The sequence below is a fragment of the Bidens hawaiensis genome, unplaced genomic scaffold (assembly GCF_021521415.1).
Source record: "Bidens hawaiensis isolate Kalapana, Puna unplaced genomic scaffold, B.hawaiensis_p1.1 tig00012385_1, whole genome shotgun sequence".
NCBI lineage: Eukaryota > Viridiplantae > Streptophyta > Magnoliopsida > Asterales > Asteraceae > Bidens > Bidens hawaiensis.
In genome coordinates this window covers 540,709-612,797 of record NW_027492011.1, presented here as the reverse complement: position 1 = coordinate 612,797, position 72,089 = coordinate 540,709, and the positions used below count along the sequence as shown (strand labels likewise).

The window sequence follows — 72,089 nt, the reverse complement described above, 5'->3', positions numbered from 1 at the left end:
TTATACATATACGAAAGAATCGGATCAATAATTATGCCCTGATGCAACCCCTCGGCCCATTCAAAATTTTTCCAGTATTAACAAAGGGGTATGTTCACCGAGCGGGAGAAAAAACTGAGTGTGTGCCGAAGCACAGAATCGGATCATAAATTCGGTCTTGGATACTTCCAAACAATATTTTATACACATACGAAAGAATCGGATCAATAATTATGCCCTGACCCCACCCGCGGCCCGTTCGTAATTTTGACAGTATTGCCAAAGGGGTATGTTCACCGAGCCGGAGAAAAAACTGAGTATGCGTCGAACCACTGAATCGGATCAGAAATTCGGTCTTGAAGACATCCAAACAATATTTTATACACATACGAAAGAATCGGATCAATAATTATGCCCTGACGTCACCCCGGGGCCGATCGAAATTTTGCCAGTATTGCCAAAGGGTTATGTTCACCGAGCCAGAGAAAAAACTGAGCGTGGGTCGAACCACTGAATCGGATCAGAAATTCGGTTTTGGGGACTTCCAAACAATATTTTATACACATGCGAAATAATCGGATCAATAATTATGCCCTGATGCCACCCCTCAGCCCTAACATAATTTTGCTAGTATTACCAAAGGGGTATTGTCACCGAGCCGGAGAAAAAAACTGAGTATGCGCAGAACCACAGAATCGGATCAGAAATTCGGTCTTGGAGACTTCCAAACAATATTTTATACATGTACGAAAGAATCGGATCACTAATTATGCCCTGACGCCACCTCAGGGCCCGTTCAAAATTTTGCCAGTATTGCCAAAGGGGTATGTTCACCGAGCCGGTGAAAAAACAGAGCGTGGGTCGAACCACTGAATCGGATCTGAAATTTGGTCTTGGAGACTTACAAACAATATTTTATACTCTTACGTTAGAATCGGATCAATAATTATGCCCTGACGCCACCCCGGGGCCCGTTCTAAGTTTTGCCAGTATTGCCAAAGGGGTATGTTCACCGAGCCGGAGAAAAAACTTAGCGTGGGTCGAACCACTGAATCAGATTAGAAATTCGGTCTTTGAGAATTGTAAACAATATTTTATACACATACGAAAGAATCGGATTAATAATTATGCCCTGACGCCACCCAAGGGCCCGTTCGAACTTTTGCAAGTATTGCCAAAAAGGTATGTTCATAGAGCCGAAGTAAAAACAGAGTGTGGGTCGAACCACTTAATCGGATTAGAAATTCAGTCTTGGAGACTTCGATACAATATTTTATACACATAAGAAAGAATCGGATCAATAGTTATGCCTTGACTCCACCCCGGGGCCCGTTCGAAAGTTTGCCAGTATTGCCAATGGGGTAGTTCACCGAGCCGAAAAAAAATTAGCGTGGGTCGAACCACTGAATCGGATCAGATATTCGGTCTTGGAGATTTCCAAACAATATTTTATACACATACGAAAGAATCGGATCAATAATTATGCCCTGACGCCACCCCGTAGCCCGTCCGAAATTTTTCCAGTATTGCCAATAGTGTATGTTCACCGAGCCGAAGAAAAAACTTAGTGTGGGTCGAACCACTAAATCGGATAAGATATTCGGTCTTGGAGATTTCCAAACAATATTTTATACACATACGAAATAATCGGATCAATAATTATGCCCTGACGCCACCCCGGGGCCCGTTCGAAATTTTGCCAGTATTGCCAAAGGGGTATGTTCATCGAGCCGGAGAAAAAACTGATCGTGGGTCGAACCACTGAATCGGATCAGAAATTCGGTCTTGGAGACTTCCATACAATATTTTAAGAATCAGAGCAATAATTATGCCCTGATGCCACCCCTCGGCCCTTTCGAAAGTTTTCCAGTATTAATAAAGGGGTATGTTCACAGAGCCGGAGAAAAAACTGAGCGTGAGTAGAACCACTGAATTGAATCACAAATTCGGTATTTGAGACCTCCATACTATATTTTATACACATACAAAAGAATCGGATCAAAAATTAAGACTTGACGCCACCCGGGGCCCATTCGAGATTATGCATGTATTGCCAAAGGGGTATGTTCATCGAGACTGAGAAAAAACTGATCGTCGGTAGAACAACAACATTTTATACACATACAAAAGAACCGGATCAATAAATATGTCCTGACGCCATCCCGGGGCCCGTTCAAAATTTTGCCGGTGTTGCCAAAAGGGTATGTTCACCGAGCCGGAGAAAAAACTGAGCGTGGGTCGAACCACTGTACCGGATCAGAAATACGGTATTTGAGACTTCCATACAATATTTTATACACATACGAAAGTATCAGATCAATAATTATGCCCTGACGACACCCCGCGACCCGTTCGAAATTTTGCAAGTATTGCCACAGGGGTATGTTCACCGAGTCGGAGAAAAAACTAAGTATGGGTCGAACCACTGAATCGGATCAGAAATTCGGTCTTGAAGACTTCCATATAATATTTTCTACACATACGGAAGAATCGGATCAATAATTATGCCATGACTCCACCCCGGGGCCGTTTGAAATTTTGCCAGTATATCCAAAGGGGTATGTTCACCGAGCCGGAGAAAAAACTGAGTAATGGTCAAACCACTGAATCGGAACTGAAATTCGGTCTTGGAGACTTACAAACAATATTTTATACACATACAAAAGAATCGGATTAATAATTATCCCCTGACGCCACCCCGGGCCCCGTTCGAAATTTTGCCAGTATTGTTAAAGAGGTATGTTCACCGAGCTGGAGAAAAAACTTAGCGTGGGTCGAACTGTTGGTGCATGTTTATAACAGATGATCTTTTGTGTTTGTTAGAATTGAGAGCAACGGTCAAAGGGGAGTCTGTTGGTGCATTTTGTGACCGTCGCTACGCAATTCTGATCAGCGGAAACGAAGTACGAAGTTGTTACAACTTCGCCGTCTGTTGGTGCATTTTGTGACTGTCGCTATGCAATTCTGATCAGCGGAAACGAAGTACGAAGTTATAACATCTTCGCCTTAGGCGAAGTTGTAACAACTTCTTCCATAGGCGAAGTTAGTACAACTTCGCCATAGGCGAAGTTATAACAACTTCGCCTACTGGCCCAAGCACAAGCCCGCGAAGTTGTTTCGATATATATATATGTGTCTTGTTTAGGTTTGAGTATCCAGAAAATTAGAGTATTGTGTGTCCAGTTCAAGTAGCTAGAGAGAAACCGAGAGGGAGAGTCGTGTGGGACGGCCCGAGGTAGAGCTCACCTCGGGTCGGCCGTCATTTGTTTTCGTGTTTGGTATGTAATGTGTTTCGGTTATTATATAAAAGATCTGCAGAAGTGTTTATCCCATTCGTGTGTTTGTTCGTGTGTTTGTATGTGTGTAATCGTGTTCTTCGTCTTCTACACCATTAAACGAGTCTAGGAGGATTCCGCACTCCTAGACCTCGTGCGGATCTCGTATCGATCGGCAACGCCCCGCGGGAACCTACAAGTGGTATTAGAGCCTTAGGCTCTTATGCTATGGTTCGAGATCTGCGTTTTGGTGTTTCTGGCACGTTTCTGATGCGTTTTTGGCCGAACAGCCGCTGCAGGCGAAGTTATGGGGTTCGGGCGAAGTTGTCGCTTAAATTTTAGGGTTTAGGCGAAGATATAAGGTTAATCGAAGTTATGTACAAGCGAAGTTATGGACAGGCGAAGTTAAGGAGGGGCGAAGTTGACTTTAAGCGAAGTTAAAAAAAAAAAAGAGTTTTCGTCTGTATGGCCAGGTGTACGCGATTATTGTGAGACCGAAGACGTTGTTCCAACAACGAGTGAAACTTGTTATCTCTTGGTCTTACGTGTGAACAAATACGTGTCAACTCTGGATATGGAGTTGAGGTTGTGAATGGGATATTGATTGAAACTGGATATTGACACATATTTGGGTGTTTGTGGGTAACGAAATAGTTGTTGTTCGAGGTTGACCAACTGAAGAAAGTCAAATTGAACTGAAGGTTTTCGTCATTACTGGATTGCGGTCAGAGCATATTATTTATGTTATTTTCAAGGCGTTCGAGAATTGAATCCTGAAACGTGATGCTTATTTATTAAAGTGAAAATTCTGGAACAAGTTGGATTTAATCGGGAATTAAAGTGTTATATGTTCTTGATCGTTATCCCTGGTGATTGAAGATGCTTCGGATTAATTAATGGTCATGTGTGTTAGATTCTGTCAAGGTGGTTTTGTGATGAAATTGATCACTTGATGTTGAGTAGTTGAAGATTAAACCTTATCGTATGCCGACGTGTTGGTGAAGTTGTGGAGGGAGCCCAACTTCACGTGTTGGTGAAGTTAGAAGAACTTCACGTGTTGGTGAAGTCAGAAGGACTCAAGTGATTGGTTGAGATGATCAATTAGGCACGGGGATGCATGCATTTCAAAGACCTCAATCTATATAGTCGGAGAAGCTTACACTGAAGGGGAGATCTGATATGGAAGACGCTGGGTGATTGGTAGATTTGTGAAGCTACAAGATAGTTTCAGACACGGCTGGTTGAAGAGCAAACAGAAGATCATCAGTTAAGAGGGAGTCTGTTGGTGCATGTTTTTTAACAGATGATCTTTTGTGTTTGTTAGAATTGAGAGCAACGGTCAAAGGGGAGTCTGTTGGTGCATTTTGTGACTGTCGCTATGCAATTCTGATCAGCGGAAACGAAGTACGAAGTTATAACAACTTCGCCATAGGCGAAGTTGTAACAACTTCTGCCATAGGCGAAGTTAGTACAATTTCGCCATAGGCGAAGTTATAACAACTTCGCCTACTGGCCCAAGCCCAAGCCCGCGAAGTTGTTTCGATATATATATATGTGTCTTGTTTAGGTTTGAGTATCCAGAAAATTAGAGTATTGTGTGTCCAGTTCAAGTAGCTAGAGAGAAACCGAGAGTGAGAGTCGTGTGGGACGGCCCGAGGTAGAGCTCACCTCGGATCGGCCGTCATTTGTTTTCGTGTTTGGTATGTAATGTGTTTCGGTTATTATATAAAAGATCTGCAGATGTGTTTATCCCATTCGTGTGTTTGTTCGTGTGTTTGTATGTGTGTAATCGTGTTATTCGTCTTCTACACCATTAAACGAGTCTAGGAGGATTCCGCACTCCTAGACCTCGTGCGGATCTCGTATCGATCGGCGACGCCTCGCGGGAACCTACACGAACCACTGAATCGGATCAGAAATTTGCTCTTGGAGACTTACAAACAATATTTTATACACATACGAAAGAATCGGATCAATAATTATGCCCTAACGCTACCCCGGAGCGCGTTCAAAATTTTGCCTGTATTGCCAAAGGGGTATGTTCATCGAGCCGGAGAAAAAACTGATCGTGGGTCGAACCACTAAATCGGAACAGAAATTCGGTCTTGGAGACTTCCAAACAATATTTTATACACATACGAAAGAATCGGATCAATAATTATGCCCTGACGCCATCCCGGGGCCCGTTCAAAATTTTGCCGGTATTGCCAAAGGGGTATGTTCACTGAGCCGGAGAAAAAACTGAGTATGGGTCAAACCACTGTACCGGATCAGAAATTCGGTAATTGAGACTTCCATACAGTATTTTATACACATACGAAAGAATCAGATCAATAATTATACCCTGACGCCACCCCGGGGCCCGTTCAAAATTTTGCCAATATTGCCAAAGGGATATGTTCACCGAGCCGGAGAAAAAACTGAGCGTGGGTCGAACCACTGAAACGGATCAGAAATTCGGTCTTGGGGACTTCCAAACAATATTTTATACACATGCGAAAGAATCGGATCAATAATTATGCCCTGATCCCACCCCTCGGCCCATTCAAAATTTTTCCAGTATTACCAAAGGGGTATGTTCACGAGCCGGAGAAAAAACTGAGTATGCGCCGAACCACAGAATCGGATCATAAATTCGGTCATGGAGACTTCCAAACAATATTTTATACACATACGAAAGAATCGTATCAATAATTATGCCCTGACGCCACCCCGCGACTCGTTCGAAATTTTGCCAGTATTGCCAAAGGGGTATGTTCACCGAGCCGGAGAAAAACTGAGTATGGGTTGAACCACTGAATCGGATCAGAAATTCGGTCTTGGAAACTTTCATACAGTATTTTATATACATACGAAAGAATCGGATCAATAATTATGCCCTGACGCCACCTCACGGCTCGTTCGAAATTTTGCCAGTATTGCCAAAGGGGTATGTTCACCGAGCCGGAGAAAAAACTAAGTATTGGTCGAACAACTGAATCGGATCAGAAATTCTGTCTTGGAGACTTCATTATAATATTTTATACACATACGAAAGAATCAGATCAATAATTATGCCCTCACGCCACCCTAGGGCCTGTTCGAAATTTTGCCACTATTGCCAAAGGGGTATGTTCACCGAGCCGTAGAAAAAACTGAGTGTGAGTCGAACCACTGAATCGGATCAGAAATTCGGTCTTAAAGACTTCGATACTATATTTTATACACATACTAAAGAATCGGATCAATAATTATGCCCTGACACCACCCGGGGCCCGTTTGAAATTTTGCTAGTATTGCCAAAGGGGTATGTTCACCGAGCCGGAAAAAAAACTGAGTATGTGTCGAACCACTGAATCGGATCAGAAATTCGGTCATGGATACTTTTACACAATATTTTATACACATACGAAAGAATCAGATCAATAAATATGCCCTAACGCCACCCCGGGGCCCGTTCGAAAGTTTGTTGTATTGCCAAAGGGGTATGTTCACCGAGTCGGAGAAAAAACTTAGTATGGGTCGAACCACTGAATCGGATCAGAAATTCGGTCTTGGAGAATTCTATACAATATTTTATAAACATACGAAAAAATCAAATCAATAATTATGCTCTGACGCCACCCTGGGGCCTGTTCAAAATTTTGCCATTATTGCCAAAGGGGTATGTTCACCGAGCCGAAGAAAAAACTGAGGATGGGTCGAACCACTGATCGGATCAGAAATTCGGACTTGGAGACTTCCATACAATATTTTATAAACATACGAAAGAATCGGATCAATAATTATGCCCTGACCTCACCCCGGGGCCAGTTCGAAATTTTGCCAGTATTACTAAAAGGGTATGTTCACCGAGCCGGAGAAAAAACTGAGCGTGGGTCGAACCACTGAATCGGATCAGAAATTAGGTATTTAAGACTTCCAAACAGTATTTAATACACAAACGAAAGAATCGGATCAATAACTATGCCCTGACACCACCTCGCGGCCCGTTCGAAATTTTGCCAGTATTTCCAAAGGGGTATGTTCACCGAGCCGGAGAAAAAACTGAGCGTGGGTCGAACCACTTAATCGGATCAGAAATTCGGTCTTGGAGACTTCCAAACAATATTTTATACACATACGAAAGAATCGGATCAATAATTATGCCCTGACGCCACCCAGGGCCCGTTCGAAATTTTGCCCGTATTGCCAAAGGGGTATGTTCACCGAGCCGAAGAAAAAACTTAGTGTGGGTCGAACCACTGAATCGGATCAGAAATTCGGTCTTGGAGACTTCCAAACAATATTTTATACACATACGAAAGAATCGGATCAATAATTTTGCCCTGACGCCACCCCGGGGCCCGTTCGAAATTTTGCCAGTATTGCCAAAGGGGTATGTTCATCGAGCCGGAGAAAAACTGATCGTGGGTCAAACCACTGAATTGGATCAGAAATTCGGTTTTGAAGACTTCCATACAATATTTTATACACATACGGAAGAATCGGATCAATAATTATGCCCTGATGCCACCCCTCGGCTCGTTTGAAAGCTTGCCAGTATTACCAAAGGGGTATGTTCACCGAGCCGGAGAAAAAACTGAGTATGGGTCGAACCACTGAATCGGATCATAAATTCGGTCTTGGAGACTTCCATACAACATTTTATACACATACGAAAGAATCGGATCAATAATTATGCCTTGACGCCAACCCGGGGCCCGTTCGAAATTTTGCCCGTATTGCCAAAGTGGTATGTTCACCGAGCCGGAGAAAAAACTGAGCGTGGGTCGAACCACCGAATCGGATCAGAAATTCAGTATTTACGACTTCCAAACAATATTTTATACACAAACGAAATAATCGGATCAGTAGTTATGCCCTGACGCCACCTCGCGCTCATTCGAAATTTTGCCAGTATTTCCAAAGGGGTATGTTCACCGAGCTGGAGAAAAGAGTGTAGGTCGAACCACTGAATCGGATCAGAAATTCGGTCTTGGAGACTTCCATACAATATTTTATACACATACGAAATAATCGGATCAATAATTATGCCCTGACGCCACCCGGGGCCTGTTCGAAATTTTGCTAGTATTGCCAAATGGGTATGTTCACCAAGCCGGAGAATAAACTGCGTATGGGTCGAACCACTGAATCAGATCAGAAATTTGATTTTGGAGACGTCCATATAGTATTTTATACACATACGAAAGAATCGAATCAATAATTATACCCTGACGCCAGCTCAGTGCCCGTTCGAAATTTTGACAGTATTGCCAAAGGGTATGTTTACCGAGCCGGAGAAAAAACTAAGTATGGGTCGAACCACTGAATCGGATCAGAAATTCGGTTTTGGAGACTACATATGATATTTTAAAAATATACGAAAGTATAGAATCAATAATTATCGCCACCCTAGGGCCTGTTCGACATTTTGCCATTATTGCCAAAGGGGTATGTTCACCGAGCCGGAGAAAAAATTTAGTGTGGGTCGAACCACTGAATCGGATCAGAAATTCGGTCTTGGTGACTTCCATACAATATTCTATGACCCTAAGAAAGAGTCGGATCAATAATTATGCCGTGACGCCACCACGCGGCCCGGTCGAAATTTTGCCAGTATTGCCAAAGGGGTTTGTGCATGAGCCTGAGAGAAAACTGAGTATGGGTCGAACCATTGAATCGGATCAGAAATTCGGTCTTGGGTACTTCCATACAATATTTTATGACCCTGTGAAAGAATTGGATCAATATTTATGCACTTACGCCACCCCGCGGCCCGTTTGAAATTTTACCATTATTGCCGAAGGAGTGTGTTCACGAGCCGAGAAAAAAACTGAGTATGGGTCGAACCACTCAATCGGATCAGAAATTCAGTCTTGGAGACTTCCATACAATATTTATGACCCTACAAAAGAAGCGGATCAATAATTATGCCCTGACGCTATCTCGCGGCCCGTTCGAAATTTTGGCAGTATTTCTAAAGGGGTATGTTCACAAGCCAGAGAAAAAACTGAGTATGGGTCGAACCACTCAATCGGATCAGAAATTCTGTCTTGGAGACTTCCATACAATATTTTATAACCCTACGAAAGAACCGGATCAATAATTATGCCCTGACACTATCCCGCGGCCCGTTCGTAATTTTGGCAGTATTGCCAAAGGGGTATGTTCACGAGCCGGAGAAAAAAACTGAGTATGGGTCGAACCACTGAATCGGATTAGAAATTCGGTCTTGGAGACTTCCATACCATATTTTATGACCCTGCGAAAGAATCGGATCAGTATTTATGCACTGACGCCACCCCGGGTCCCTTCCAAATTTTGCCAGTATTGCCAAAGGGGTGTGTTCACGAGCCGGTGAGAAAACTGAGTATGGGTCGAACCACTGAATCGGATCAGTAATTCGATCTTGGTGACTTTCATACAATATTTTATGACCCTACGAAAGAATCGGGTCAATGATTATGCCCTGAAGCTACCCCGCTGTCCGTTCGAAATTTACCAGTATTGCCAAAGGAGTATGTTCACGAGCCGGAGAGAAAACAGGGTTTGGGTCGAACCAGTTAATCGGATCAGAAATTCGGTCTTGGAGACTTCTATACAATATTTATAACCATACGAAAGAATCTGATCACTAATTATGCCCTTACTCCACCCTGCTGCCCGTTCGAAATGATGTCAGTATTGCCAAAGGGGTATGTTCACGAGCCGATGAAAAAACTGAGTATGGGTCGACCCACTAAATCAGATCAGAAATTCGGTCTTGAAGACTTGCATACAATATTTTATGACCCTATGAAATAATCGGATCAATAATTAAGCCCTGACGCCACCCCGCGGCCTGTTTGAAATTTTGCCAGTATTTCCAAAGGTGTATGTTCACGAGCCGGAGACAAAACATAGTATGGTTCGAACCACTGAATCGGATCAGTATTTCGGTCTTGGAGACTTCCATACAATATTTTATGACCCTACGAAAGAATCGGATCAATAATTATGCCGTGACGCCACCCCGTGGCCCGTTCGAAATTCTTTCAGTATTGCCAAATGGGTATGTTCACGAGCTGGAGAAAAAACTGAGTATGGGTTGAGCCACTGAATCGAATCAGAAATTTGGTTTTGGTGACTTACGTACAATATTTTATGACCCTACGAAAGAATCAGATCAATAATTATGCCCTGGCGCCACCCAGTGGCCTGTTCGAAATTTTGCCAGTATTGACAAAGGGGTATGTTCTCGAGCCGAAGATAAAACTGAGTATGGGGCGAGTCACTAAATCGGATTAGAAATTCGTTCTTGGAGACTTTCATACAATATTTTATGACTCTACGAAAGAACTGGATCAATAATTATGTCTTGACGCCATACCGCGGCCCGTTCGAAATTTTGGCAGTATTGCCAAAGGGGTATGTTCACGAGCCAGAGATAAATTTAAGTATGGGTTGAACCACTGAATCGGATCAGAAATTCGGTCTTGGAGACTTCAAAACACTATTTTATGACCCTACGAAAGAATCGGATCAATAATTTTGCCCTGGCGCCACCTCATGGCCCGTTCGAAATTTTGCCAGTATTTTCAAAGGGGTATGTTCACGAGTCAGAGAAAAAACTAAGTATGGGTCGAGCCATTGAATCGAATCAGAAATTCGGTCTTGGTGCCTTTCATACAATATTTTATGACACTACGAAAAAATCGGATCAATAATTATGCCCTGACGCCAACTCGGGGCCCATTCGAAATTTTTCCAGTATTGCCAAAGAGGTATGTACACGAACCGGAGAAAAAACTAAGTATGGGTCGAACCACTACTCAGTTTTAGATTGACTTAGACGTAAGCTTTTGGCTTCAAGGCTGCTCCCCACCCCTCTAGCCTCCCATACAGATCTTGCTTGCTTGCTATTCGCCATTAACACAATATCATCTGCCAATAGTATGCTCCACGGGATGACCTCCTGAATCAACTTTGGCAACTCATCCAAAACCACTGCAAAAGAAACAGACTCAACGTTGACCAATGATGAAGGGCCAACTCCAGATGAAGGGCCAACTGGTTCCCAAATGCTTATATTAGCAATATCATACATATCCCTAAATCCCTAATCATCTTGATATTTCTTTGAGAAATCCATCTTCCCTCAAGACTATTAATTTAAAGTCAATTGATAATTCAGATATTCTTTTCAAGATAAATGAACACCATATAAAAGTTGAGATCCCTGACATCCGGGAAGATTGCATATGCTCTCATTGTAAATAGTAACATGTAGTTCAGAACTGAATTCATAAACTTTGAATACAATAAATTAAAATCAGGTTTTGTAAATATTAAGCAGAAAACTCCCATATAACACATGCATACTCAAAGCATGCATGCGTTGCAAACCCTAACTTCACAAATCACACACACACACATATATATATATATATATATATAGCTGGCCGGCCATTATATTCATGTTCATATTCATATTCATAGACTTAACTAATACCAAACACGCATCCATAGTTTCAAACTATATTACATGCATGATCCATGCTTACTGGGCAGCATAAACCCTAGCTACAAAACATAGTCACATATACATTATATCAAAAACTTATAGGGTCACACATGTGCAATACTAGTACTCCCGGGAGATCGATATATGTCCCGTTTTCTTTTTGCTAATTTCATCGCTAATTAGAACACGAAGCGAAACGCTAAGATACATAGATGCTAGTTTGGTATGAGTTTAAACGGGGGCTTGTGGAACGTCGGTGCAGGATCTGATCGTCCATAATCTTTTGTATTAGCCCTTAGCAGCCTCTCATGAATGATATCTTCCCTTTCTAAACTTTGGTCATCTTCTGAATATAAAGATTCCTGAATATATATATTCATAGTTTCATACATACAAATATTTATATATAATTAAAAACACAAGTACAATTTATGTTTAATACATGAGGGACTTAACTAACCTGATCTTGATCATTGGCATCATAATTCATGACGGGAGTGGAGGATTCACAACCTGCTGTTATAAATCACATGAGTTTTCTGATAACGGGTTCTCATGATTAAAAAAAACATGATCAAGAATGATTCATCGAAAACTAGGGTTTTTATATTTGTGCCTGTTATAAATCACATGAGTTTTCTGATAACGGGTTCTCATGATTGAAAAAAACATGATAAAAAATGATTCATCGAAAACTAGGGTTTTTATATTTGTGCATAAAGATTACTTTTAAGGAAAAAAAGTTAAGTATTTGATGAATTATCAACCTGCAAATGATGATGATACAAGTAATGCTACAATGATACAACTTAGGAGACAAGTCTTCAAAACCATCATTAGCTTGCTTGCTACTCTTTCTTGAGAACTTCTTTTTGGATTAAAGGAATCAAGAAACAATGCAAGGTTTGTTTATGTTTGTATACATGGGGTGACAAGTTATGAAGTTAATTAAATAATTAATATTTAATAGTAACATTAGTGGTGTTGCCTTGTTGGAGATAAGACCTAATTAAGAAATGATAAATAATTAATATTTTAATGTAAAGAATTCTGTCATGATGAAATGTTATTTTCTATGCTTAACTTTTGGATTAAAAATATAACCTAAAAGGTGAGAGGAAACCACTTTGCTGTTGTTGGGGCACTATAAGTCTATATTGTTACTTTGTTAGTGGAAATTTGAATATTATAATTGATTAATATAATGTGTTAATGGTTAATGGGACCCTAAGTCAAAAATTAAACCAATAATCTTTTTAATTTTATCGGTTGAAGAAGTGAGACTTGGAACCTAAAAAGGTGTGGACTTGAAGGCCAAAGTATATTGATAGATTGATCTCACTACATTGGATCTCTAAATATAGGTAAGTAGTCCGTAAGTTCATATACAGTGTCTATTGATGGATGTTTTTGTGTAATTAGTTTGTTTTCTCGACCGATATAAATCAATATATATATTAAATAAGTCAGGAGATGCGGGGTACGCGTTTGTTTAAGTTTATTACAATGTTAGGGGCCTCCCTAACCGATAGGGGTTCCAAGGGCAACACCCCCAGTAATAGAGTCCAAGTGACACAGTCCGTAGCTGTGGTCAAGCTAGCTAACAATTTTCAAATGGAGCTCAATTAAGTAACTTTCAAAATGGAGTTTCCAACGCTAACATGCAAAAAGGTTTCCCCGGTCATTTAGTCGCTTTCCCCTGATTCTCGAATTCTCACATTGAGTTATATACAATTGAATTTTCTGGTGAACCATCAAAATAATTCGATCTGAAAGTGTATTGCACGTCTCTTAGATTTTCCAAGGTTATTATCAATAATTCCCCAACATTCGTTATATGATACAAAAGAGTCACTACTTCACGCATGCTAATATAATCTAATTAAATTACTTAATGCAAACATGAAATTCTTCAAAGCTATATTCCAAAACGTCATTTAGACGCTAATGTCCAGATGACAACCAAACGTTTTTAAGTTTCGCATAAGCCGATTCCTTGCTACAAACCCAATGTTATCACTTATCTACGCAAATGTTATATAACCCACCTTTTTAGAAATGAGATTTTTTCGGATTAGCGTTTGATTGTTTTCTTTGTGTTTTTGTAGGAGTAAGTAGAGTATAATTGTAATTCTTTTCTAAATCTATGAGATGAAATGTGATATTTGGGATTGACGTACTAAACAGACTATGAAATGCATGTTTTTGGTAGTGAATAGGATTTATAGGCCACATGAATGATGGGACATTCAGAACAGGTAGAGGCGGTGAACATCCATTAATCCCAAGGGATGCTATAGGTTCCCTTAAAACTTTTTAAGTCAAAACAATAACACTCACTTAATATCAACTATATGTTCTACTTTGATTGAGTTCTTGCAGCAAGGTTTAAATGAAGGTTTTCTAGTGGATTTGATTGAATTCTAGTGCAATATTTCTGACTGAAAATAAAAAAAAGGCAACTAGAAGCCACTACAAACCATTAGGGTTTTTGTTTTGTGTATTAGCAAGGGTTCCAAAAAGATTAAAAATGATTTTTGGGGTTTTAAAAGAGTTTTATTTTATATAGTTATATGGTTAATTAGTGCTTTCATATCAATCATACATATGGACAAAGACTTGGTACCAAATACCATTGAAAGGATAGTGATAGACAATAAAGCACCACTCACTTCATTCTTTTTTCATCTTTTCTTTTTTATATTGAACAGTCTATTTATTTATATTTATTTTTATTGATGATTTTATGATATTTTAAGTTTCATTATTAGATAGTAATTCCCAATACAATGAGTTGAAAAATATGGTGTTTATGTTGTTTTACTTAATTATAGTAGTTAAGCTGTTTTAAGCTATATAGTTATTTTGTAATTAAGTTGTTTAAGAGTTTAACGACATTTGATTATATGAAATTATGAAGAACTAGTATAGGTCGCTACCATCGTGGACAATGTTGCAAAAATCCCGACTAGTCCCTGATTAATCCCCTATTAATCGCTAGTCCCAACTTCACTGATTAATTTTGGGCTAGTCGGCCAATTAATCGGACAATTGTCAAATCCGGCCAAAATCGACGGTTTCCGGTCAAATCAGGCCAAAATCGGTGGTTTCCGACAAGATTCCGACTAAAAACAACGTTTTCCGGCGAAATTCCGACCAAAATTAGCGGTTCCGCGTGAGATTCTAGCAAAAACCAAAGGTTTCAAGCGAGATTCCAACCAAAATATGTTTGTGTATGTATAAAACTGAAAAATACATATAAAAATGTGTGTGCGTATATATAAAACTGAATATTATACCATTAAAGTCCAATCCGATTAATCCCGATTAATGGCTAGTCCCTAACCCATCGCCCGACTAGCGACTAGCGATTTTTACAACACTGATCGTGGATGATAGTAACCCTGTAAACCCTAACAAGTGACACAAAACTCGGGTTTAAACGCGAACCTTCATATGATGTTAGACTATATATAACGGGGATGGTAGTGATAGATATACTTATAAAATCAGGTTGACAATGATAGATGTAGTGACAAAATCTTTTTGAAGGATGTAAGAGAGATTGTATGACAAAGGTGTGTAAATCTTTTAAAATTGGTTTAAAGAATGGTTAGTAATTTAGTATGATACTTTAATTATCCACCATTTGATTATTAACTTTATAGAAGTTGGTATAAAACTCACTTAATATTTAAATATGCATATTCAGAACCAATTATTTCAACTTCAAGCCAGTATGATCGAACGTTGTGTACATGTATATATAGTGCATGAAAAATAAAACAGAAGTTAAGGTTGATGGATTTCTTTGTGTTTATAGTTTTTTTTTTTTTTTTTTTTTAGGATGATGTTTTAAAGAATGGGAGCCAAATGCATGAAAACTTTACAGAAATATACATACAGGGGTGTAACTGAGCCGAGCCGAGCTGATACAAGATATATACAAGGGTGCAACTGAGCCGAGCCGTTTGCGTGCTACTCGAGATCGATATTAAGTTCGGAACGAGTCAAGCCTTACCGAGCCCAAGCATCAAATAAGCTTGTTTAGTTATCGAGTTCGGGCCTCTTATATGATGATTGTTTACGCTCATTGAGCATTAATGAACCTTGTGTCTTTTTAAGTTTTATTTTTTTGGACTTTTATGTATTAATTTCATAATGCAAAGTCGAGCTAGAGTCAAACTTTGGCTCGCTTAAGATACCACACACGAGCTCGGGCTGAGCTAAGGCTCGTTTAAGGTTTTTCTCTGATAGAGACCGATTTGAGATACTCAATCTTCGGATAAATCCATAGAGTGGGTTATGCTCCAAGAACACAAAGAAAAGAAACCAAAGTCACTTTTCTGATTATTTTTCTTATTATTTCTCTTAAACAAAGATTACAATATATATGAATACTAATACATAAAAATAGGAAAATATAAATAATAAGAAAACCTACTAAATAATAGATAAACTTAATTAATATTTAGGATCGTATCATTCTCAACATATAACAATAATTAAAAATGTATATAAATTAATTGATAAATAATAAACGAGCTTGAAAAAACGGCTTACAAGCCGATCTCAAGCTTTGGAAAAGGAGCTCGTTTCTAAATATGTGTATATAAAATTAATTAATTAATATAACATGAGCTTGAAAAAACGACTTACAAGCCGATCTTGAGCTTTAGAAAGAAAGCTTGAAGTGAGACAGGCTCTCGAAATCAAAACGAGCCGAGCTCTCGACTCCGCTTGTTTACACCACTAGATAATAGATACATAGGATATTTTGGCTAATTTCAGACCTTGAAAAAGGAGTAAAATGAAAATCTTCAAAAACATTAAAAAAAACTGTCAATGAGCAAAAAGATTCCATTGCCGGGAATCAAACCCGGGTCTCCTGGGTGAAAACCAGATATCCTAACCGCTGGACGACAATAAAAGTTAAGATATCAACTCATAGTCATAATACATAATTTATATTGTTCAAATATCTAAAGTCTCAATTTTTTTAGTTTAATTGCTTTATTAGTAAAGATGAAGATGTTATCAGTGAATAATGACAGTTACTAAATCATTTAGTTGTAGGATTTATATAGATTTTATGTAATGATTAGCTTTATATAACTATATGGTCTCTTGTATTTTTGTAATGTGGATTTAATGAGCAATGACCGAACCCAGGTAACGAAGGGGCTGCTTTGATGTTAGTCGATAAACTCATAAACAGGTGAATGTCTTTTAGTTGTTTTTATAATGTGACAATAGTGGATTGATTCGGGTCTAAAGAAGTCTCGATGCACGTACACATTTATTGTGACTAGTGTTTCGTGTAGTTTTTGTAATATCATGTTCCTTATGCTAAGGACGCGTCTATTAAGAGTTCACGACCTTTTTTTGTTTTCCAAGTGGAGACTTCTGAGTTCTGACGTCATTCGTATTGAAATTACTACCCCTACATTAGGAGTTCTCTTCCAATTACAACAAAATGTGTCTAATGGGTTCGTGAATTTAGGGGGAGTAAACGAGTTGAGTGGAGCTGAGCTTGAGCTCAACTAGGTAGTAAGTAAACATGATCTAAATGATATACAAAATGCAAGATAATTACTGTATTTATTTATCTGTAAAGTATATAAATATATATAATTGCCACATACAACAGACATCTTAAAAGCACATACAATATACTATTCAAATAATGAATAAAATTTTCTTTCATATTTTATATTATGTAATTTATAAGAATTTAATAAATATGTAACTCAAATATTTTTGGTCAAATGTATAATAGTCTATTATTTTTTTTTCCAATTTTTTTTCAGCCTAAAATTTTCAAGCTCAAATGGTAAAACTGAAACTGAAGCGAAACCAAAACGAAAACCGAAAAACCTAAACCGAACGGTTTCAAAACCTCCAAAAACCGAAGTTTTGGTTTTCGGTTTGGTTTTAGCCGAAAACCCGCACCCCTAATGTTAGTGCTTTTTGTTCACCGAACATGATGATTCAAGATTATTGTGGCTAACATTTAACACATTCATTAATATAACCTTTGTAAACTGTCGGGGTTACAGCGTAAAAGAACGAGAAGATAATAAACTAAAAACAGCAGACTCGAGAAGATCGAAAATCGAAATATGGTTTGTGAGAAGATGAGGAAACGAAATTGAAAAAAATTTGGACCATTTCTCGATTTGTGTGTGTCATCCTTGCGCAGGGGCCATGCTAATCTTCTCTGTATCGTTCCAATTTTATCGGATGTCCCCGAAGGGACAGGTTTTAGCTCCCAGTTTGGCTATTTCAAGCAGCTATAAGTTTTATCTTTGTTCCGATGTGGGACAAACTGAACCGCCATGATGAACTTAATTCTTTCTTTTAGTTAAAGAAACATATTTTAATGTAGGATTTGATCTGCATTTATAAATTATGAAATCCAGTGACATTTTATAAATATACTGTTTTTGTATTAATCAGTTCAATATTATATGTTCTGTAGTTGGTATTTAAGGTGATCTTAACTTATTTTAAGTTCAAGTTTAAATAGCTAAAACTTCTTGATCCGCTACTGTTATGAACGACGTTTTAGTGTTAGATAAATAATATGCAGCTACTCTTTCTGTTTAAAAATTCTACATGTATTGATATATAACAAATTTAGTGTTGTATATGACCTATCTTATTCAGTTATAATATTAATACTTTGGTATAAGTTATCTAAGTTTTATTCAAACAATGTTTACCAATTTTTGTATTTTCATACTCATGTGGGTGTAAGTTTATCCGACTCGTTAACGAAGAGTAGGATTAGCACAGGATTACATGTAATGTAAATTTATCCGACTCTGTGATATTGTTTTGTGGTATTTAACTTATTTTATGACACTTTAGGACATTATGTTGGATATCATTAGTATGTGGTATGTGAGTATGGACTATTATTCATAAGTTCTTTTTAAATGGAAAATTGGTTTTAAATAATTTAAGACTATTGAGTATTGACAAATAACAGTTTCAACTAATGAACTGACTGCTGAGGGTCTCATCTTTTAAATTATTTGTTCCCAACGAGCCTCGACTAATTGAAGCCTAACGTCGTTAGTCTCCAGTTGACTTGTTTGCTGGGAAACTCAACCTTTTTCGCCAAACCCGGGTCTAACTTAAAAATGTTTCAGTTCAGACCTTTAACTATTGTTGGGCTAAATAAAAATTAAAAAAGGTTCCATTGCCGGGAATCGAAAACAGGTCTCCTAGGTGAAAGCCAGATATCCTAACCGCTGGACGAAAATGGATACTTGTTAACAACTTAACTTCATATTTTGATTAATAGAGGTAGTACAATAAAAGTTAGCAAACATGGATTATGGTCAAAAGAATGCTGATTGGAAGAGATACTTGTAAGTTGGCATTAGAGTTGTATAATTAAAAGTTGGAAATTGGTCAACAGAACTACAGAAGAGAACAACAAGTCAAAATCAATGATAAAAGTAAACGGTCGAAAGTTGATTATAAAAAAGACCAGTAAATTGAAATGGAGGTAAGGTTTGTTCTCATATGACACCTCGATAACTAGTAACTAGTAAATGTACCTATGCATTGTGGCAGAGTTTTAAACCGATCGGAAACCGTAAAAGTGAATACCCAATACCGGTCATGATATACCAACACCAATATCTATGTTGTAAAGGAGATCGGCACGTGTTTCACATCGATTGAAAAATATGAAAATCAATACCAATGTATGTCCTGGTAATAGTGGCATTGATACCTATGTTGTTTGGTCGCTATCAATTTGGTTCATCAAGGTACCGGTATAGTATAGTACTTAAAAGTGTTTATTTCAAGTATCACTCTATTTTTAATAAAATTTATATCTTAACGTTGAGGAAATAATTAATCAAAACCACGTAATTATCTTTTTTGTAAAGTTAAAAATACAAAATATATATAATATGTAACATAACCTATATTGATTTTTAATATCACCCTTACAATATTAAAATATGTAAAAATATCACCCTTAAAATAATATATTTTTTAATATCTATAAATTAGTATTTAACTATTTGAAGAGACAATGTATGGTAACATAACTTATATTGATTCATCAGGAAGAAAAAATCTGAAAAAACAAATTTAGCCAACAAAAAATGAAAAAAAAAATGTTTTGGGTCCATATAAAAAATATGCACAAAAAGATAACACATTATTTCATGTATTAACATATTCAAGAATAAAGTCACTTTTTTCAATAATATATTTCTACATTATCATCTCATTTTCTTTCTTTACAACTTTACACCTCGAGAACAATGTGAGTTTGAAAGAGGGGAGTAATATTATGTACTGGACCCGGGCCCAAATTAGCCCATCAAAGATGGCCCAACAAAGTAAAAGGTCTCATAATACATTGAAGCGAATGAATGTTAAAGGAGGACCGAATATGATAAATGTGTGTGTTTGATCTTCTTTTCTCATCATTACTTTGATTCTCGAACGAACCTACTGAATGAATTATGAATTCGAGTATGTTTTGGTTGTGATTACACATGAGATCACTTCAGTGTGTTGATGATGTTTGTATGTGTTTGTGGGTATTTATAGGGGTTCCGAGAATGCCCTTGGTGAGATTTGGTGATGGCGGTTTAAGTTGAGGGTAGAATTGGGAATAAGGTAGATTTGGGAGTGTGTATATGGGCCGATTTGGATTATATGGGTTTGGGTTATAGAAATTGGGCTTAAGGTGTCATAAGATTGAATTGGGTCGGTTCATGCTTTTTAGTTTTTACTAGAGGTGCGCAAACAGGGGATTTTTCGTAACTGTAACCCGGTAGAAGCCGGTTATAGGTATTGTCAACAAAAGTCAAGAATCAGGTCGGGTAAGGAACTGATTCGGGTATGGCCGTGTATTTGTGGAACCGGTTACGGCAGGTCGGTGCCGGGGAGAAACCCAAAATCTAGACCGTAGGTTGGGTCCGGTTCGGGGTAGGAACCGTGAGGTCAGGTCCTGAAAACTAGATGGAATAGGAAAAAATTAAAAGGGTTTAAAAATATTGTATACTTATTTTATGTGTGTTATCTATATATTTATATATTTGTTCATATATAATTATATATATAAAATAAATTATTATTCGAGCCCAACCGAACCAAACAGACCTTTGCTTGTTGCTTAGCTCATTTAAAAACCGAACCGAACAGCTCGTTTACAATCGACTGAAAAACGAACGAACATTTTACTAGCAAAATGTCCATATAGAAGAGTTTCCATTTCTTCTCAAACATATGTTGATTGACCATGACCTTTAATTTAAGGTAGCAAGGTACCTTTAAATTATAATATATATTGTGACATATCTTTCAATGTTTTATCATGTCAAAGCAAGATTGAGTACGGTAGATTTGTCTTAGGGCATATTTGGCATTGAGTTTGAAAAATGCTTATTAGTTTATGTACTTTTTTAAAAAGCTATTTTGAAAAGCCAGGATTTGGGGTTTTTAGAAAACTTATTTTTAACTCTTTCGAAAAGCTAAAATAATAAAAAAGTTTTTTATGATTGTCAAACACATTTAAACTTTTTTAGCTTTTTGAAAACACCAATAAGCAATAAGCATTTCCAAATTCAATTCCAAAAATGCTCTTACAATCATAAAGATTATGTTTTTAATGATATATAGTTTGTAAAATTGTAAAATTGGGTGGATATGTAATCAAAACATATATATTACAATGTTTGTGATTATTAAAGTTCAAAATTGTGTCTTTGCTGATTTTAAACGTAACATGTATTTAATACTCTATACGGCCCATTAAAAATGTCAATATTTCTTTTTTTATTTGTCTCATTACAAATGTTTACTTTCGAAATTTATTAGTCAATTTTCAAATTTAACCTTAAACACACACAACTAACATTAATAAACAAATATTGATGGACCCAAATTTCAAAGGCATTATTGTTATTTGGTAAGCAAAAGAAGTAATGATTCAATCTTACTTGAACTTTGTGTTTTTCAAACCATGACACTTAAAATGAGACAGAAAGTATAATTTAGAGTTAAGTGTCATTTTAGTACATGTGGTTTGAACAACTACGCAACTTTAGTACTTTTTTTGAATTTTTTGCAACTGGATACCCAATGTTTAAAAAACCGGCCATTTTAGTACTTTTTCGTTAATCCGTTTAATTTGTCCGTTAAGTCAAGGGGCATAATAGTAACTTTGGTTTTTTTTTTAATTTTCGTTTTTATTTTAACTCCTTCCATTCCCCCTTTATTATCACCCAAACCCTAACTCCATATTTTCACTATCAGCCTCCTCCCTCCTTTCTTTACACCTTTCATCCGCCTCCCTACCATGGTGGTTTGCTCATGCGGCTCACCAACAATTATTCGAACCTCCTGGACATCGTATAACCTCGGGAGACGATTTTATTGTTGTGCAAGACCGGTATGTTTCTAACCTACTTATTGTTCATGTACTTGGTGTTGTTGCTAACCAAATTATTGTGAAATTGGAAGGGACGAAACTGTGGGTTTGTTCTATGGCTTGATCCTCCTATGTGTCAAAGAGCGAGTGCTATTATACCGGGCCTTTTGAAGTCAATTAACGAATACAAAGAAAAGGCAAGAGTCATGGCTAAGACGAACTCAACCCTTGAAGAAATTAGAAGAACACTGGAGATGGAGAACAAAAGGCTCAAACAAATGTTATGCATCTCATGGCTATTTTTCATTTTCTATAATGTATTTAATTGACAATCTAATGCAGGTTTGATTATTATGTAGTTTTGTTGTTTGTATTCTGTGTAAAGGGTGTGTTTGGTAATATGGTAAAATCTATGTTAAAGATTTGTTTGGTGTAATATGGTGTAACACTTACAACAACCAAACTGTGTTCATTGCAACCAAATGTTTATGTTAAAGAACAACCAATTAATCTAGCAACCAAAGTGCAATAGCAACCAACCAAAACAAACCTAAACATTTAATACTAACCAAAGTACAGTTGCAACTAACCAACCAAAACAAACCTAAACATTTAAAACTAACCAAAGTGCAGTAGCAACAACCAAACTGTGTTATGCAACATTTATAAGCAACCAAAACAAATCAAAACAAACTTACCAAAATTGTAATAAACATAATACCAAAACAAACTTGCCAAAACCAAAACATGATTTATGCAACATAATAAACAACTTAACAGAACATAATACAAGCAAAGTTTTAAACATAATAAACATCCAAAACAAAGTTTTAAATACACCATTACAAGCATAGTTTGGTACTAAACATTCAAACACTTAACATTAAACAAAATAACATAGGTAAAATAAAGTTTAAAACTTCCAACCACTAACCAATTAGACTACATCTTCTGTTCTAGCCCGCTTTGGTGCCTTGTCAGCTTGTGTTCTAGCATCCCCACATCTTTTTCCCTTTGACTTAGCAGCCTTCCCTTTTCCCTTTGACTTACCAGCCTCATCTTTTTTACCATTTCCCTTTGACTTAGCAGCCTCACCTTTGCTCTTGCCACAAGATCTCTTGTTATGTCCAATTTGCTTGCAATTATCACATTTTACAGAACCACCTTCCCTTGTTAATTTACCACCTTTTGAAAGTTTCTGGCTCAACACCTCAGCAGACTTCTTTCTATTTTTCTTTGGTCTACCTATTTGCTTGTGATATTTTGGGGATGTTAAGATAGTTGGGCACTTAGACATTGGCCATAAGTCCATACTATTGATTGGGTCTAAGGTTTTTGAATAGACCTTTTTCCATGTCTCTAAATAATATGTTTCATCCACCCACTTCTCTGGTATGCCATCACCTATCCCATTCATGGTCATATCATAAATACAAGCTACTGCATGCCTACATGGCATGCCAGTCTGTCACACCCCCAATCTAGGCCTAGGAGTGTGACCCACAGTTGGTATCGTGTTCGTAAATAAATCAGAGTTGCGGGTTTAAGCGGAAGACTTTATAAAAATAAAGGATCGATATTATAAATATTTACAATACAAAAGACGAGACACAAGTCTCGTTTGGTTTTACTTGTTTATACGTTTTACAAACCACCACGTTTTAATATTTACATAAAAGTTATCCGAGCCATCGGATACTTGAGCTTCTTCGTCCTTTCAAGCTCTAATCCTGATTACCTACAAAATGTTAAATAAAATACGTCAGCAACGTATGCTGGTGAATATGCTGACGCAAAAACATTTACTTTACTTAATTACCCCTCGAGACTACATAAGCCTCGGCCCATCTTGGCTTAGGAATAATCAAGTTAAACAATCATCATAAACTCGAGTCTCTGCACTAGGTCACCTCAGCGAAACACCGCAGCGTTTATGACATAACTTAGGTACCATAAATATACACATGGCCATTCCCCTCTCAGACGTAACTTAGGTCCGGCCCATCGTGGCTGGAGGTCGTAACCAAGCGTGGTGCGATGTGCCCACCGCGTTCCACATATGTAAGGATCCAGACAAACATATACCATATCTTGAGGGTTGGCTTATACTCTTATTTACAATGTTTTTAAAGACACATAGCCTCATGTAAAGTTTTACATATAATCAAATTGACTCGTTGAAAACAAGTTTGTAAAAGTGGGGCGTATTCACCTTTCAATGGGATCGGCTTCCAACACCGTCCGTTAGTTCTTCCTTTGCTATCTCGCTCCTATAGTACGAGTATAACATTCATTAGTCGGATACACGATCCGGCTTAAGACCTTTAGTCTTATCATCTAGATGAACCTTTAGTTCATTTTTATTTACTTTAAAACCTTTAGTTTTAATAGTAATTTATAAACCTTTAGTTTATATTGAAAACCCGACGTTTCTTCTTCTTCAAGAAACGTATTTCTTTTATTATTTAAGTATATTCATAATACTTAAATAATATATTTCTATAACAAAGAATAATCTTATCTTTATATATATATATATTCATATATATAGTTTATCTTTCTTTTCTTTCTTTTCTTTGTTATATATTTCTTTCTTTAATTGAGAATAATATTGACTTAGGGTATTAAGCCCTTTCAATATTTTATTATTATTTTGGTCGGGCATTATGCCTACCTTGCTTGGCTTGGCAATACCCTAGACACTTGGGCAGCACTTCGACGTCGCTTGCTTATCAACTTCTACTTGATCAACACCTTCTTACACTTGGCACGCTTTTCGAGACGTCAACACCTTTGGCACGTACTTCGAGAAAATCACCGGGTCGTCGGGCAGTACCTCCTTCTTGTTCGGGATGTCGGGTAGTGGCACGTATATCGAGGTAACGGGCACGAAAAACGAGGTTCGGGGCACGTTTATCGAGACGGATCAAGGGCACGCTTTACGAGGTAGTGTGAGAGTCTAGAGAGAGAGTATGTGTGTGATTTTTGAGGTGAGAATGGCATGAACCCGTAACCCCTATTTATAGGGCTGATCTTGGACCCCATCACGGTACGCGATGGGTCTCTGGGCTGGCCCGTCGCGTACCGCGACGTAGGCCTGGCGAGTCAGACCCCTAGACCTGTCACGTGTCAACACGTGGCAGACACCCCATCGCGGTACGCGATGGGTGTCTTTCTTGACCCTGTCGCGTAGCGCGATGGGTTCAGAAAACATAATTTACATTTTAGTCCCTGGAGTTTGGAAATTGGCAGAATTGGTCCATTGACTTTGGAAACTTGACATTTTTGGCCCGAAATTTACGTGATGTTACACAGTCAGTTCCTATCTTCTACATGAGCAAGTTCTTTGTTCCATATCCACAGCTCTCTTCTCATTGGTTGGACCTGTAACCTGATATTTTGTACCTCCATTCCATATAACAGTGTAGTTGTTTGCTTCAGCCATGATTTTGTCAAACAACTTTTTTGCAACTGGTGTTAATGGCCCTTGAGTCCTAGCAATGGTCTTATGCACCACAACCATCCTTTTCATTAGATACTCCCTAATAAACTCAATACAAGTAATAACAGGTTTGTCTCTTCCCAAAATCAACTGCCTATTAAAGACCTCACAAAGATTGTTCAATAAAACATCACACCTTGGCCTAACTGCAATAAATTGAAGGAAATACTCAATACACAATCACAAACCTTATATAAATTAAATTCAATGAACTACATATATTTAGATAATGAAAAGACATACCACTAAAATAAGTTCTGGACCAATGCTTTGGTGGAATCTCTTTCAACCAATCATAGAGTGAAGTATCTTTGTCTTGGATTTCTTTCATACTCCTTTCAAATTCTTGTGGTGTGGAAATGGCCCTTTCATAAAACACCCATCAAAGCCAAGTAGATCTCTCCCACCTAGCTTAAAACCCTCCTTTAGTGCACCAAAACATATATATATTCTTCTAAACTGCCTTGATGGACTGCTAGGGTTGCAACAAGGTTCAACATCTAATCTGACTGTTGTACCTGGATTAGATCTAACAAGTTCTTCAATATAATCCCTTAGACTGCCATACTGAGCTTCATAATCTCCAAGAACCTTTTTTTCAGCCATGGCCTTAGCCCTACTAACCTGATATGGAGTAACTTGTATTTGAAATTTCTTTTGCAGATCTTCTAAAATATTTCTAGGCTTCTTGGTTGGATCACTTTTAACTATGGGCTCAATTTCCCTAGCCAACCAATTGATGGTACACAAGTTAATATCTCTTGTTTGCAAACAAGTGTGTCTTTAAAATATGTTTTCACAGTCCAAGTCCCATCTTGTCTAACATTGGATATGTGTAAAGTCCAAGGGCAAGAGGGTTTTTGGTCCTTCTTTTTAGGTGTTGCTTTTACTAAACTACCCTTTGATGCACCTACTTCTTTGGTCCCACTTGAACATGCTCTAGATTTCCCCTTGGATGACCCAACATTTTTTGTCCCAACCTATTTACTTTCACACCTAACAAGTCTTGGGTCCACACCTAAACAATTCACCCGATATCTACGTTTATCATTTAGCATAACATGCAATTGCCTTCTTGAATCAATTGCATGTTGTTTAACCAACCACTTTATAGAATCCTTATCTACAAAAGTTTGGCCAACATAAAAAGGGCTACCAACATCTTCTGCACCCATTTTTTTTTCCTATTGATCCTAAGAGCTTGTTGCAAAGGAGTCTCATCACCACTAATACTATCAAACTCATCTAAGTCAATCTCTTCTAAAACTTCATCCTCATCATCCTGTTCACCTTCATCACTTAAGTTAAACTCCACAGCAGCTCTGTAATAATTCATATCCACAGTAATAGCATCATCTAAATAATCTTCATCTACTATGTAATCAGAATCATCCTCCTCACTATCATTAGACCCCTTATCACTACCACCATCAGTTTCATCAGACCCCTTATCACTCCCAAAATCATCCTCCTCATCACCTTCATCAGACCCCTTATCACTCCCAAAATCATCCTCCTCATCACCTTCATCAGACCCCTTTTCACTCACATCAGATTCCTCTACATTATTGTCAATAACACCCTCATCATTGCTAAACTGATAATCCTCCAATCCAATATTCAAATCTTCATCAATCCCCTCTCTAACTTCATCATTCCCCCCTTTAATGTTCAAATATTTCCTAGGATGTGTTTTAAAGTGTTCAACATATACCTCTATAACCCTAGTATTTTGAATCTTCTCTATCAATTCAATAACATCCTTATCACTACCTAAAAGTCTTAAACCATCCAACTCTTCTCCAGGGAGCTTGTAATGGTATGCTACCACATCTTCATCTAAATAACCAAGTTGTTCTAACATGTTCTTGAGAATAATAACTGAGAAATATTCAGAATGAACCTTATCAATATAGTCAACATGACCAAAAACGTATGTTCTCCCACCTGGACCATTGTTAAACTTCCCACCATGGTGCACTTCTAATGTAAAATTGTAAGGGTTGTTAGCTGAAATTTCAAGGTAAAAAACATGTTAGATTAATTGAGAAATAAGTTAAACAATATTAAAGGATTATTGGATTAAAAGAAATAACTAACCGTATTCAACATCTACTTGGAACTCAGCTTGTTCTTGCCGAACAACCCACAATTCAGCCATCGGATTCCTCAATTGCAGATGACGAGTTGATAACTAGGGCTGTTTGTTGCAGGGCTTAGGATCGATGACGAAAACGATTGATTATCAGGGCTTAGGATTGGACGAAAACGATTGATTATCAGGGATTTGGATATGAGGAAAACGATTGTAAAGGAATTGATTATTAGGGTTAATAAAAGGGATTTTATTATCAGGAGTTAAAAGAAAAACGAAAATTAAAAAAAAACAAAGTTACTATTATGCCCTTGACTTAACGGACAAATTAAACGGGTTAACGAAAAAGTACTAAAATGGCCGGTTTTTTAAACATTGGGTATCCAGTTGCAAAAAATTCAAAAAAAGTACTAAAGTTACGTAGACACTTAAACTCTATAATTTATTTCAAGAGTAAGTAATTGAATAAATATTAATGAACAATCTCAAACATGCTAATAAAACTTTACTAGTTTCATTAATAAAAGGGTGGCGTAATGGTAAGTACATTCTAGCAGAGGTCTCATGTTTGAGCAGGCTTCATATGACATTCTGCATTTAGATGTCATTTGTGTGACACAAGTACCTTTCTATCTCATTTAATTTATTATAATGATATTAGCAGGTTCTGATGAGGTTAGATGCCTAATAATTATGTTCATTTAGCAAAAATTTGTTTTTTTACAATACTTATTAAAAAGATATATAATGCAACATATATAATATGTGTCCAATAAATAAGTTAAAAAGAATTAATTGAATTTAGATACTAAGGACTCACTACTCTGGATGTACAAAGTACAAACTACAAAGGATCCATTAGACATGCACAATTGTGAATTGTCCTTGCTTTCAAATTTTAATAACCAATCATAATTCTTCATTTTATTAAATCAAATTCACACAAATTATTGAAACAATCAACTAAACACAATTAAAAATAATAATAAGATATAACCAATTATGTGTTATAGGTTAATTAAAAGATGCATAAAACCCAGTCACGTAGATAATAAACTTTAACTAATCTATCATTAAACTATCACGTTGTGATGTCACTAATATTTAAATACAAAAATAAAAATAAATGATTGTGTGTGTTAGCATATGATTGATGAGAGAAGTTTACCTCACACAACCGATTTGTGGGAGGGCGTTAAGGGGTTCACACCCAAAGATGACTGTGGCGTTGTGGTTTAGCGGATGAAATTTCATAAAGTGTCGCGCAACCATAACACGCTAAATTAAAAGTTATCAAATTTTGAAACCTATATTTAATAAAAAAAATATATAATTTGTTATGACACTATAAAACTATGTGCGAGTTACAAATATGTTATGTCGATCTATAAACCCATCTAACTCAATAAGTTAGACATGTTATGTACGTCATAAACGAATTAAGTGGGTTGAAGAAGATTTAGACACAATTGTGGCATTGACGTGTTGACATGTTTATGACCCGGACCCGTTTATTCAAAACAATAACTCGTTTAAATTCACGTCGAATCATACCAGTTACATGTCATATCCACACAGTTTCATACCATTTTGTTTTGAGTCGGAATGGTGTTAATTCACGGCGCAATCCATTAATTATTATCGTGTAAACATTTTAGTTAGATCGCCAATACATTTATACGAGTCTATATGTGAGTGTAATACTGTAATATTAATATGCCATACATTTTGTTTAAACAAACCCTTGATAATTATTTATACACTTTTAACGAATATTGTTTTCATTTTATATATTTTCTTTAAAGAAAAAAAAGGAGAATCTTATAATTCTTTAAAGATTCCCTGGCTTGTTATGTTTCTGCACGTGCTACTACTTACCTTAAATAGTTAAATACGGCAATTATTATTATTATAGTTTAGTCCTAAAAGGCTAAAAAGGTAATTTGGTTGTAAACATGTAATTGATGTTTTAAAAATAAGTAGGTGGCTCTAGAGTTTTATAGTAAAGTTATAGTTATATTTGTATAAATAATCAAATAGAATTAACAAAAATTATTATTTATATTATTTTAATTTTATTGATAAATTTTATATTATTTGTCTTCTTATTCTTATTTATAAATCAACATTTTGTTAATTTTTATATGTTAAAAATTTACGAGTTTGATTCTAGGATTGTCACACAACTGGAACACGCGTTATTTAAATTAACTAGATCACCCATTCCCTAATCGAATAAGTCATTAATGAAAATCTAAAATCAAAAGGTCAACTTCAAATTGGTTTTTGATGCATGACCTAACTGAAAACGTTTTTAACTCATCTTGTGTTGAACTGGTGACCAAAAATGAAATTTTGGTTTAACCACTAGTCTAAGCCGGTCAACTTGTCGACGTCATAGCCAAGGGGCTTAAATAACGACGATTTAAAAGTATTTAGTCAGAGTAGTTGTATAATGCGTTCTTGCCCATTCTTTTATAACAACGAACAAAAAGACAAGGATAATAATCTGACATGGTATTAACAAACACTTAATAACATTGGCATTATCTTTTTCATTTAAGATTGTTGATAACAATCAACTAAAAGATATTATAAACATATGACATTATTATTTGGTTATGACATACCACCAACTAGTTTCAAAGGCGTGCACACTATTTTAAGCTTTGCACATTATATAAAACTTTATTATAATATTATTTTATGAACATCACAAACTAGAAAAACACATTAAAATAAGTCAAATCACCATCAACATTTCATAATCATCCTATTATAGAATCATGCAACATAATTCAAACCAAAACCAAAATACAAATAGAACACCAAATAAAATTATTTTTAAATTTTTATATAATATTACCATACTAGTCCTCCAACGTTAGAAATATTACCAATTTCACTCATTAATTTAAACTTTATTCAATTCAGTACATAACCATATCATTAGAAGGCAATACATGTTGCCAACCATAAACATAACTTAGTAAGTCACTCACATCCGCGCCACCACCAGAAAAATAACCTCCAACTTCAACCGGCTGTTCCATAAACGCGATGATCTCCTCTAGAGACCGAAGCTGGTGGCTCAGCTCGGTCACTTGAGCCCTCAAAACCGAGTTCTCGGCTTTCAAACTTAAATAATGTTGAGTGGTCACACTAATACTATTCATGACTCGGTCATTCTCACTCCTGAGTTGACTTAGCTGAGTCATGAGATCGAGCAAATGCTTTTGCTTCCTCATTCTTGACCTCCTTGCCGATTCTCTATTTGATAACATTCTTCTTTTCCTCTAGTTAATCTCTTCTTGAAGATCCGAACCACCCGACGACGCCGTTGCACCACTTGAATAATCCATTCAAAATTAAAAGTTTAAAACACCAAAAATTTAAAAAATCAATTTTTTTCAAGAAAATTGAAATTTAAGATTTTGAGATAAAAACTAGCAGACCCAGATGGTTAATTAAGCTTTAATTTGATTAATTAATTAACTAATTATAATATTATATATTGGATAATTTATATATCAGAAAACAGAGGATTATAAAAAAAGACCAAATTTTTTTTTCAGTAAAATTGAAATTGAAGATTTTAAGATGAAATTAACAGGACCCAGATGTGAATTAAGCTTTCAATTGATTAATTAACTAATTATAATCTTATATATTTGATAATTTATATATAAAAAAAACAGAGGAGCAATAAAAAAAATAAACTTTTTTCAAGAAATTTGAAATTGAAGATTTTGAGATGAAATTAACAGACCCATATGGTGAATTAAGCTTTAATTTGATTAATTAGTTTAAAATAAAATAATTTATTGGATAATTTAGATATTGGAAAAATGGGGAATTAATAATTATGAAATAGAATAAAACCAGTAAAGGAAGACAACAGAGAAAGATTGAACTAAATGGGTTCTTCTCCAATGAGTGGAATTGATCATACACACAGAAACAAACAGTTCATTAAGAATTTGAGACATTAATTTCGAACATTGAGAGTCGTAAATCGTACATGATTCACAGAAACAGGGGAAAACAGGGGATTTTTGTTGGTTTTATGAAAAAAATGTGTAGTTGAGTTTGAAATTTGAAGGTAATTCATCATCATCGTACTCAGTATATCCCACCAATAACAATGCTATGGTAGGGTCTGAGGAGGGTAAGATGTAGACAGCCTTACCTCTATCCCATAGGGATATAGAGACTGCTTCCGGTGAGACCCCCGGCTCGAGAAATTTGAAGGTAATTAATAATAATAATAATAATAATAATAATAATAAAAGTATTGAATTTGTAGGAAAACAAAGAAGATATTGAAGAAGTGATGGAGGTTTAGGATGTTTGAGAAAGGAGGACAATAGGAAGAGTTATGGGTTATATATATATGGGTTATATATAGAAGGATGCATGGTATAAAACGGTTATGTTTTAAATATAATATATAAAACGGTTATGTAACTGTTTTTGTCTAATCAGAGTGGGACAGTAGGACTTTTTAATTTGGGGAGTGCGGTGAACTAAACAAAAGAAAGTTGCCGTTCTAAAAAAGCTATCTTTGTCTAAAAAATAAATATTGAATGAATTATTCGTAACTTATCGGGATTAACTACCCATCGGAAATATATTGATAGCAAAGACAGTGTGAGTTACTATTTCAGAAACAACATATCAAATTTATTTAGGGTGTTCTCTCGATTCCTGAAAAAAGCAACGGGATTTTCAAAAGTTGTGTGTTCAAGTCTCATCGTTGTCAAATGAGGTGTAATAGTTTATAAGTAGGGTTAGACTTGTCGTTCGAAAATATAAAATTTAAATGTATTAGGTTGAACATAAAAATGGAAATAAAGAAATGGTGTAATTTCTTCATACCCAGTCTCGTATAAAGTTAAATACATTTCTATATAGTTTACAGTTAGGGGTGTAAAGGAGTTGAGTGAGCACGAGGTCGGCTCGTTTTGAGCTCTTTCTCTAAATCTCAAGTCCGGCTTGTGAGTTGTCTTCCAAGCCCGGGCTTGGCTCGGGCTCGACTTGTTTATTATTTACTTATTAATATACATGTCATGTTCCTAATTATTTGTATATATTTTGAGAAAAACCTTAAACGAGCCTAAACTCGGCTAAAGCTTGTGCAATACCTTAAACGAGCGAAAGTTCAGACTGAGGTCGACCACACAATGTAAACTAATACGTAGAAGTACAAAAAGGGGGTAAAACTTAAAAACACACAAGGTTTAAGCTCGGAATCAATAACTAAACGATCTTAAAAGTTTGACTAATTTCAAGCTTTTTAACAGCTCGACTCGCTTGCACCACGCTCACTACATTGCTATTCAAATAATTTTTTAAAGTACAATACCACCCATCCAATATTTATTATTATGTACTTTTTTACACACAAACAATTGATCATAAATAAAGAGTATATTTATGGACATGAGGGACATGGGCCCTGTTTTGTAGTATTGATTCAGAAGTGGGCGGTGACCCAGTGATCTCCGACATTGGTGATTGGGCCCAAATTGTACGGACTGTCATTCTTTAATTCGACCCACCTTTTATGCATGTGAAATCTGTCAACTTTTGTGCTATAAAATATATTTTGGAATCTTTTAACTTGCACACTTGTTTTTGACAAAATTGTAATTTTAAAAAAATGGTGTGTATGTCACCGTTGGGCGTCCCTCACTGACCAGTCTTTTAGGTAGAAAATTGTAATACACGCCGCTAATAATATAGTTTTACCCATCGGACCTGTCCAGTTTGCTAGGCCCAATGAGATAGTCCAATTTGACTCGACACACCTATCCGCGACCAGACAAGACCTAAACTTTTCTAAGAAAAAAAGATTAGGAAATCGGTCTTTAAATGTACCTTCTTATTTATATATATATATATATATATATATATGTTACTGTTTTTTTTTAATAAAAAAACCCGAATAAAATATGTTGTCATATTGTCCATCTTTCACCATTTTGATGAAACAACGTATGACATCAATGAGACCCATTGTGGGCTTCCTTTACAAAAATATCAGTTGTAAATATATAACTACAAGGTGACTTACAGTGTAGCACACGAGTTAGAATAAGTAATTTTTATAAATAATAACATAATGTGAAATACAAAAAAAATGTATCACATATATAAAGATATATTATACGATAAAATAATTACACATTACGCAATTTGGAAATAAAAAGTTGTTACTAAATTCATAAATCATAAAATATTTATTTGTTATTTTCTATATGAAAACTTAGTTGTGAATGACTACTTTTTAATCCAACTCTTGGACCAAAACTCATTCTAATCTTAAATTGTTTTGACATGAACAATGTTTGATACTTTAACCGGTTAAAGAAACCCACCAGTTTCGTATTGGTTACTTATAAAAATCTAATATTAATAACTAATGCAATATATTTTATATTAAACAAATTAACATATTTATGATGGTATTAATTCTTTTAAATTAGGATGGAATTATTAAAAATTGAAAATGAAATATTAAATAAGAAATGTAATTAATATGAGAGATGAGAGGGAAAAATTTGTAAAGATCAACATAGTGATGACATGTGGCATTAGAAAACTTTATTTATTAAATAGCATAGATTCCACCCATTTTTTTAAAAAACACTCATTCATCCTTTCAACTCAAATAGGGGTGCAAACGAGCCAAGTTGCTCCCGCGCTGATATCAGGCGAGGCGGACCTATGTTGAGGGTAAGGGGGGCGACCACCCACCTTAAATTTTTTTTAGTGTTATTTGTATGTGAAAATCCCGATCGTTTCCCTTAAGATTAGTATTAAGTCCCGATGTCGCCCCCCCCCCCCCCCAAGAAAATAATTCCTGGGTCCGCCACTTTATCAGCTCGTGAAAAAGCTCGATTGAGCTGAAATTAAGCGAGCTCGAGCCTAAAATTAAGCTCGCTTAAAAAACAAGTCCGAGCTTGAGTTTCAGTTATCAAGCTAGAGCCGGCTCGTGAGCCTAAACGAGCCTGTCATTTATATAATTTTTAATATATATATATATATAATAAATTAATATGTATAATGTTATGAAAAAAATACCTAAATAATAATATTATGTTATACATATAATTATAATTGAAAAAATATATAAAAACAGTTATACATATATGAAAATTAATTAATAAATGGTAAACGAGCCAGTGCCGAGCTCGAGCTTGGAAAACTACTCACGAGCCAATCGAGTTTTAGAAATAGAGATCGAAATGAGTCAGGCTCAAGCTCGAGCTCTGTATAACTTAAACAAGCTGGGCTCGGGCTCGGGTTGACTCGTTTGCACCCCTAATCTCAAGCCGCTTTCAAAAAATTTACTCTTTCAAATCACACAACCCGAAAAAAATGCCTTCGAGAGCAGGACCATTGGTATGGAGCTACGAGGATGAGTCGCCGAACACTTGGATGTACGTTGCGGACAACTCCGGATTGGAAGCCCAATTTCATGTTATACATTAGCGAATAAAAATTTACCAAAACCGATTAGTTCATGAATTTTAACGTTTTTCATATGTTGATATGATGTGTTTTATTCGGTTGAAAAAATAGCTTAAACTAGAGTAAGAAATTAATTAGTGTATCCAAAACCGAATACAAGTACATTACGTAGTTTTCACACAATAAAAATCTCAAACTTTATTCAAAATGACACACAAACCGTATAAAAAAATCGCAAACAACGTTGATAGATAAATAAGAATTATACACAAAAATATGAATCTTAACAAAACAAACCTTCACAAATTTAACAAGATCATACAAAAAATCGACATCGGTTTCATTGTCTTCCTAAAATCGGTTTAGAAGCGGAAAAATCTCTTCTTTTTCTTCTTCTTTTTCTCAAGGTATGCCATGAACTCTCTTTGTTGAGATAGGGATTCCTCAAGAGACTACATTATGGTAAAACAAAATATATGTTACATAAGAATGTATATTGTTATTTTAATAAGGGATTACTCTATAGAATAAGTAACCAAGTTTTGAAATTGTTCTAATCATGTCACTTATAAAAAACTTTTGTTCCAATCAGGTTACTAACGTTTCTTTTTTTATCTAATCCTAGATATTTTACTTGGATAGCAGGTTATGTAGTTTTTTTTAATTTTTAAATAGTTGACATTGCAAAATATTTTTTTAAAAATTGAGAAAAATAATTTTTAAATTGAGAAAAATTGCCAAAAAAAACTAAAAATTTGCAAACATTTTTTTTGCAATTTTTTAGTTTTTTTTTTCAATTTTTCACAATCTAAATTTTTTTCTCAATTTTTTTAATTTTTCAAAATATAAAAATTATTGAGTACTATTTTATAGAGTAATCCCTTTTACTTGAGTACAAAAGTTACTTATAAAAACTACAAAAATTAACCATTTAACCCATTATCAAGTTTTGTAATAATATATTTAGCACAAAAACAAATATGGGTCACATGTGTTTGGGTAAACCCAACACCGATCCGCATAAAAAGTTGTCATTTTTGACCATTTACTCAACCGACTTGTTTCAACATGTCCAAAAAGTTACCCCATTGGACCCAATGCCGAATTTTTAACCACTTTTAGTACAAAAACAATTTTGGGCAGAAAGTATATCGAGTCAACCCAACTCTAACCCGTATAAAAAGTTGCAACCATTGACCTGTTTCAACATATCCCAAAAGTTACCCCTTTGACCCAATACCAAGTTTTGTAATCATATTTAGCAAAAAAACAATTTTGGGCAAAAAGTGTTTTGGGTCAACCAAACTCTCACCCATATAAAAAGTTGCCACTTTGACTCGTTACCCGAGTGTCCAAATATGACTCCTTTGACTCATTTCCAAGTTTTGTAATCATTTTTAGTACAAAACACAATTTTGGTCAAAATGTATTTTATGTCAACCCAACTCTGACCCGTATAAAAAGTTGTCATTATTGACCCGTTACCTAACCGCCCCGTTTCAACATGTACCAAAATTTACCACTTTGACCCGTTACCAAATTTTGTAATCATATTTAGTAAAAAAAACAATTACCCTCTCTGACACATAAAAGGAGTTGCCATTATGACCCGTTACCCGACCGACCGTTTCAAAATGTCCCAAAATTTCCCCCTTTGACTAATTACCAAGTTTTGTAATCATATTTACTACAAAAGCAATTTTGGGCTAAACGTGTTTCAGGTCAACCCAACTCCAACTCGTATAAAAAGTTGCCATTTTTAACCCATTACCCGACCGACCCGTTTCAACATGTCACAAAAGCTACCCCTTTGACCCAGTACCAAGTTTTGTAATCATATTTAGAGTAAAAACATTTGGGCACAAAAAGTGTTTCGGGTCAACCCAACTTTGACCCATCTAAAAAGTCGCCATTTTTACCCGTTACCCAACCGACCCGTTCTAAATTGTTTAAAGTGGTACCTTCTTGGTAGCAGCAAGTTCAGCCTCCAACGCTTCAACCCGAGACAAAGCCTTAACAAGCATATCCTCTTTCTCAGCGGGCAAGTCAACCGGTTGACTTTCAAGAACAACAACTTTTTCCTCCAAGTCTCCCAACCGTTTCATCATCGACAAATACTCAGCAGTCGAGACAGCGGGCAGTTGTCCACTGTACTGTCTAGATATATGTTTCTTAACCATATCATCATCATTATGATCATAGATGCCGGTAGAGTATAATGTAGCATCGGTAAGCCGTTTGGGCATGTTGTTTGTCATACGAACCATGGTCATAATTCCCATCACTAATGTCATCATGCCTGATAATAACTGGTTTCCTAACTTATCACTAGTGGAAGTTGGTTTGTATGCTTCTTGGATCGGATAATAATCCTTCGGCTTTCGTGTAGGGTGATCCACTGTCTTGTCCACCATGGGCGTGTTGTCGGTTTTTGCGTTGGTGGTTGAGTGGTTGTTATGTATTGAAGCCTGCAAATATGTCTAAAATGAACTTACAATAAAGGAATCCATTTTTTGCCACGTGTCAATATAATATTGCTCCATATCTACTTTTTACCGCACAAAATATGAGGATAATATTGTTGCAATATCATCCTTTCGTCTTTTTATTTTAATTTTTTTAAAGGAAATATATATAGATATACGTGAATTGTAACTTTTAGGTTATTTATGGAATATTTAATTTTTTGCGTTGTTTCATTTTTTTAAATATTAATCAGGCCCAAGTAATACACAAGTTGTTAACCTAATGCTCACTATCAAATTCCCGCCCAAAACACTTCTCTTCTATTGATGGAAAAGAAAAAAATCATCATCATCATCATCATCATCGTACACAGTATATCCCACCAATAGCAAAGCTATGGTAGGGTCTGAGGAGGGTAAGATGTAGACAGCCTTACCTCTACCCCATAGGGATAGAGAGGCTGCTTCCGGTGAGACCCCCGGCTCGATAGTAGTTTTGCATCAAGCCTTGGACATAAGGCACATAACACTCAATCATCGGGAAACCGGCTGATCGGTGCATGTACCCTTGTCTTTCGGCTATCAACGCCACCACATGATGCCTGATTAACCTTCCGCCACTTTTAACGTTATTTTCACGAGATTAGTAAAATAACGTCAAAATTAGTGCAATTTCACTTTTGCCCACCCGAGGGTTCACACATATATACATTATATGCGCGCACCGCAAGCAAGGCGTAAAAGAAAAAAATATCTTTCAATATATATTATTGATTATAAATTCAACATACCGAATTAATTGGTCAATCTCCATTGATTGAATTATTGATGCCATAAGTTATATTGTAAACATACTTAATATAAAAAAATATTAATATAATTACGTGTCATAAAATATATTTTCTTTAAAATTAAAATGTATATAAAAGAGCTTATTTTAAAAAGTACACTGACATTCAATTTATAAGACATTTAAGAAAAGTATAAGAATTTTTTATTTTTATTTTTTACAAATATTCAATGTTTAATAAGTCTTAAAAATAATGTGTCTTAAAAATTAAATAATATAAAGAGACTTAATTATCTTTTTTTTATTTGTATTAAGTTATTCATTGTAATTTTTACATTAACTTATCCCGTGTAATACACGAGTTTCTAAAGCTAGTAATTCAATATGGAAAAGAATGATGTCGAGATTTTTAAAGAACTTACTTCTTCTAACACCGAAGGGAGATTTGGTTGTTTAATATCCTCGGAATCTTCTTTGGAAAGAGGGCTTTTCTGTAGATCAAAAATAGGTTAAATGGTTAATAACTACTTGTGTCTTTAACTGACTGTTTCATTATTTACGGGCCGAAAAGGCGAAAACCAGATTATTTTGTTCTAATAGTTGAATATTTAAGTGGCTGGATATTATTCATGAAACCTAAAGATTTTGAGTCCGAATTTTTTACCATCATGAATAATATCCAACCACTTGAATATTAAATTATTGAGTGGGCCCAGTACATTTTTTTAATGTCAAGGGTATTTTGGTCATTTTACACTCACTTAACGGAATATGTTAACCTCTGTCCCTTTCTGGGACAAACAATATTATGTTCGTGCGAACAGTTGGACTAAACTTGCAGACTTGCAGTATAGTTAAACCGCAGGAAGCATTTTTATAATTAATTCTTATATTATTGAATGCATTACAATGAATGCATTGGTTCTTATATGAATATACCATATATGCAGACAAGTCCTCTGAAATGGTCTTTTCTTCCGGGATTGGATTCTTCGAGCATTTGTGTTGACCATTGCGGACCATCTACCACATGAAATCAAAATTTAAAAAAAAAATGGTATAAAAAAATTATAAAAATATGATATATAAAAATGTATACTATATTTACAAAAAAAAAAGTCGCAAAAGTAATACCTTCATGATCTCAGGGTCTTGCCACGGGCCCTTATCTGACCGCAAGCAACCGCCTTTATCAGCACAAGTGCAGGTACCGCCCAAGAAAGTTGGAAGTTGACTATCCACATATAAGAAACCGTTAAGAGGTGGCAAAATGGTTGGACGTGTTTTAAAGGTCAAAACAAGTTTTGGTCAGAACGGGTAAATTTTTATACAGGCCGGGTTGGACTGACATGCTGACACTTTTCTTTTTCCAAAAACTTGAATTGCATATAAACACTTAATAATCTTGTCATATGAAAAATAATGATTTACGAGTTTTTCCAATTTGAGAATAAACTTTGATTACCGTTTGACTCGTTATCCATTAATAAGTAAATGAGTCATTGCTAACATCTTAACAAGAGGGGTGTAAACGAGCTGAGCCCGAGCTCGGATCGTTTAACTTACAAGAGCTCAAGCTCGACATTTTTATTATGTATTAATTTATATATGGCTTTAAAATATATTTATATATATTTTAATTGTAATTGTAATTTTCATATATAAAATAAATTATTTAGTTATGTTTAACTAATATATTAAGCAAAATTTATATAACTAATAGGCTCGCGAGCCAGCTCGAGCTCGATAACTGAAGCAAAGGCTTGGGCTCGTTTACCAAACACGCTTATTTTTAGGCTCATTTCGATTAAAGTTTTTAGCGAGATGATCTCGAGTAGCTCACGAGCAACTTGGTGTGTTTAGACCCCTAAATGCATACGACTTGACGTGATATTTAAAAAAAATTTGATCACCTAGTTATTGCAATCAATGAATAAATGATAAAAAGAAGAAACAACAAAAATAAAAATAAATGTTAGATTGGTTATCTTGTAGGAATATATATACCTGGCATCAATCATTTCCAGGAGTTGGTTTTGATATTTGGTGCCCAAAACCTATATGTAAATAGAGCCATTGACTAGTTAACTCAACAAGTGTAATAATGTAGTCATTTATTTTATTTTTATGTTTAGAGTGAACTGCGGTTTTTGTTCTTGTGGTTTGTCCAAATATGCAGTTTTAGTCCAATAGTTTTAAATTTGCGATTTTCATCCATGTGGATTCACTTCACTTGCAATCAAACCCGAATTCACTAATCCCGTTAAGTCTGTGCCCTTCACGTGAGGGGCAGTTATGTCCTTTTTCCCCAAATACACCTCAACCCCTCACGTGAGGGGGCTTGCGAATTAGGACTGGGGTTTATTTGGGGAGAAAAAGGACAAAAATGCACCTAACGTGAGGGGCACATTGATGGGTTTGACGACCAGACTTAACGGGGTTAATGAATTTGGGTTTAATTGCAAGTGAAATGAAACCACAGGGACGAAAATCGCAAATTTGAAACTACTGAACTAAAACTGCAGATTTAGACAAACCACATGGACGAAAACCGCAGTTTACTCTTATTTTTAACTTTGAAAAAACTTACATGAATCTTAACAGTAGTCTTTGGATCAAGGAACGATTTCACCGTGCTCCACAGAAGCCTAAACCCAGACCCCGCGTTGATAATGTACATGCGGCATAACGTCTATAACAGAATTTTGGTTAAATATATAAGAATGTGTATTTTAACTTCATAGAATGAAATGTATATTAAGTACCTCAGGGTAATTGTTTCCATCAATGTTTTGCAGATGCTGGATAAATTCCCGAGCAGATTTGTTCATGTTTTTAAGTCCCTGATACATAAATGAACCAAACGTTTAGTGAACTGTTCGTTTATGTTCATCTAATAAACGGATGAACTAAATGAACCGAAATGTTCATTAGTTCGTACATTTATGTTAATGAATGTTCGTTCATATAAGTTCGTTTATGCTTGTTCGTTTAGATTCATTTATGTTCGTTAGTTTACGTTTCTTTATGTTGGTTAATATATTCATTTAAAATATTTTGGCCCATTACAACTTAGTATAGGGGTGTGTGTGGTGCGGTTCGGTGCGGTTTTTGGTTAAAACCGAACCGAAAACCAAAACTTCGGTTTTTGTAGAATTTGAAACCGTTAGGTTTCGGGTTTTTTGGTTTCGGTTTTCCGGTTTTTGTTTTGGTTTCGGTTTTTGCCATTTGATCTTGAAAAATTTAGGTCGAAAATAAAGTTGGCAAAAAATAATGAATTCAGGTATAAATAATTTTGTTTATTGTATAATAATAGATTATTGTACATTTTACCAGAATATTTGAGTTACGTGTTTATTAAATTCTTATAAATTATTTGATATAAAATATAAAAAAACAAAAAATTAGGAATTCGGTTCGGTTAGGTTTTTTCGGTTTTTATTACATGCAAAACCAAAACCAAACCGTTAGTTCGGTTTTTACAAAAATATAAAACCAAACCGTCAGATTTTGTTTCGGTTCGGTTTTTTCGGTTTCGGATTTTTTTTTCCGGTTTCTTGCACACCCCTAACTTAGTAACCGCACAACACATTGTTCTTCAGATTACTTTAACTAGTTAGAACTCAGTTATGTTCTTTCGTTTACATTCATCATACTGCTAACAAACGAATATGAAAATATTCATTATATTAGCAAAGAACACGGACAAGAAAACCTTGTTCATTTATTTGTTCATGTTCGATCATTTGTTCAGCTAAAGTTAAACGAACAAACACGAACACATAATACGTTGCATTGTGTAAACATATACTTACAACTCCTTGTACATCAAGGATGGTGGTACTTTGATCAATATGCTTCTTTGCAGCAATCGAACAAGCCGGGAACTTATCAATAAACGTTCTTTCAAACTCCATCACATGGTACTTAAGGTAACGTTCTAGTGTCGTCGCCTGCATGAGCTTCGTAGCATCAACTTTACCAAGTTGCTCGATATAAACCGGTCGTCCTTCTTTATCGACCCCATGGTGTCCTTGAGGATAGTGTTTAATCACTTCCTCTTTTTCCTTAAAATCAAAATCCTTCAAAAACATACAAAACAAGGCAAAAAATAGATCCATGTTTAAGTGTTTAACTAATAACTATATATATGAATAATGTGTACATAGGTCACTCAAATATTAATACAACTTATATAGATTTTTTTAGTAGATTCAAGGGAATTTTTTAGTCATTTTTACAACTATATGTGGCTTCAAATTTAAGCATTTTATCATTTTATAATTTTTAGACAAGTTTTTTTTAGGGGTGCAAATGAGTTGAGCTGGCACGTGAGCTACTAGAGATCGGCTCGTTAAAAGCTCGAATCTAGCTGAGCTTAAACGAGCTCGAGCCTTATTATAAGCTTGTTTAATAAACGGACTTGAGCTTTACTTATTGTGCTGGCGGCTCGGGAGCCTAAACTAGCATATTATTTATATAATTTTTATTTAATGTATTAAATATAAATATTTATTTAATAACATTTAGCATATAAATTATGATAAAAATAACTAAATATATATTAGGTTATATATACATTATAAATAAAAATATATAAAAATAGTTTAAAAATATATATATAAAGTAATTGATAAATGCCATTGAGCTCAACTGGCATTGAAGGGGAAGTGAAGAGTGGGCTGGAGACCGCAAGATCTCAAGTCCGAATCCAATCTCAACCGGGTCCTATCGTAGTGGGGCTTCAGGCGGCGAGTATTCTCCGGAATAGGAGATGGTGGGCTCGAGCTACCCATTGCTGTTTGCGATCGCGGCCGTATGGGGTCGCCTTTTGCCATTGGGTTACCCTGGGTAGCCGGGCTTTATTCGTTGGTGGTAAAAAAAAGTTAACTAATAAATAGCAAATGAGCCGAGTTTGAACTTTAAAAAAGAGAGCCTGACACAGGCTCTGCTCGGCTAGTTTACACCCCTAGTTTATTGTTGGAATCCGCGTAAACGTAACAAATTGGCCTCTAAAATAATTTTAGTAGTTAAGTGGTATGAATGAAAACTTTTTAATATTTTGGTAGCCTATGTATACATTATCCCATAATCTATTAATCTTTATAACATGTTTTCACACAAGTACCTTCATAATGGTGTCTGTACCATAATCTCTTCTCCGTTTGATCATATCAGACCACATTTGTTTGGTCTTCTCAATATCAAATTTCCTAGCCTTCAAAAACCTGTTTCATCGTTGCTGAAAGAGACCACCGGTTTAAATCATTTGCTGAAAGATAGGATGTTAAAGTGCTACGAGAACATAATGCACGGGTTGGGTAACAGGTCAAAACGTGTAGTTTTTTATGCCGGTCATGCAAACACATTTTTGTACTTTTTTAAGGTCACATTTTTGTACTTTTTGATTTAGAATATGTTTTTAAATCAAAAAGAACAAAAAAATTAATTTTTTAAAAATTTTAATTTTAAAAAAATTAATCAAATTCTGTCTTAGACATGTTGGGTTTGTTTTTTTCATGCTTATGTGGCATGGGAGGTCCAATATCAAAGTAATACACAGCTTTTTAAACTTTTTTATTATTTTCTTTTAGCTTAACAAAAGAGGTCCAGATAAAATAATATGGACCATGGTCCATGGATAGTGGAGATATGTTTATATAAAATAATGTTTTGAGTTGCTGATGTGGAAATAGTATGACAAATATATATAAATCTTAAAAAAATATATTTTTTAAAATTAACTTAAAAAAAAATTAAATAAAAAATCTATGGTAGTAAATGATCTAATCTTGCTTTTTATTAAAGTAATTTTGATCTTTTTATGCATTTGAACTTTGAATACATCCATCCATTCATTTGACCCATTTATCTTTTAGTAAAAACTTCAGGTTAACCCGTTTAACCCGTGAGATAAATTATAACATCTAGAAAATATATTAACATAAAAGTTATGACCTTAGCATCATGTGATAATCATCATGTTTAGCAGGTAATAACTCTTCCAAAATCAAGGCTTGGCGCAACGCATCAACCGCCTTAAGTTCATCAGTGTCGTGCACATGTTCAACAACCGACGACGCCACTTTACCATGTCTCCTGCTTCTTTTGCCAAATGAACTCCTTAACTTGTTGGATGCATTTATAGCTCTTTGTTTAAATGACAGCTTATGTTTCTTTTCCTCATAAGTTTCGGTGTCGGTTTTATCTAAACCTTTTTGTTCAAAACATATGTTAGCAAACTACATTGAAGTTTATGTCACAGTTTTGCATAGCAGGTCAGACATGACACGATAAGACGCAATTACTTGTGGTGCTAGACACGAACATGACACTATAACTAAGCGTGTTATTTTTTCCATACACGAACATGTTTAAAAGTCGCCAAAAGCTCATACAAATCTTAATTAATACATAATTTTTTTTAACAAATTTGAAAAAACGAAAAACCATAAAAGTCTAAAATCAAATCATAACATCCACTAAGTAGTAGAGGTGGGCAAATAAACTGGTTAACCGAACAGGTTTGAAACTGATTATTAGAAACCGGTTTGGAACCAGTTCGGAACTGGTTTGTAATTTTCTCCACCAAAATTGGTTCCAAACCGGTTAACTGAACTGTAACCAGGCAAAACCGGTAAAAATCCGAACCATCGTAACCTGGTCAAGAAACCGGTTTTGACTTTTGTTGACCGAATCGAACCGGTTTCAACCCAAACCGGTTTTGAGCCCGGCTTATATGGAAACCGGTTCGGTTTGGTCAACAAAAGTCAAAACCGGTTTCTTAACCAGGTTTTGAGTTTTAACCCGGTTTGTACACCTCTACTAAGTAGGACATATATATTTTTTTTTCTTGAAAAAAATTAAAAAAATATAAACAGGTCATTAGCACGTGTTTAACCTGTTTAGACACGAATTTAAACATGCGTGTCGATCTGTTTAAGACACGAAACCTGTTAAGTCCAAACTTAAATTTGTTTAACTCCGTCTCAATTCGTGTCGTTTTAACTGGTCGGTGTCAGAAACTGCAAGCTTTGGAATAGTAATATAAACGAATATACATACCGACAAGAGGTCCGGACATTACAGCGCTCATAGTTAACGTTTGATCGTCGTGGCGAATCTGAGGCCCTTATCAAATGCCTGCAAGGTGAACCAAATTCACTTATAAGAATTGCACACATAAATTGTAATAATTTTTTTAAATTACAAAGTTTTTAAAATCTAAAAAAAGTTGCAAAATCAAACAAACTGGCAACCCGAACCGAAACTGAACCGGTTTGGAACCAGTCTCTTTGAAACCCATTGAAATCGTAAGTTTTTCAATGAAGAGAATTACAAACTGGTCCCGAACCTACGGTTCCAAACTGATGAAACTGAACCAAACCGGTTTGGAACTGATTGAAATCGTAGGTTCAGAACCAGTTTGTAATCTTCTACACTGACAATGGTTCCAAACCAATGAAACCGAACCGAACCGAACCAGTACTCTTTGAAACCGGTTTGGAACCTATTGAAGCTGTAGGTTCAGGACTAGTTTGTAATCCTTTCCATTAAAACCAGTGAAACCGAACCAAACCGGTTTGAAACCGGGTTGTAATCCTCTTCATTGAAACCGGTTCCAAACCTTTAAAACCAAACAGAACCGGTATTCTTAGAAACCGGTTTGGAACCTATTAAAACCGTTTTAGGACCGGTTTGTAATCAATGAAACGGCCAAAAACCGGCTAAAGCGAACCGGTCAAAACTGATCAAGAAACCGGTTTCAAACCGAACCAACCAGTTTCACTACATCCAAAAATCAAACAAATTCATACCGAATTTGTAGTAATTAAAACTTTAAATTTGAAAAAAAAAAAACTACAAAAGACTTGCAAAATCATGTCATTATAATATAACCAATACACAAATACATCCAAAAAAGTAACAAAAAAAAAAACATAACAAAATAAAAAAAACACAAAGTATGAAATTAGAGAGATAATATTACCAGTGAGAGATTGCAGGACAGTTTGATGAATAGAAGAAGATGCTGTTTTAATATCAGATTATTATTAATATTATTATTATTATTTAATATGAAGAGGTCTTATTGGATAGCCATTATATTATTATCTGTAAATAAATTGACCAGTTTCAGACATGGCTGCCACTATTATTAATAATATTAATATTAATCAATGTGATGTGGACAATATTAATACATCCCTGTCATTACTATCATATATTTGCATGTATTTTACAATTTGTGATTTTGTCATACATGTGATGTGCAGGGATGAAACTAGTATGAAACTCCCTCTAACATTATAACTAACTTTTTAACTACTTTTTTTTTTCTTTTGAACGGCTACGGATAAAAGTCCGGTTTTCTAGGGTAACCTAGTGGCAAAAGATGATCTTATATGCCTATGATCGTAGACAGTGCTGGATAGCCCAAGCCCACCATCAAGACCGGCTATGAGACAGGGTCGGGTGGTCGACCGAACCCGCCCGACACCCAGATAGGGCCGAATTTTAATTTTTATTTATTTAAAATCATATATTCTTTTTTGATTAAAAATATGTTTGTCTGAAACCAATTGGATTTATTTTTTGTTTTAATGTTTAAACCCAATTACTTAACTAATTTAAGGCACGGTTTTTTTTCGCCTTCGGCCAAAAAAAAATTCACGCTTTTTGGAGACGGTCCTGTCCACCATCTTATGTTTCGGAGAAACTTGACTCCCTGTTGGGAGTGGATTCAAACTTGAGACATGTGATTTTTCTAAAATTAAAAAATTAAAAAATTAAAAAACAAATAGGATTTAGATCGGACCAAACATTTTTTTAAAATATGACAAAGAAGGCGGGTGGGGTCGGGTGGCATGTCGTGTCAGAACGGGTGTAGGTCAGCATGGACAAGCTCAAGTTATGACTTTTATGCTTATTTTTAAACCACTCATTCCAACCCGAACCAACATAACCCTTCTTTGAATTCACTTGTTATGACATGAAATCACTTAGCCACGTAACCCGAACTTGCCCTGTCGGGCCTAGGATTGAGGATGAGTCTTTTTGTTGACGATACATTATTCATGGTAGGCCGACAGTAATGTAAATATGATGTAACCGTTAATATTTCTGGTTTCCACTACATCTAGTTATGTTTTCTACTCCATGTATAAATATTTAAGCAACTTTGCACTTTTTTAAATTTGGTTAATTAATTACTTTAAACATTTTGGTAAAATTACTTTTTTTCCAACTAAAATTTAGACAAACTTGTTATGTCTTTTATTAGAAAAAACAAGGCATATATGTATGTCTACTAAATTCCAATCTAACTACCAACACATGATATATAGTTTAATTGAAATTCAATTATTTTGGTTAACATGTGATTATTATTATGATTGCAAAAAGTTAAAAAATTACTGATGTAGTAAAGTTGATCCAACTAATGACCTTTAATAATAGAGTTTTATATTGTTTGATAAAAATCATTAGCAATGCTATGGATATGATGCATTCTTCACCATGAAAGCATCAAGTACAAATACAAATACAAATACAAGTACAAATACAAATACAAATGTATTATGCAGCTTTCGTAGTTATTAACATGTTTTTAGTTCTCATTTGAACATAACACTTGTATCTCTCACAAAAAATAATAAGTCACCTTAATGGTCATTTTATCAAACTTAAATAATTTTAACAAAAGAAAAACTAATAACAAATGATCTGTGTTTAGGTCATGAGGCTTAAAGGAATTACACCATTCCTATAAACAAAACGTGACGCATTTAACGTATTTACTTGATTTCATGTTTAAGATTCAACCTACACTTAGATTGTGCATAATACACCGTTCTTGTAATTGTCCTAAGAATCGTCACATTATGTCACGTTAATTTTTAAATATCGATGATTTCTATAGGTAAACACATGCGACCAAATATTTCATTTTAATTTCGACCATCCTAACGTAATTTCATCAAACAGTTATATTAATTTGCCTTTGTTTTTGGGGGTGGACCACTTTGGTCATCCTTTCGCAAGCAAGACGGTGGTTTAATCTTGAATGTTATTGTCACCTTTACCTGTAGAGCATCGATTCAATACTAGCAACAAGAGAATACAAGACATGAAGTTGTTCAACTTCATTTTGCGATGACAAACTAAGGGAACAAGTTCTCTTGTTCAGTTTCATATTCGAAACGGAATATGAAACACTTTTAACTTTCCTGTTTTGTATTAGAAAAGACAAAAAGGAAAATTTTAATTTGATTCTCTTACTAGTTGAGCATCTTGATAGTATCACTACTTTGACTGTTGTATCCTGTAGAGATAGTAAGTAGATGCATAATATGCTTTAAATAATCGTGTTAATACGAGGCTTTAACCTTGTTTTTATTTGATATTACTTCAATTAACTTGTTACAAAATAGTATTATTCTCTAATAACTACAATTACATATTATTAAGTAAAATAGAGGAACTCATGTATTGAGGAATTTATTCCTTTCAAACATACACAAGTTTTTATAACATGTCTATGCCTACTTTACCATATTTATAGTTAGAATGATGCTTTGGCATCATTTTAGCTTTTAATTTTATGACATTCACGTTTCAAAATGGTTAAAATATTCATATATTATTATTGTGGAAATAAAATAAAATATCATGCGTCTCTCCTAGGGCTGTCACTTAAACCCGAAACCCGAAACCTAACTCGAGAAAACCCGCACCCAAACTAACCCGACCTGAGAAACCCGAACCCGATAAAAGGCTAACCCAAAACTGAACCGAAGTAATTCGGGTTGGTTCTTGGGTCCAAATTCTAGATTTCGGGTCAACCCGAATAAACTTTTAGTTTAAAAACCTTACATATTTTTAGATATTATATGTTAAGCCTTAGCAACTGACGTTATCATAATTTAGTTCAAATCGACTATTCTCATTCCATCTATTATGAATCGATTGTTTATTAATGTTTTAATTTTTGACTAATCCAAGGCCTTGTTTATTATGGTTGAACTTTGTTGAATTTACTCTTTTTAGGATGTTTTATTAGTTTATTTTTTTTGTTATTGGTTTATTTACATTGCGAGTAAAGAATAATATGTTACGTTTAAATTTAGCAATGTAGTTTTTTTCCTAGGATACTCGAAACCCGATTAACCGAACCCGAAGAAACTGTAAGAGGTTTGGGTTGGGTTTCGGGTCTAGGTTTAAGACTTTGAAACCCGAAGAACCCGACCCGAAAAATTCGAAACCCGAAAAACTAACCCGAAGGACATGTTCGAGGAGAGGAAGAGGCAGGGCTGTCTCAGAGAATTTAAATACCTAGGTCGAGCAAAAACAAAAAGGCACGTATGCCTTAACAGAAAATTTTTATTCGCTAGCGTACATGGATAAAACTTTTTTCGACCGGTCCATTATATGCAGAAATCATTTTGAGCATCTACTTATCTAGAGATGGTCAAAAAAACCGGTTGGGGAACCGGTTTGCCGGTTTAAACCGGAAACCGGTTTTTACGAAAACCGGTTTTTTAAAAACCGGTTTGACCGGTTTACAAACCGCCGGTTCGTATTTCGGTTACAAGTTTTAGATCCAAAACCTGTTAACAAACCGGTTAATGAAAAAACCGGTTTTTTTTAATAACCGGTTATGGAAAAACCGGTTAACCGGTTTTTTTATAAACCGGTTTTTGACCGTTGTGGAAAAACCGGTTAACCGGTTTCTCCATAACCGGTTAACCGGTTAAAAACCGGTTTTTGACCATTGTATAACGGCTATATGGCCGTTTTTTTTTTTTGACCGTTTTTTTTTTTTTTTTTTTTTACCATTTTACCCCCACAAACATCTATATATAGTTTAGGTTGGGTATTGGTTAGATCACACTCGATTATACAACTCCAAACGCTCTAAACGTTTATTTCATACGCGATTATTTTGTTATCTCACGCTCAATTATACCACATTACCACTCCATACGCTCTTATTTCGTAGTCGATTATCATGGCCTCCCAAAGTGCTGCTTCATCCGTCAACATGGGTGCCTCGAACACGGGAGAAACGGTCGTTCGGGTCATCCCCACGAAACGAAACCAAGATGTTTGGCAACATTTCGACCTATGCGAAATGTCTAACGGTAGCCAAAAAGCTCGATGCAAACATTGTTTGAAGTTTTATGGCAAAGATGCAAACTCCACTTTAAAAGCGCATGTACAAAGGCCCTTTTGCAAGGCCTTGAAGGACGAATCGGGAAGTAGTTCGCAGCCGGAGATGACGAATCAAGGAGCGGTGTTTACGTACGACCTTGAAGCGGTACGTCAAAAGTTTTCAAACTTTGTGATTCAACAAACACTTCCTTTCAACCACTTCGACAACCCTCAATTCACGGAGATGATGCAAAAGTATGTTCAACCACGCTACCAACACGTAAGTCGTTCGACCCTTAGAAGAGATTGTCTTAAAGCATGGAAAAACGCTAAATCCGAACTAATTTCATACTTTTCAAACTTACAAACTGGTGTAAACTTAACAACGGATGTGTGGTCGGTACCTCATGGTTCGCCCGACTCATACATTTGTGTGACGGCTCATTGGGTTGACCCCGAGTCGTGGCAAATGATGAAACGAACCGTTGCGTTTCAATTGTTTGATTACCCGCACACGGGTAGAAATATTTTTAAACTCTTGGATAAAGTCATTCGACAATACAAGATTGAACATAAAATCTTTTCAATTTCGTTTGATAACGCGTCCAACAATACGGCCGCGGTTGGCCATTTAAAATTAAAGTATAAACCTATTTGTGATGGAGCGTTTTTTCATAGCCGATGCATTGCACATATTATCAACTTGGCCGTGCAAGATGGGTTAAACGTGATCGAAACGCAAAGAAACAATTTTAAAAGAATGTTACGAGATGTTTTTAGCAACAATAAAACATTTTCAAGATACAAAAAATTTTGTGTAGAAGCTAATTGTCAATGGTTGGGGCCAAATTGGGATTGTCCAACAAGATGGAACTCGACTTGTGATATGTTTAGAAAGCCATCCAACAAAAAGAATCATTAATTGCGTTTCATCAAATTTTGTCAAGTAGGGGTAAATGTGCACCGTACGATCCTAGAAACTGGTTATTGATTGAGATCGTTACGGAGGTCCTTCAAATTTTTAAATCTTGCACAACTAGTTTATCCGGGGTTTACTATCCAACAAGCCCCATTGCTTTACCAAAAATTGCTGTCATGTGCATAAAGTTGAGTGAACTTCATTGTAGGGGTGCACCTTATTTTGATATGGGTGTAAAAATGAAAGAAAAATTTAGAAAATATTTTCAAGAACTACCCGCTGTTTTGACATGTGCTGCTGCGTTAAACCCTTGCATCAATGTTGGTGGTGTTGAAGCTTTAATAGAAAAAATTTGTGATGAGCTAGAGTTAAACGACGATCAAAACCCCTATTATAGCCAAACTTTAAAGAATGCTTTCAACACCACCTTGTCAAACATGTATGATGTTTACCTTACAAAATACGGGTCGTCTTCCCAAATTCATGACTCGTTAAGAGCTGTTGCCCAATCCCAATCCCAAACCGACCTTGAAATGGGGATGTACTACATGATTTGGGAAGACGCCGGTAAACGTCAAAAGGTAAACACCCCAAGCAGTGAACTTGGAAGGTATGGTGGTACCAACTTTGTGAAACACATGACTCCGGATGAATTTAGAAGTCTTGATTTGCTGGCTTGGTGGAGAGGTAAGGAGGATGAGTTTCCGATCCTCGCCGCCATGGCCAAAGATTTACTAACGGTCCAAGCTTCCACGGTAGCTTCGGAGTCTGCTTTTTCTGTTTCTGGCAGGGTTATATCGATTAGGAGGACTCGACTCACTCCACCAGCTATAGAGATGTCGATTTGCTACAAGGATTACTTGGACTCTTTAGATAGGGCACAACATCAACGCTCACTCGAGGGGGAAATGGAGTATGAGGCGGGCTTGTATGAAAACGAGGTCAATCAAGGACACACTCAACCAATGACCGATGAAGAAGCCGCGTACGACGATTACCTAAGGAATAGCTCGGGATCGGGTAGCGAAGAAAATTAGTTAAAGAAACAGCAAACATGGAGGCAAATAATGAGTAAGAAACAGCAAGTTGTTCATGTAATCGTGTCTAAGCATTCTTTAATGTTTGTATTTTTGAGTTACGAATATGCGATAACGATTTAATGTTTGTATTTTTAATGTAAAAACTATAAATGAAAGTTATGTGTTTTTAATCTTCCAAGCAAAGAACCCTAACAACGAAAGCAAAGAATGGCTTCGGTCAGTCCGTTTTGCCTTGTAGTTACCGGTTTGCCTTGTAGTTACCGGTTTGTTTATACTGTGAAAAAATAATGGTTATTTAAAAAAAAAAAAAAAACCGGTTAACCTAAAAACCGGTTATTAAAAAACCGGTTAATAAAAAAACCGGTTTATTAACCGGTTCTAACCGGTTTCTAAACCGGTCCTAACCGGTTAGACCGGTTAGGGTTTTGACATACAAAAACCGGTTATTAACCGGTCCGGTTATTAACCGAACCGGTTTTTTTCCGGGCCAAAAAAAACCGGTCCGGTTAATAACCGAACCGGTTTTTTTAAAAAAACCGATTTGTGCACCTCTATACTTATCTCATAAACCATAACAAATAACCTTGTTTTTAACACCAAAAACATATATATGTAATATGGATAAAAATGTTTGTGCCCCCGAACCTTTTGTGCATCGGCCGATGGTGTTGCTCGCACACCCTTCGAGCCTCCCATGAGAGTAAGGATGGCCATTCTTATGCAAGAACGTTCATAAACTTGTTCTATGAGAGGAGGATGAGTGAAACCGGTTTTTGGAGCCGGCTTTGCTTCTATGGGAGGCAAAACATGGACAACAGCAGCAACGGCTTACGTGACCATGTTTAACTACACTTCATGAGAATAACTTTTTTATTTTAAGTAATTTATTAAACTTGCAAGACCAAACTTATGTCATCACTAAGTTGTGATTTTACAAGTAGTTTATATAATTTGTTTCTTTTTTTTTCTTGTAAAAGCATAGATGTTGTTTGTGCAAATACGATACATAATTTGGTTATGTAACCATTTTTTTCTTTACTTTCATTAAATAATTCACTATAAGTCGGTTTTAGACATTTTAGAGAAAAGACTGAGAGGGGAGGGAGGACATGCGTTCTTGTGCAAGAACGCCCAAACACTTATTGTGTCAGGGAAACGATAAAGTGAGATTTTGTAGCCGATTTTAACCATGTTAGAGGCCGTCTTTATATTAATACATAAACATACGATAACTAACAATATTCCCTATATACTTAAGATTAGCCCGAAATATTTTACTTTATCCACAAATACATAGTCGTCCGTCCCATGTAAAACCATTCTTTTAGGTGCTGTTTGTTTTTGCAGACATAAACTGTCTGCAAGCTGATTTCATCTGTTTTCATGTCTGCAACTGAAGATGTGGTCTGAAGATCTGCAAGCTGAAAATATAAGACTGTTTGTTTTTATAAGCTGATACTGTCTGCATAACTGTCAAACTTATCTCACAAGATAGAAGTCATTTATTCAAGTTACATCTAGTTTTTAGTCTTTGCTTGCCATGCCGATTTGGTTTTGGTGGGTGGTGGAAGGTGGTGGTGGTGGATGGTGGTAGTGGCGGCGGACGGTGGGTAGTGGCGGTGGACAATGGGTGGTGGTGATGGATGGTTTTGGTTGGTGGTGGACGGTGGTGGTGATGGATGGTGGTGGTGGTGGGTGATGGATGGTGGTGGTGGCGGTGATGGATGGTGGTGGCGGTGATGGATGGTGGTGGTGGTGATGGATGGTGGGTGGTGGACGGTGGTGGTGATGGATGGTGGTGGTGGTGGCGGACGGTGGTGGTGATGGATGGTGGGTGGTGGACGGTGGTGGTGATGGATGGTGGGTGGTGGACGGTGGTGGTGGCGGTGATGGATGGTGGTGGTGGTGGCGGTGATGGATGGTGGTGGTGGTGGGTGATGGATGGTGGTGGTGGCGGTGATGGATGGTGGTGGTGGTGGCGGACGGTGGTGGTGATGGATGGTGGGTGGTGGACGGTGGTGGTGATGGATGGTGGGTGGTGGACGGTGGTGGTGGCGGTGGATGGTGGTGGACGGTGGCGGCGGGGTACGGGGGTGGTGGTGGCGGCGTACGGTGGGTGGTGGTGTTGGCGGACGGTGGTAGGAGCAGTGGATGAGAGGGTGGCTGCAAAGGGAGAAGAGTATGGTTTTTTTGTGAAGATGTTTTAAGCAAGATTTCCTTGCTTTTCTTTTAAGATGAAAGAAGATAACTTCAGATCTGTTTTAAGAAAAAAAACAAACAGTCTTCAAGGGTAATGTCTGCGCGCCTGCAGACATTAGCTCCCTTGAAGATGTTTGAAGAAAAAACAAACACCCCCTTAGTACTATTATAGTGTAAAAGTCCTGACCGACTCTACAGTTAACTAAGAAAATTTTCGTTCTCTGTGATAAAATATTCAGGATTCGTCACTGCTACTGGAGTCAATTCTTCGTCTCTTAGAGATTGTTGTTGCTTTGCAATAAACGCCTCCACCGTTTGCCGGAAAGCTTCACTACTTAACTCATCCACTCCACAAATCTCCAACGCCGGTGTCTCACCGTCACGAAAATCAGTAGCCGACCGCCTCAGTTTCCGGCGACTTTGATCATCGCATTCCACTTTCATCATTTTCTCCGACTGACTCCGGCTAATCTCCCGCGACAGCAAATTCCTAAATATTCCTCTCTCAATAACCGACCGCGTCATTACGTTTTTCGGCGACGGCGCGGTATTCGATAATCTTCTCTCGGTATCCGATCGCGTCAATTTCCGGCGAATTTGACCGTCGTCCGATTGACTCCGGTAAATCTCCGGCGACGGCGTCTCACGGACACAATCAGTAACCGATCGCGTCAATTTCCGGCGAATCTCCGGCGACGGTACATTTTTTAGTAATCCTCTCTCGGTAACCGACCGCGTCAACTTCCGGCGAATCTCACCGCCGTTAATCACATTCTCGGAACTCCGGCGAACTTCCGGCGACTCACCGCCACAATCCGCAACCGATTTCATCAATTTCCGGCGAATTTGACCGTCCGATTGACTACTTTTACATCGGTTAACATACTCATCATAAACAACATCTAATCCTCCATACTGATCACCATTATCAACAACACGAGATTTAAGCAACAGAATAATAACAATCACGTTTCCGATAACGAACGCGAACCTAGGGCTAAAACTCGCTAACGCGATTCCTTTAAAATAATCCGCGTTAACTTTAATGGATAACGACTTAACCTGAGGCGAAAAGGTGGAAATTGCAACAACGAAAACACAGATCTCGACTAACCGTACCAGAATTGTGAGGTGTTGGTACCTGAAGATCGCGTTGGCTTTCTCCGTTCGGATATCAATTGAGTTCATCTTCTTGTTATTATTATTGTTTGAGCTCCGATCATTAGAGAGTGGAGTGTTTATATTATGGTGGTGGTGTGGGGTTTTTATAGCGCCAAAAAGTGGATTATTATTATTCGAAATAAATTCTATTTTGAATTATTAAAGATAAAATCAAGGATATGTTCTTTTATAAATTACCGGTAAACTGTTCGGGCGGGTTTGAATCATGAGTTGATTTAGAAAAGAGTTAGTTTGCGTCTTTGTGGGGTTGGATCAAAATGAGTTTCGGATTGGAACGGATTTGAGTCAAAACATGTTGGTTTAAAAAATGTGTTTTTTTTTTCTTTTAAAATTAAGGTATATTTAAGCTTTTGTGTCTAGTTTTCGGCACTAGTTATGCACGTGGTGTTTTTTACGCGTGTTTAAATGTCAGTTATGCGCATTCCAATGTGCGGAGCTGAATACTCACCAGGGCCGGAAAACGCGTGTCCAACGCCACATAACACGTGTAATCGTTATGCTAGCGCTTCGCGTGTCAATTACACATGATTAATGCTGGTTACGTGCATGAAGTTATTAGTTACGCTTGCTTAATGCCTATTATGCTTGTTCAGGCTTCGATTACCTGGCACGTCCGCCCAATGTAGCGCATGTAACTCAGCCGTTACGTGCTTAAAACAACATTTGACGCATTACGCGGCTCCAAAAAGAAAACACAAGACTATCTTTGTCAGGGCCGTCTTTGAGAAAACAAATTTTTTTATTCGTTAATATACATGGATAAAACTTTTATCGACCGATTTTTTATAAGCATAACCCATTATGATAATGTAATTATCTCATAAACCATTGTAAATAACTATATTTTTAACACCAAAGAACATATATATATATATATAAAATTTGTGCCCTCGAAACTTATGTGCTCTGGCCGATGATGCGGTTCGCACACCCTCCGAGCCACCTCTAATCTTTGTAATTAACTTTTTCTTTAAATAATTAACACATCAACTTTATTAAATGGTATGTCACTCAAATATGTGTATTAACTGAGTGTTACTGTTTCTATATGCAAATTCTTCAAATTTCGAATGTACTTTATTTTTGTGAATCATTAAAAATATCTTCGAATATATACCCTATCGATGATATATTTCAGATTCGAAGAAAAGTTTATATACTGAAAAAATGTGACACACGGTATGAAAGTAACGTTTACTTTACACTGCATTCTCGGGTTTAAAATACAAGGAAAATAAATAACAAGATTGGATAGGGAAAGGTAAAAAAAAAAATTATATACTTAAAAAACACTCTCGAGTTAAAATCAAAGAAAAAAAAATAAAATGTTAATTACACTTTTGAGTTAGATTGTAATGAAAAGATAGGAAAAAAATTGTAACTTTACAATTATGTCCTTATAGCAACATGGAAAAGAAAATTGAGTTTGGGTAAATTAGTAATATTGTAATTAGCTATAAACATTTATTTCACAATGAGTCCATATTTGACTAGAAAGTTTTGAAGGTAAAAAGTCCTAACTTTTCTTTTCATTCTCTTTATTTTCTTTTAAAAAAAATAATAACACATGAATAAAAAAAGAATTTTTTTTATCTTTTCTTTTCAAAACCCTTAAATAAAAAATTCAAAAATATTATTAAAGTTTTGTGACTAATCATAACACACCCACACATATACATATATAATTATCTGTGTTTAAAGAGAGTAAAAAATCACAACTTCATTAGTTTTTTTCAAATTACATAACTCATATCATAAGTATTATTCTAACACAATTTAAACTTTCTAATTCAATTTATACTCAAAAAGAATCATTACAATAAGATTCATATAGTGAATCTAGGCATTGATGCATATAATTTCTCCTAGGAAGATAAACAAATGTTACTTTTGTAAGTGTGTTCAAGAAGTTTGGCTTTAATGACTTACTAAATGCAATCATGGTTAAAAGGTAATGGATCAAATTGCTATATATTTGCTGCTTTCAAAGTCTAAATTGCATGAACATATTAAAAAGGATTAAGAAATTAAATAGAAGTCATTTGCCAAAAAAGACGTGTCAAAAAGTTTACTTGATGAAATAAAGGAGTTGATCTTGTAAAAAATAGTAAAGTTTAATGTCTTTTGACGCTAGACCCACGTCTACCACTACCATTTGTTTAAATGATTTCACATTTTCAAAGGGCTAGAGAATCTCCTTTATCAATCCTTTTAACATGTTGAGCAATAATAGAACTGAAAACTGATGAAATCGAACTGAAATTAATTGATAACCGAAAATCAGTTATAGTTTTTCATTGTGTACCATTGGTTAACGCAAATAAATCGACCCGAACCAATCATATTTTCACATATTTATGAATTTATTTATTTCATAATATATACCACTATAATTTCTTAGGATGAGGTTTTCGTACAATAATTGTTTAACGTACGATAGGTATGCGAAACACTCAAAGGCAAAAACAAAAACGCTCAAAGGCAAAAATACTAAAACGTTCAGCCAAAAAACTAAAACGCTCAAAAACGGTTTTCGTGAAGAAAGGTATAAAAATTGATCGATTAACGATCCAAAACTGTTTATTTTGGTGAACCAATGATTAATTGGATATGTATTGACTTCGAGATCTTGTGATGTGATTTCATGGATCGATTTCATGAAATATAAGTATTTTTGTACCTAATGCACGTTAAACAATTATTGTATTCTATCTTTTCTTTAAATTCTTATACTTATATAACTCCATTTCATGTATATATCTATTTCATTTATTTTTATCTTAATTTCATGCATTAATGCATATAATTGATGTATTTCTAAATACAAACGTTAGCCTAAATTTGATATCATGAACCGAAATTTACCAAATCCAAAACCAAAAATTTAAATGAATAAACCGAACCGATTGGCTAATAACTTTTTATAGATCGCGATATTATAATTCCGTAATCAAAGTGTAAAATAATGTCATGTCAGAACATGATGTAGAGCGTATCGACTATTGAATGCATGTATCGATCAATATAAATACTTATAATGCATTCACTGGTATTTTTTGTATTCATCGGAGTACACTATACATATTTGATTCTGTGTTAAATAATAAAAATATCATAACGTACAACATCACAATGTATTCACCAGTGACTAGTTAGTACAACATAGTTTATATTAATTACAAAAATGACAATGCTTGAATCTTTTAATTTGATTGTTTGCATTTATATCATGACCTTTAGCCAGTGTTGTAAAAATCGCTAGTTGGTAGTCGGGTAGTGGGGTGGGGACTAGCGATTCATCGGGATTTAATTGGATCTGGCTTTAATGTTTTTTTAACAGTTTTATATATACACACACACATTTTTATATGTAATTTTTAGTTTTATACATACACAAACATATTTTGGCCGGAAATTGACCGGAATCTTATTGAAAACCGCTAGTTTTTGTTGCAATCTCACTGGAAACGATTTTGGCTGGATACTCGTTGGAAACTGCTGATTTTGGTCGGAATCTCACTGAAAACCGCCAATTTTGGCCGGATTTGACCATTGAATGATTAATTAGCCGACTAGTCCAAAGTTAATCAGTGAAGTGGGGACTGGCGATTAATCGATGATTAATTGAGATTTTTGCAACACTACCTCTAGCACATTTTATCAAACTAATTCATAAGATTTATATAAAACATATCATTATAGCTTATATGATGTTTGCATATTTTAGATTTATGATACATTAATATATATAAAATTTACTCTCTAAAGCCAACCCTTTTTCCATGCATGTCTTGCTTTATTGCACTTGCAGTTGAGAGTGATTCATTGACACGATGGACTACTTGCTGATCTTGTATAAAGCTTTTTGATTGCATGTTATACATAATTTCTATACACACACACATATAAACATTGGGAAAAACCACCTCTTTGTTCTTACCTTTTTTCGCACCGTAAGATTATAAAACCGTGAATATCTTATTGATTAAGGTTGTATTACAATATATAGAAATCATAAGTTGACTCTTGAAACCTGATTTTTTTGCCGTATTAGGTGGCTTTACAATATTAAAAGTGGTTTTAGGTGGTTGACAAGATTTTTAAGTGTTTTTAGGTAACTTACTATCTAAAATAATGACACATCAGCTAACTTTTCAAATGCCAGTCCAAGTTATCCAATCGTGACATGTGGAATCCGCTTTCTCAAATAGTGGATTACGCAAACCGCCATTTTTGAAGATGACACGGATTCAAGTTGGATGATGAGTCATCATAATCTGGTATTTGTGATGGTTATAAATTACCTAAAAACACTTTAAAATTTTATTAGCCACCTAAATCTTTTTTTAAAGACCCACCTATTCAGCAAAAAAATATCAGAAACCTAAAGTGGCCGGGTTTATGAGCTCACACTAATAAACCCTGATAATAATATAGTCCAGTACTCCCTTGCAAAGAAACTGGAAGCTCAGAGACAGGAAAAACAGTTTTTTTTAAAAGGAAACATAAGAAAGAACAACTACAATAACTACGAACTAGTCTCAGTCTCGGTTTTTGACGGGTAGGTTCAAAATTCCATCAAAAAATTCACAAGCTGTTCGATTCCGCTAAATAGAAATAATCTATGCATTCTTCAAGGTAGTGATCCCGAAGTGCTATATGTCAACGACATTCCTCGGTTTTAGTTCATTGTCTCTGAAAGTATAAACACGGTATCTCAAATAAACAGAAAAATAAAAGGAGAAAAAGAAACAAATGGACACCCAACAACCGTGGTCGTGCGACGGTGTGTCGAACTGAAGGCCGGTGACGAGGAAAAGTTCCAATATGTTCTTGTTCTTGTTGTCTGAAACATCAAAATATTATTCAAGATTCACACACGTTCTCACGGTGTCATCTATCATATTATTCCTATAGAACATGATTCTTGTTATTTTATTTCATATGTACATATGTTCTAACAGTTATGTTATCAACCATTTATTTCAGTAAAGAAATATATAGCGAGGAAAAGATTTAAATACGAAGGCTTTTTATCTTACAAAGTAACAAATTCCTTCTACGCTATAATTACACATGAAGTAAAATATGCATGAAGTAAGATAATTACGCATGAGGTATTAAATAATAACTCATAAAGAACAGAGTCGTCTATGAGAATTTAAATACCTCGGTCGAGCCAAAATAAAAAGGCTCATAGGCCTTAACGAAAACTTTTTATTCGCTAGCGTACATGGATAAAATTTTTATCGACCGATTTATTATAAGCAGACTTCATTATGAGCATTTAATTATCTCATAAACCATTGCAAATAACCTTGTTTTTAACACCAAAAAACATATATATGTAATATGTATAAAAAAAGGTTGTGCCCCCGAAACTTATGTGCCTGATGGTGCGGCTGGCACACCCTCCGAACCTCCCATGATAAAGAACATACCGCAACCTATATTTTTCATTTATTTACAATTACGTTGATATCACGTTTTTGTATTACTGAAATCAAGGGTCAGCTTTGTACCACACTTAGTATTTGTACAATAATCGTCCCCTATTTAATTGGAATATTTGCCAATCAAAAAAATATATACATAATTGGAATATTTATCATAAATTAAATGGATATAACCCGTGTTATAAAAATCCCACCAGGTTTCGATTAATCGCTAGTCCCCACTCCACTAATTAGTTTTGGGTTAATCAGCCAATTAATTGGTCAATGGTCAAATCCGAGCAAAATCAAGATTAATTGGCTTTTTCTGAAAAGAATCTAGCCAAAATTGATGGTTTCTAACGAGATTCCAACTAATATCCGGCCAAAATGTGTTTGTGCATGTATATATACAAAACTAAAAATTAAATATTAAAAAATGTGTGCGTATATATAAAACTGAAAATTATACATTAAAGATTGTTCCGATTAATCTCGACTAATCTTGATTAGTCGTTAGTCCTCACCCCACAACCCGACTGCTAGTAACTAGCGATTTCTACAACACTGGATATAACAAACTAAAGTCAGTTAAACTTAGTCGAACCGAAACAAAATAAATTTTAACGCGGTCGACACACGGTGTGGAAAGAAGCATCTTTGAGTCGGACTACTCCACTTTCATATCGATTTTCCATCATCATTTATTCTCATTGTCTCAGAATATATTTAACCATTATTATTATTATCCACTATTAATATTCTTTCTATTTATTTTCATTTTACCCAAAAAAAATGCTCATCAAACTAGACCAACGAAACATATTTAAAAGACAATATAACAACGTAGACAGATTTTACATGGGTTGTGAACTGTTGACATGCTAGGCAGTGACGAAGCTTAGACTAAGACACCGGGGAGTCTGGACTCAAAATATATACAAAATTTCACAAACGAAGGTGGCCGGCCGGGCTCAAATTTTCGGCGAAAAACAGCTAAATTTACACTACATATAAAAATTTTCGCCCGAAAACGGCTAAATTTTACTACATATAAAAAATTTCGGCAAAAACGGTTAAATTTACACTATGTATAAAAAATTTCGGCCGAAACTGTTAAAGTTACACTTACTTATAAAAAAATTTCGGCAAAAAACGGCTAAATTTACACTACGTATAAAAATTTTCGTACGAAAAGGTAAATTTACACTATTGTTTAAAAAACAAGGGGGCGGGCCACCCTGGGCCCTAAGCAACCTTCGCCGCTGATACTAGGTTAATAGCTAATGTTGGATCTTAAGTATCACTAACGTAATTATGCACATGTTTTGGTTCATTGGTTGTGGTTGAGTGAAGAACTTTATAATTAAACGTGTTTGAGTGAGAGCAACTCCAGGATGAAAGATCTAGGCGAAGAACAAGAATACTTATACTTCCCAAAAAGTGTTCTAGTTAGTGTGTTTTAATTTTGGATCTTTTGTTTATTTTCTTGATTCATATGAATCCTACTTTATAATTCACGCTTTTCACTGTTCAGTTGCATTTTTAAAATCACGATAGAGCAGAGGGGATACACAATACATGCTTCACGAATGAATCTAGCGTTCGCCATAAATGAAAATCTAAAGGTTCTATGCGTGTAGGACACTTCGAGCCTGATTATCCTAAACCCAATGTGAGTTTTTCATTTTCACTTGCTACTCCTTCGTGATTGAATGGGAATGGATACGAGGCTCGTGGGATTAGCGTGAGAGCGTAGGGATGACTATATTTCTCGGAGCAAACTCCAGGCGAATAAAGTGAATGCAACATTTAAGTAACAAATGAAATATTTATTAACTTTCTTAATGAACTAGTTTATCTATAGGGTTATGATTTTTAAAAATATGATGTGATTGTAGTTTTTACTTATAACCATATGTTATCTAGATGCCATAGGAATCACGTGACATGTATTTTTTTAGGATGTGATGTGACACTTAACATAGATGCAATGTCATAATCTATTAGTCTGGTCGTTATGGTGAGGGGCTTCGAAGCCCCTCACCAGTGCCACGTCAGCGCCACGTGGGCACTGGGGTCTTCGAAGCCCCACCCGAAAGATGCCCCTCTATGGTGCGGGGGGCTTCGAAGCCCCTTTAATACATATATATACATATGTATTTATGTGTGTTTGAGAGAGAGAGAGAAGGCCCCACCTTCCAAGCCTCATCTGCGCCGGCCGTTTGAACCACCAAATCATCGGCGCCCAACGAAGAACCGCGCCCCACTGCAGCGCCCGCCAGCTCAGCCTTTGGAGCCCATAGCGACCAGTCTTAAAGACTTAAGAGTACAAAATATGCTATTGTAATATGTTCCAAATCTTATTCGGATAAGATAATTGTGAACTATACTATTATGCTTTGGATATTGCTATCAATATTCGTGACACAAATATCTTTGCAATTTGTAGGGAGAATTCTTACTCGAATATTGTTTACTAAAAGCATTTTATTATAAAAAAGTATGGTAATTTATTATTTACCAAATCTTTATATTGTTCTCCAAACTGTATTACAGTCTTTTATCAAATGCCATTGTTATAAACTCTTCTCTTTTGTCTGTTCCAGTTTAAGACCGACAATAATAAACTAACAGGTTAATTAAAACGTGTTGTTTTTATGTTTACATATTTTCGTAAGTGTTAAGAATGAATGTATGATACTCTAGCAATCAAAACAAGTGAATGATATCTAAAATATGGTGTTCGCAAAAAAATTATAAAATCAGTAAATAGAAGTGTAAAATCGATTATGGAAATCGGTATAGTAAGACCGTGTGTACCCATGAAAGTATTTGGTTATTGATTAGGTTAATCTTTGAATGTGCATCCACAAGGCAGAAATATATGTTGAAAACTATGCACAAAACTTAATCCTGACTTGGACCCTACCCAAGAAAACCGAAACCCGAGAAATCGTATTTGTGAGAATCGGGAATCGCACCTTAGGAGCGAGTCGGGTCCTAGAAGGGTGATGCGGGTCCAAAACAGTAAAAAAAGTGTAGTATGGGCATTAGAGGTGCACAAATCGGTTAACCGGTTAACCTATAACCGGTTTTTTTGATAACCGGTTTTTTTTTGTGGGCAATAACCGGTTAGACCGGTTAATCGGTTAGGTTAGTAACCGGTTTTGACCGTCTGCAGAAGCGGTTTTGACCGGTTAATAACTGGTTTTTATCAAATAATAGTTAAAAAAATCGGTTAACCGGTTTATAACCGGTTTTGAAATCAGAAATACTAACCGGTTAGTAACCGGTGGTTAGGATCGGTTAGTAACCGGTTAGGGTTTGACCGGTTACTAACCGGTTACAAAATCGGTTAGAAACCGGTTAACCGGTTATGTTGTGCACCTAACGGGCATTACATATGTGAACTACTGGACCTCGGGATGGGCTTTATTATCTGCCATATGGCCCATATCTTATAATGTTGGTCTGTTGGGCTTTTGATGCATACCCACATTAAAATTCAAACCATTTTGTGGGCTACAAATTGCATACACTATTACACATATTATCAAACCATTTGTCGTTCCAAATTTCAAACCACAAATTATATACTTAAACCATAAAATTGTAATACTAGTTTTTGTCACCCTATATTATTGGGTTGTTTTATATTATTCGTTTCTAATGTTTATATATTTTTTTGAATTTTAATTTTATATATTCTAAGAAAGTTAATAATAAACTTAGGATTTGATGATAAAAGAGTTTTACAAATAAATGAGATGTTATAACCCGATCTAAAAAAAAATAAAAAATAAAAGAAATCGGACACTAATTTTTTGTATATCACTATTTTATAGGATTTTCATATCAAATATTTAGTGGAATTAATTTTTAATTTAATGAAATCTTATAACTCATTTAAGGACTATCTAGGTATGGTGAGATTCATACCCGTGAAGTCGGGTCAAATGCATTAGAAACTTCCATTTACAAATAAAAACAATCTAATAGCTTGAGAGATTGGAGAGAGGTTTCGTTTATATATATTTAAGATATCGACTGATGATATATGAGCTCCAAATTATGAACTCTCTCTCTCTTTCATCGTTCTCCCTCAATTTCCATTGACTATTCCCCGCGTCTCTCTTCCTCAAACGTGAACTTTGGAAACCCTCAAATGACAGTTGAATTAGTAACCTAATAGTGTATTAGTGGCAAAACATGTCTTATCGTGTTTATCATGTCCGAAGTGACACGATTAATATAAGTATCAAACATAAATAAGACTTATTTAACTACTTTATATTTCAAGTCTATAACACAACATGTTTCATATACTAAGAAATAAAAATGATGGAACATAACCTGTTAATTTTAGTAATTAAAAAAATTATAAAATTACTCGTGTCTTTTTTTATTAACCAAGTTTAATTGTGTCTTAAACAAGTAGGTAATTGCTAGCCCTAGTATGTCCAACCATCAACTCAGTTACTGGTTCAATTACATATATGACCCATGCGATTGTTTTAACCGAAGTTGGTCCTTATCTCATGAACCAAATTGCCATATATAGTGAAAGGCAAGGGTGGAGGTTAGTTAGGGTCGGGGTCCCCCCCTCCGGTATTTTTACGTAATATTGTAAATTTACCCGTTTTTCTCAAAAAAATATTTATACAGTGTAATTTACTTGTTTGCGGCCGAAAATTTGAGCCCGGCCCCTCCGTTTGTGAAATTATGTGTATATTTTGAGTCCCGCCCCCGGTGTCTTAGTCCAAGCTTCGCAACTAGAGAAAGGCAGTGGCGAATCTTGAACATCTAATATGGATGGACCGAAATTCACAAGAGCCAAAAATGTTTTTTTACCCCTACTTCTATGTTTCGTGTCGGCAATCCGATTCAGGTGATGTCAAACAATAAAACTATATTCAATCATTCAACAAAAATACCAATTCAGTAATTTAAATTTAAATTCAATCATTCAAATTACCGTCTTACACATAAAAAAATCAATTTTTTAAACAAACAAAAACAAGATGCAAGGAGAAGGATGAGTACATGAAAAAGAATCACAACTCAGCTCGGCGACCTTTAAGCTCTTTGAACTCATTAGTTATTCGAGAGATAATCATCGAACATCTTATTGCGAAAACGATTCTTGAATATTTTCATTGCAAAAAATCCCCTTTGTTGTTGCAGTAGAAACCAGAAGTGCCAAGATTAGCCAAACCACTCTATCAAGCAAATAATATTCATCACGTAATTGATTGTCCGCAATACTTTTGAATAAATAAACAATAGATGATGCACCACTTAGCTTGGGATTGGCTAAGTAGGTTGTTCAAAAAAAATAATTCATTTGGATAACCGGGCTTTATTTTTTAATCTTTGGTGGCTAGCCCTGACTCAAATAATATGGATGAGCCGAACTCAAAGAACATGGCTAGGCCCGACTTCATACATATATATTTTTTTTGTGATACTTTTGGTAAAAATACATTATCAAACAATGATGGGCCGCGGCCTGGTTTGACCCAAAATAAGGACCGCCCCTGGTGAAAGGTCCCTGATATGATCAGTGTGGTCCGAGTTTCAAAACCTTGGTATTAACCATATCCATATATTTGAGTCGCCCTTTCTTTCGTTTCTATAATTTTGCAACTCAAGATATGGTAATGTTCAAAGTTTTTGAGGCATTTTGCCACTCTAGTTTCCAACAACCCAAAATTAACAAAATCAAAAGTTGTTAATTGGGTAGCCTCTAAATACTTATTTTTTTTATCAAAATTATAAAAAAAACAGTACAAATACAATTATAAAGGGGTCAATATATTTTAGGCAGCACGCCAAAACTAGAATATTGACGTTGTGAAAAATAGATATCATTTTGTCTCCTTGTGTTGTTGCTCTATTCCATTGTTTACTTAGGCCCTGTTTGTTTTTGCATCTTTCCTCTGAATAGAGGAAAACGTCTGATTCGGTCAGACGTAATCAGACGTGGGGCTGTTTGGTTTTTTTCTGGCATTAAGAGGTTCAGCGTCTTAATAGCATCTGAACTAGTAAGAGCTTTTAGTGTGTCTGAAAACCTCTTAACCCAAAAAAAACATACGTTTGTCTCCGGCCTCCATTAACTTCTAACCCCGAGACTAGGCTCCATCTTCGACGACTAGAGGTTCGTCTCTAGCATCCACCTCTTAATGATTCAGATTTCAGACATTTGAACCACCTCTTAATATTCAGATGTGGTATTCAGATTCAGACTTAAATCTCTAAAAAAAACAAACGGGGCCTTAATACGTAATTTACTTATGATATATTGGGTTTTGATTCATTTAGCAATTTCGAAATATTTACTTATGATACCAGATATCGATATCATGTTTTTAAGAAAATCAGGTCCATGCCAGTACCAATATTGATATTTACCGAACTTTTGTATACGGTACTGGTATCTAACCAAACATTTTCGATACTGGTACCAAGTTTTTGAGAAATCTGACATCTATATAGGATTGATATAGGCAGAAATAGGGCTTAAGGAGGGTGGGCACATGCCCACCGTCCACTAGCGTCTAGCCCATATTCGTAGTATAGTTCACGTCTCAATTTTTTTTTATTTTACTTCAAGTGCCCACGCTACAAAACCCAAGCTCAAAACCCCAATTTTCTTATTTTAGTTCAAGTGCCCACTGAAATCTAAGTCTAACCCCTATTTTTAGTGTATTTAATGGCTCAATTTTCTTATTTTAGTTCTAATGGCCACCTACAAAACCCGAAGCTCAAGGCTCAAGTCAATTAAATTTTTGATGAAAAAAACCAAACTCTGCCTTACATAAAGTTGCCAGAGTACGATTAACCTCTGGATTTGAAATCACTGCTTATATACCCGGTATTGGCCATAATTCACAAGAACATTCTGTAGTCTTAGTAAGAGGGGGGAGGGTTAAGGATTTACCCGGTGTGAGATATCACATTGTTCGAGGAACCTAGATGCTTTCGGAGTAAAGGATCGTCAACAAGGGCGTTCTAGTGCGTTGTAGATTCTTATCCAAGACTTGTATCATTTAATGATGCCATGTGAATCGCTAGAAACATGTGAAGTGTATGGCTAACCCAATAACGAAAGTTTCGTAAGGGGACTGGAGCAGGCTACCATGAGACAAAAGATCTTCTTTCTAAAGAGATTCGATTCGGAACTATTATATGTCTAAGGTTCAATATTGAAAAAAATTCAAAGGTTTTCCCTGACTTTGTCTGTGTCAACAAACAATTCGAAATACCTCGACTTTTTAGAACAGGTCCGAGTCAAATAGCAATGATTTGAAGCACTTCTTTTTACACTAACCCAAGAACTCAATCGTATGAATATGTAAAATACAGGATTTCCAATCCTAGCAGGAAAATGAGGGAAACAGATACTCAATTGAAAGTGAGTAAACAGAATTCCATACTCGATCTCATAGATACAAATAGAATTCTGTGGAAAGCCGTATTCGATGAAAGTCGTATGTACAGCTTGGAGGGAGATCTTTCATATCTTTCGAGATCCACCCTACAATATGGGATAAAAAAGCCAAATAAGTGATTTTAGCCCTTATAAAAAGAAAACTGATTCTTGAACCCCTTTCACGCTCATGTCACGTCGAGGTACTGCTGAAGAAAAAACTGCAAATTCCGATCCAATTTATCGTAATCGATTAGTTAACATGTTAGTTAACCGTATTAAGGGTAGTATAATTAACTCGTTGATTTCGGACAGGCAAAGATGAAAATTCCATGTGAGTTTTCCTACGAAGAGTAATGAGGAAAAGTTGGTTTGTTTATCCACAACTAGAAAAAGATCAATTGAGTCCATTTAAATGAAATGTGTTTTTGCTTTCCTAATAAATGGGCTTATAGGAATGATTGTGTAATGTGCATTAGAATTTTATTTTTCATATTATGACTTTTTATGTAATCCTTGTTCATGTTTAATGCTATTTTTTTGGTCAGATTTTATTTTCTCTTTTTAAGTCATTCCGCATGGAACCCTCCGGTTTTTATTAACATGTAAAAAGAATGTAAAAACTTAAATTTTATAAATTAGTTTTAAAAGTGGTTTTAACAAGTTTTCAAGTATCTTAGTGTTTTATGAACCGTGCACCCCTATTATTATTATTATTATTATTATTATTATTATTATTATTATTATTATTATATAAACGCTTTATTTTATGAACCCTTTATTTTCATCTGTACATTATTATGCGTAAATACGTAATGTAATATACAAGTTTCTTGATATATACATAGTGCAAAGAAAACCTATTAATTAAGGTCAAATGAGATAAGTAGAGAACTTATAATTTTATTACTAGCACCAGTGGATATGCTACTTTATATTGGTAATAATATATGATCATGGGTAGTTGGGTACACAAATTCTAGATTGCGATCTAATCTTTTTGAGGTCTCTAATCATATTGAGGTCTCTAATCACTTTTAACACATGTTAATCTTATCCTTAAAAAGAGATTACTTGTAGTTTTTGTATTTTTTTTAATTGGAGGTCTAGGCATGAAGTGACTTTTGTGACATATAACTCTTATTAATTATTGTAATACTTAAATAGGGCGGTAAACGAGCTGAGCCCGAGCTCGACTAGGCTCGAGCATGACTTTTTTCACTTATGCGGGCTCGAGCTAGCTCAACTCGTTTATTAGTTATTAATTAATTTATATATGTTTTTACTTCTTTATATATATTTTGAGAAAAACTTTAAATGAGCATAATCTCGTCTCAAGCTCGTGTAGTACCTTAAACGAGCCAAAGATCGACTGGTTAATGTAAAACTAATAAATAGAACTCTAAAAGATGTAAAACTTAGTAACACACAAGGCTCGAGCTCAGGCTCGGGCTCGATAACTAAATAAACTATATTTGAGGTTTATTTTGAGCTTTTTATCAATCCGAACTTAAGTAACTCGCGAGCGGCTCAACTCATATGCACCTCTATCCTTAACCGACAAATTCCTGAGAGTTTGTGTCGTATGTCATACTCTTTCGTAGTGTAACTATAAAACTGTAAGATTAATCGATTAGAGAAGATAGTAATCCACACCCATGCATGCTTTTTAGTGTGAAATGTTACACCCTTCCTATTTGCTTTCCCGGTTTGCGTACCATTCGGTATTTTTTTCTTTTTTTAACAGCTAATTGTTTTCTTCACATATTTTATCTCATGTCTTAAGTTATGCTAGAACCCACACTCATTTAATTGTTAGGCGTACACCATTTGATATTTACTAACTTGATTTACATTATTAATAAAATAAAAAATATAAATAAAATGAAGATATGAAGAGTCAAGTGTTGACTAGAATGGTCATTTCTCAATAACGTTCTAATTTTCTATGTTGGACACCTGTTGCTTTGAGTATTACACTTTAGACTTAGTCTAATGATCGGTTTACTGTGTTAATTAAAGTTGTTTTATAATATTGGAGGGATGTTCATATAATTTTCTTGAACTAGTGTGACTAACCAAATGACCCTTTATATATGGGTTGCATAGTGATAGTTAAATACCCAACATAACTACCATTGATAATTTTATAACCGTTGTAACTATCCTTGGTAGTTTTATAACCGCCGTAACTTTCAGATGTGGTTATGACTGTCATAGTTACTTGTGACGCTGTCTCATACCCCATTATTATCATATATTAGAACAGTCTTGATCAAGAGTATACACCGCACCTCTTAATTGTATCAGTGTATATTATAGTTTCTTATTTGGTCTTAAGTGAATCCCTAATTACTAAAAATTTCCTGATTACCCTAAAATCACCAATTTCTCGGTAAAACTAACTAGGCACCTAGCGACGAAACTAGACCTATTTTGTTCATATGTTTATACCTCTATGTTTTAGTGTCTTGACGACTTCACTTTAAACTTATATTAACAGAAACCTCACTTTATTAGGTAAGTTATACCCCTTCGTTGTTAATTTGTCTGATTTGAGGGAGAAGGTCCCGAGATACTTAACGCGTTAGCTACAACACTGCACAGGTTGATATGTACGACGCCTAGTTATGTCGTTTTTTTGTGTTTGTAAACCTTCAATATTTACTGTCAAAACAAATTGTTACTTGATTTACATATATAATAAGAAAAATACAATTAAAAAAAAAACAAAATAATATGTATAAGATATGAAGAATCAAGTGTTGACTAGAATGGTCATTTTCCAATAACTTAAAACCATTTTTAATTCACAAAGTTGGACACATATGTTGCTTCGAGTTACACTTTAGACTTTGGCTAATGATCGATATGCAATTCTCATCTACTGCTGATCAAACAAGAAGATCAAGGGCCAAGAGCTAGAGTGCCACGGATATGCATTGTCTATATCAATGTTGTAAAATTTGGGCCTATGTGGGGATTAATCACTAAGCACAATAGCTAACCTGTCTCCTTAATCGGTATTGAGCCTAGTTGGCTCAAATCATAACAAAATTGGCCGAAATCGGGACCTTGGCTTTAACCCATTAACTCTAGTTTTTGGGTTTTCTCATTGACATGTTATATTTGCATATAATTGTTTATGCTTGATCTATATTATGTGAAGTTTGAAGTATTGATGTGAACTTATTTATGTCCCTATCCCACCGCTCCACTAGCGCTTAACGAGTTCAATTACAATCTATTTTATTAATTAAAGTGGTTTTATA

At 35.5% G+C, this 72,089-nt stretch overlaps 2 protein-coding genes, 1 non-coding gene and 1 pseudogene across 3 annotated transcripts; all 4 read right to left on the bottom strand.

Annotated features, from left to right (window-relative positions):
• Nucleotides 1-17,877: 17,877 nt before the first annotated feature.
• Nucleotides 17,878-17,980, bottom strand: LOC143540923 (U6 spliceosomal RNA). Its single transcript, XR_013136666.1, has one exon. It is a non-coding gene; the product is annotated as a U6 spliceosomal RNA (small nuclear RNA).
• An 8,014-nt stretch (nucleotides 17,981-25,994) lies between these two features.
• On the bottom strand, nucleotides 25,995-28,147 carry LOC143540922 (uncharacterized). The gene is made up of 2 exons (XM_077033878.1): nucleotides 27,159-28,147; nucleotides 25,995-27,113 (listed from the first exon to the last, which is right to left on the bottom strand). The coding sequence occupies exons 1-2, from the start codon at nucleotides 27,496-27,498 to the stop codon at nucleotides 26,758-26,760; spliced, it is 696 nt and encodes a 231-aa protein (XP_076889993.1). The 5' UTR covers nucleotides 27,499-28,147; the 3' UTR covers nucleotides 25,995-26,757.
• Nucleotides 28,148-30,659: 2,512 nt separating this feature from the next.
• On the bottom strand, nucleotides 30,660-30,977 carry LOC143540902 (bZIP transcription factor 44 pseudogene; annotated as a pseudogene).
• A 4,452-nt stretch (nucleotides 30,978-35,429) lies between these two features.
• Nucleotides 35,430-46,627, bottom strand: LOC143540921 (phosphatidylinositol/phosphatidylcholine transfer protein SFH12-like). Its single transcript, XM_077033877.1, has 13 exons — nucleotides 46,451-46,627; nucleotides 45,526-45,603; nucleotides 44,419-44,674; nucleotides 43,589-43,688; nucleotides 42,276-42,542; nucleotides 41,226-41,303; nucleotides 41,051-41,152; nucleotides 40,468-40,517; nucleotides 39,595-39,694; nucleotides 39,400-39,483; nucleotides 38,883-38,951; nucleotides 37,167-37,673; nucleotides 35,430-35,657 (listed from the first exon to the last, which is right to left on the bottom strand). The coding sequence occupies exons 2-13, from the start codon at nucleotides 45,554-45,556 to the stop codon at nucleotides 35,568-35,570; spliced, it is 1,734 nt and encodes a 577-aa protein (XP_076889992.1). The 5' UTR covers nucleotides 45,557-45,603; nucleotides 46,451-46,627; the 3' UTR covers nucleotides 35,430-35,567.
• Between the last annotated feature and the right edge of the window lie 25,462 nt (nucleotides 46,628-72,089).

Bases quoted from the DNA above. Each gene is read 5' to 3' on its own strand.
- LOC143540921 (XM_077033877.1), bottom strand. From the start codon at position 45,556: ATGAGCGCTGTAATGTCCGGACCTCTTGTCG. The intron at 43,689-44,418 runs GTCATAACTTTT...ACGATGAAACAG, and splicing joins GATTATCACATGATGCTAAG to GTTTTTGAAGGCTAGGAAAT. The intron at 40,518-41,050 runs GTAAGTTTTTTC...ATTTACATATAG, and splicing joins AGACTACTGTTAAGATTCAT to GTTTTGGGCACCAAATATCA.
- LOC143540922 (XM_077033878.1), bottom strand. From the start codon at position 27,498: ATGTTAGAACAACTTGGTTATTTAGATGAAGATGTGGTAGCATACCAT. The intron at 27,114-27,158 runs GTGATGAGGAGG...GGTCTGATGAAG, and splicing joins TGAAAAGGGGTCTGATGAAG to GTGATGAGGAGGATGATTTT.